The sequence below is a fragment of the Malania oleifera genome, chromosome 8 (genome assembly GCF_029873635.1).
Source record: "Malania oleifera isolate guangnan ecotype guangnan chromosome 8, ASM2987363v1, whole genome shotgun sequence".
NCBI classification, from domain to species: Eukaryota; Viridiplantae; Streptophyta; class Magnoliopsida; order Santalales; family Ximeniaceae; genus Malania; species Malania oleifera.
The window spans coordinates 3295983-3368071 of NC_080424.1; the positions used below are offsets into that span (position 1 = coordinate 3295983).

The following is a 72089-nucleotide window of genomic DNA, read 5'->3' on the forward strand; positions in this document are numbered from 1 at the left end:
TTCTAGTATACGACATAATGTATTATGCACCTCTTTTATGTCCTTGTGTACACAAAATTTACAAAAATTGGGAGAGCAATAGCCTAAAAATTATAATGTAAATCGTACATATTTTTTTTGTCACAATGCTCACAACATTGTTTTTTAGACTTATGTCGAACTTGTTCCATTTGAAAATTTTCAATACCATTGGGATGCATTCATTCATTTTTAGATTTAAAAGACTAGGTTTGGCTCAATTCATTATATATAGTTGATTTTGGTATAGATACCAAAATAAGAGATTGAGCAGGGAAAAAAAAAATTAGGCATGGTCCTCCATTTGGAGCTCATTGGCTTGGAAGGCCTGACTAAAGGAATTGACTAATCCTCCTGGAGGATTTAATTTTTCCTGGAGGATTTAATTTTTTCTTATTGAATAGACTAAGGATGATAGAGTCCTTAATTTTTTTTTTTCTCTGTAAAAGAGGGCGGCACCTCCATTTATTTATTAATAAACCCTTACTTTTGGCAGAGGAATACCGTAGTTACATGTTAACACCAACCAACCAAATTAGGACAAACAAAATTAAACATAACTAACAAAGGAGAAAAAAACATAAAAACAATAAAAAACAAAACAAAATACACCAAACAAAACTCTAGAGATGAACTAACGACGAACGGAAACAGAGACCCCACCTATCCATCCAAAAGATACCTTTTAGATAATGTGGTAGAAGATGTTGTTCTTCGTAGATTACATTATTTCTCATTTCTCTTTTTTTAGCAAGAAAATCAGCAGCACTATTGCCTTCCCTATATTGATGCATCACCATGACATTCACTCCTTCTAACTCTGCCACGAGCTCCTCCCAAAATTCCCAAAGATACCACAAAATACATCTACCTTTCCGAAGCCAATTAACTACAATTCACGAGTCACTTTCAATAATCACATTAACATAATGCAAACATTTAGACAAATTAATTCCTTCCCTGATTACTTTTAATTCCGCACTATTATTCGTACCATTACCAAAATAACTTGAAAAAGCCGCTTTTTACATGCCATGGCAATCCCGAATAATTCCTCCACCTCCTGAAGTACCCGGATTGCCCCTACAACTTCCATCACAATTAAGTTTTATTTGCCCTACTGGAGGTTTAACCCATGAAATAATATTTTTAGGCCTATCGCAAACTCTCTAATGCTTAATTTGAAACTCATTCAAAATCTTAATGTCTGACTTTTTCAATTTTTGAAAAGAAATGGTGCTCTCAACAATAAAACTAACCCAGAATCGAACACTTCTCCCCATTTGATCTGCACTTTGATAAACTCCTTCCATTCTCGCTTTACATCTTCGATTCCAGAGGCACCATGTAATCAAATATGGAATCAGCCCGATTAAAATAGCTTTAATAGACGATTTTTTTTTTGCATAGTGGAACCAATTTGCCATTTTATTTTTCTAAGGAAGAGATCGTTGGAATGGAATCCCCAAAGCCACACTAGCCCGATGCCAAAACCTCTGAAGCCACCTATCCTAAAGAAAGAATATGATCAATGTTTTTTTGACTTCTTTGAATGCAACAATCACAAGCCGAAGCCATCGATATTCCTTTGGTCTGAATTCTATCATCTATAGCCAAGCATCTAAACCAGAGTCTCCATAAACACATTGAGATTCTTCTGGATAATAAAGAATGCCAAAACCAGTCATTCCACAAAAAAATTATCACTTCTGCTCCTCACTGCCTCCCAAGCCGTTTTTGTAGAAAAATTACTGTCCGGGGCAGGCTTCTAGACAAAAATATCCTGCCCACTTTTACCCACCGGTAGCTATTGCAAAATTTCCTTTGTTTTATCAACACCAACCAATTCCCGTACTAAATCAGAGTTCCAATTATTATTTAACCAGCAATCCTTAATACATAGTTTCTTGTTCAAAATATTCTCAGTGCTCACAGATAACGGGCCCGATAACAGCTACCTGTCGGACCAAAAAGAAGAGTTCTTACCTCTCACCAAAATTTTAACATTATCCATAACTTTTGGAGTGGTGGCCATAATTGATTTCCAAAACCGAGAGTCATTTGGTCTCCCCTTCCTTATTAGTAAATGATCATTTCTGCAATATTTAGTTCTGAAAAAATCTGCCCACAAATTGTTAGAAGAGAGTAATCTGAAGGCCAATTTTTTTAGAAGAGATTTCTAAACTTCCTTAAGATCTCTCAGGCCCAGACCCCCTTCCGAGGTAGGTTTACAAATTTTCCCCCAAGAGCGCCAATGTATCTTCCTTTTATCTTTCACCTCTCCCCATAAAAAATTTGAAAGAAGAGAGTTAATGAGAGAATATGGGACCTGCGAAATCTTAATAACAGACATCAAATGAATAGGCATGCTAGACAACACATGTCTTAATAAAATCAATCTTCCACCTTGCAAGAGCAACTTAGATTTCCACCCTACAATTTTCTTTCTAATCTTCTTCACAAGAGGCTCCAATGTCCTGGAAGACAATTTTCCAGACACCAAAGGCGCACCCAAATATGAAATAGGGAATTTACCTTCCATGAAACCCGTGATTCTCAATAAACCACGCTTTCTAGTGGGAGTGATGTATTTTGAAAGGAATAATGTTGACTTAGTCTTACTGATTTTTTGACCTGACCACTTCTCATACATTTCTAGAGCGTAACTAAATTTCTCATAGACCTCTTCCCACCATTCGCAAAAATAAGAATATCATCCGCATATAACAAATGCGAAACCAATGGGGTCCTAATCAGATGATTAAATTTACCAGTCCGACCAGTCTCATAGTTTTTCCTAAGCAACCTTGTCAAAACCTCCTCCATTATGATGAATAAATAAGGAGATAGTGGATCCCTTTGCCGAAAGCCTCTCATAGATTGAAAAAACCCCATAAAGGTTTCGTTCATCAAAACAGAAAACCATGGAGACTCTACACAATTTTTTATGAGCTTGCAAAACCTCTTAGAGAAACCAAAAGCCTTAAGTACCTCTAGAAGAAAATTCCAATTCACTCTATCGTAAGCCTTAGCCATATCTAGTTTTATCATCACATTACCGTCAACTATTTTTTTGTGCAAATACTGAACCATTTCTTGAGCCAGTGTAATATTTTCAAAAATACTTCGCCCAGGAATAAAAGCGCCTTGTTCATGCGAGACCAACTTATTAACAATCTCGGTTAGTCTAAAAACAAGAATCTTGGAAAAAATTTTATAAGTCACATAGCATAAACTAATAGGCCAGAATTCATCAAAGCTAGAAGGATTATCCACCTTTGGAATTAAAACAATAAATGAAGATAAAAAAAACTTGGAAAGAGTAGTGTCCTAAAAAAAATCCATTGCCGCATCCAAGAGATCTTTTTTTACAATGTCCCAGCAAGATTTATAAAATTTAGATCCAAATCCATCTAGCCCCGGACTGCTTTCTTTGGGAATAGAGAACACCGCTCTTTTAACTTCTTCTTCTATCGGATCAACGCAGAGTACATTATTATTAACATCTGAAATTTGCCTTTGAATTAACTCGGAGAGATCGCATGGTTCAACCGCTGAAGACTCAGAAAGAAAATTCTGAAAAAAAAAAAAAAAACAGTTGCCTCATTATGAATTGCTTTCGCACCCTCCAATATCCTCCCATCATTCAGAACTATACGGTCTATACGACTCTCATTCCACTTTTGATTGATAACTGAATGAAAGAATTTAGAGTTTTGATCCCCCTCAGTCAACCATTTTTTTTTTCGTTATTTGTCCTAAGCGAGATGCTTCCCTCTTCTCCCACACCTGAATTTCCACCTTAGTAGTCAAGTAATCAGCTTCGACGTCCTCAGAAAAACCTGCTTGTAGTTGATTTTCTAGATATTCCATCCTTTCCTCAATAGCTTTTAAATTTTCTTCCACTCTCCTAAAGACATTTTTATTCCATGCACGTAATGCAACTTTAGTTCTCTTAAGGCGAATAGCAAGTTTCAGAAGACCTGAAGCCGAGTCATTCTTGATCCAGACATATTTAACGTACAACAAAAACATTTCATGCGAGCTCCACATATTTGAGAACTGAAATAGGGTAGGGCCATACCGGGAGAAAGACGTATTTGTATACACCACTATAGGGCTATGATATGATGATTTCTGACTCAGATATTTGAATTGAGCCAAACCATATAGGTTGGAAAAACCATTATTAATAAGAACACGATCAAGCTTAGCCCAACTACGAGCCACCCTTTCATAGCCATTGCACCACGACATTCGTGAGTCTATGTTTGATAAATCAAAGAGACCACAATGATGTAAGCAGTCATTAAACTCCATCATAGGTAACGGTGGTCTTGGATTTTCACCAATTCTTTCAGTATTCGTTCGAATCACATTAAAATCACCCATGACCAACCAAGGAAAATTTGATTGGCACTCCTCTAGTTGCCGCCATAACTCTTTTCTTTCAACATAAGAACATTTGGCATAGACAAAACTCACCAAAATTCTTTGTCCATTCTTAAAAAACCACCTAGAAATCTTCTGAGTCGTGATTGAAATCACCTCAAAGGCATCTATATCCTTCCAAAATAGCCACAATTTACCGCCCTAATTTTCATTAGATATAAAATGGTGGTAATTCAAAAAATTACCCAGCATTACCATCTACTCCTCAGCCGCGAACGGTTCTGAAATAGCAAACAACCCAACATTAAACTTTTTAATTAGCATCTTTAACCTGCCTCTAGACCTGCCCAACCCCCTAATATTCCAGAAAAGAATTTTATTCGTCATAAATTTAATTTATGCGATCGGATGGGAACCCTCTAAGATTTCCTCACTAAAATTTTTATGGAAATCCATCCTTGCACTGTATCAGACTCATACATTTTTTCTTTGCCCTTTAAAAATGATATTTCATCTTCCTCCCTCTTAGACGAATAACCCCGAGCCAAATCCTCTTGTTGCAAACCTTGGTCCTAACCTTCAGTCAGTTTAGAACTATTCACGTGATCCACTTCCTCTTGAGATAGAGGTTTATCGTTTGAAACTCGAGGATCATCATCATATTTGACTTCTTCACACTCCCCTTCATTCCTCTCTATTGAATCTTCATTCCCATTATTTTCTAATGCTTTCTGCAGTATATTGGAGTTTTTCCTTACATGATCCCCCTTTTCTTGAACTATAGGAGTTTCAGCTATAACATCCGAAAAGAATTGCTTTCCATAGTTCTACCTTCCCTTGCCCAACCATGTAGAAAGTCACGTTCGTTTTTCATGTGAATTAACACGTGATAATCATCCATAACACCGATCGTTGGAATTTCCATCAAACCCCACGTTTTCACAATCAAAAGTCGAATTTTATCAATAGATGGCCGATTCCTCAAAAATTTCATTACTAATGCAAAACGAAATTCTTCCCCAACCTTAACCATCTTTGCTTCTGAGAAAATAAATCCCAATTCCCCATTGATATTAACAGGCAATCTCATGGGAATTTTGAACACAGGCATCTCCACTTTTTTAGTCACAATTTGCGCATATGACTGTACCACCGGACTAGCCTGGATGGCATTCCCCGCTGACGGTGCGGCCATCGGCAGGGGACGACACTATATTGTAATATATTGAGATTAAAGCCAAACTTTTCTAAATGGAAAATAGACTAACCTGCATTGTTTGGCGACTCCCTGAGCAACGATGGCTTGTAATTTCAGTAATCTGTCCTCGACGGCGACAATTCGCAGTTTTTGGCACAGATCGTTGTTTTGTGTTACCCCTCATGTGTCTCCTCAGAAAAACAGCAAACCTTGAGTCTTGGCATTCGCTTCGCAGGGAAAAGTGGTGATGGCGACGGGAGAAACGCAGCGGTGGCGGCGGGAAGTGGCTAGCCGAGCTAGAGAGCGAAGGTCATCGAAGGTGTGTGTTAGGTGTGGGCGAAACAGTCACCACCGGTGGATTATCCTTCTCCAAGTGCCTCCTCCTCCCACCTAGATGATGCTTCAATGGATTTCGACGTACTGCTAGAAACCCCAGGTTACTTAATGGAGTAAAGATGAAGCGAATATGGAGTAGAGCACTTGCTGTGGAGCCGGAGGCGGGAGTTTGAGAAGCAGAGGCTTCAGGAAGACTTCGCAATGCATGATAGGAAAGCTTCTGTGTAGACCAGAGAAAGATAGGGTTTGCGATGATGGCGACCAGAGGAGATGAGGAAAGTACTTGCGACGGCTGGAGAAGAGGAATAGGACGAGATGCTCCCCCTTTTGAACGGAGGCTACTGGCTATTGGCTAGGGCTTTCGAACTAAGGGGCATTTGTGAGCATGTAAGGCGACGGATCCGACGCGTGCGGCCGAAGAAGACAACTCTCTCATCGTTTGCAACGACGGCTAGACTCGCGGATCGTCCTCTTTTTCGTCTCTAAATTCTCTAACTTCGTCGTCGTTCGTGGCAGCGGGAACTCGCGGCGATAGTGACGCCGGAGAAGGAACAACGCTCCAGGCCGTTGTCGTCTTCCTTCGCGGCGGCGACTGTCTTTGCTGAATTTATCAATATGATAGAGTCCTTAATTAGCTAATGCACATTGCATAGCGTTGGTCAATTGCTCTTTGCCTTTGCTGAATTTATCAATACAATAGAGTCCTTAATTAGCTAATGCACATTGCATAGAGTTGGTCAATTAATCTTTGCCTCCCTAGCCAACAAACAAGGAATTTTACTTATGATATACCAGACATCACTACTAATGAGTAAATGGATATATACCAGACAACACTTTTTCTTGCTTAATAGGATAGTCATGTGTTTTCAAAATACTTCTAAAATGATTTTTTTTTTTTTTTTTTTCTAAAAAAAATTAGTCATGGTCCTCAATATATATTCGAGTCCCTTCATTGGCTGAGGATGCTTGATCGAATGACCACATTGGTACTCCAAGAGAACCTAATTTTTTTTCTCACTGGACGGACTAAGGATGGATCCTTAATTATCTAATGTACATTCCGTTCAAATGGCTATTCTTTGCCTCACTAGCCAATAGATCAGGAATTTTATAAGTATAAAAAATTTCAAACAATTTTTTAAAGTATTATTTTATTATTTTTTGTTAAAACTTGATATACATTGTTGACCTTTTTTTTTTTTTTTTCTGGTAAAAGAGGGCGGCACCTCCTAACTTTATTAGAAAACCCCTCACTTATGGCGGAGGATATACATTGTTGACCCACAATCTAATTGTTTAAACTTTTAGGTAAAGTGGTAATCTAACATTACTAGGAAGTCCTTTATTCTATGACATTATTTGTCATTTGTTTATCTCTCCACGTGCTATCGGGCTGCATGTGTATGAGTCACACCCGATTTTGATAATGACAAATACTTGTAATTGATGGCTATCAAGTTTGTGTGCAAATTTATATTCGCAAATACTTTAATGGCACATGAAGTAGAGTATGAGGACCTAGAAAATCATTTATGTTGTAATTCGTTATTATTCATTTGGGTTTGTAATACTAATATAGGAAAAGTTTGTAATATTTAATGCATATTATGCATGTAGGAACTACAAGCTCAAAGGCCTTATAACGACTCTAGGTCCTTACACATCACTTGAAAATCAAATGACCTTAGATAAGACTTCGGTCGACCTTCGGTCACTGACACTAGATTTTTGGGATTAATTTTCAAATGCCTTAGATTGACCTTAGGACCTCCTATACTACATAAAAATATGCTTTATCTTCTTAAATTTAATCATCATATGAATAAGGTTTATATACAAAGGGATTAGGATTGAAATACACCTAAAATGCATGTTCGGTCGACCGAACCAAAATTCATGAGGAGCATTCGGTTGACCGAACTGGTCCATGGTCAACAGTTTGACCACACTATGGTTGACCGAACGTGGCCAAGATAATATTGCCTGGTCGATCAAACCTCCTCGGGTCAACAAGTTGACCGCTTGGTCGATCGACAGAAAATGAACTCAAACGCTTTGGTTGACCGAACATCTTCAGGAGAAGCCCCAATTGCCTGGTCGACCGAACCACCCAGTTCAAATTGACCCGGTCGACCGGACCACGTGGAATTAAAAAATCGCCTTTGACCATGCAAGTCTAGTCGACCATCCCTTCAGTTCAAATTTCTCCCGGTCGACCGAACCCAGCCACTCGGTCAACCAAACCTTAAGTTCGGTCGACCGGTGCTCTCGAGTTGATGAGAATTACTAAGGTTAAAAACGTTGTTAAATTTTATTAACCTCACTTAATTTTTTTAAAAAATGACCAATATGTTCCCAACGACTGTAATTCTTCCCATTTTTATATATAGCCTTTCATTTGTAAAATTAAGGGGTGATTAGAGTTTTAGATTAGCAAAAAATTCTCTGAAAATTTTATTGGCCAAAATCTTCCCTACTTCCATATTCTTCATACTCAAAGTCATATACTCTTCCATTGATCATTCTATAGCAAAATCCTTTTGAGAAAGAGTATCTTGAGTTATACCATATAGTTCCTACGTGCTTATACTCTCATATAAGTGTATTGATTTTTAATTTTAGTGAGAGTAAGCTTAGAGGTCTTCCTAGTGATTTAATTCATAAATTCATCTGTGGGAAACCTTCTTAAACTTGTGAGTCTTTGCATTCTCATTGTAAGACTCAAAAACTTATCTTGTGTTGTGAAGATAAATATTTTTGATAAGCTTATATTTTTTTTAAAAAAATATCTCTTGTGCTTGAGTTTTTGAAAATCTTGTTTGAGATATTTGATTGTCATATTAAGAGTTAAGTAAGGATTTTTCCACTGATTTAACTTGATAAATCTTGTGTGGGAAAAATCTTATAGCTAAGTGGGTATTTGCATTGTTATTGCAAGACTCATTTGGGCATGTATTTTGTGTATGCAAAAATATTTTTACTAGCTTATTTTTAAATAGCTCCTTGTGCTTGAATATTGAGAAAGTATTGTTTAGAGATATTTAGAATACCCTTGGTAGTAATCTTTGAAACCCTAAGCTTGTGATTGAGATATAGTGATACATAGTTTCAAAGATAGTTCTAGAATATACTCTTGTGTTTGATTAGATAAAGTCATTATTCTGAATGTTGATTGCACACATAGAGCACAGAGTTTATAGTTCCTATATTATTGATGTGCATTGATTGATTGATTATACTGTGCTTAGTGGTACAAAATTTGCTTTGTGTAAGAAGCATATTTCCGTGCACGCAAAAATTATATTTCACATTTATTGTATTCCAGGCACGGGCCTGAAGAGGGAGATTAGCCCTAGTAAATAGTTTTGAATTGGCTTAGACCCGGTTAAAAAAGTTAGGTGCACCATCCTAGTAAAGTGTAGGTTGAGGTCAGCCCCATTAATTGACCTGGTTGTAATTGGTGCCGCTCCACTCGTTAAGTGAGCATTAGTGAAATCCTCGGACTTGCGAACTAGAGGGGGGGACGTAGGCAGTATTGGCCGAACCTCGATAACACATTGTATGTGCATTTTATTTTTCGTAATTTATTTATTGCACGTGTATGTTATATTGTGAATGCCGCGCATGATTTAATTTCCGCATGTTTTATTTATCTGCGCATTTGGAACTGTATAGACAGACCCTAGGTTGCGAATATACTGCTATTAGATTAGCTAAACTTAGGAATAAATTTTAAAATTCCAATTCACCCCCCCTCTTGGAAATACGCCAAAGCTAACAGCATGTGCGGATGAGTGTTAAAGTTTGATATACATTATCGACCCACAACCTAATAGTTTAACCTTTTAGGTAAAGTGGTAATCTAACATTTTTTATTGTAACATCAATCGTTGCTACTAATGAGCAAATACTATATGTAGGTTAATATGAGATTCGATATCATGTGGTACTCACTCGAAAACTTAATAAAACCAATTATTAAAATGGAGAAGTTAGACTTTCCAAATTTGTCAACCTTAGAGAGTCCTAACAACAAACAAGGAATGACTAGGCTCCACTAACCCTTTTCCTTTCCTAACGTAACAGTCATGTGTTTCTGAAACATTTCCAAAATGGCACATTCAAAAAAATTAGATTATTGATTGTTAAAAAGAATTAAGTATTTGGAAACTTTTGGTTTAGTTTTTATACATCCACACACACATAGTGTAATACTTTAGAATACACTTAGCACTTGACCTAACATGAAAGCTAGAAGAAATTTCAATTTTTTGATTTGACAACCATATCACTTGAAAGACAGCACTTCATTTAGACTTAACTAGTGAAGCAAACATGGGTAATGAATGGCTAATCCACCTACTTAATTCTCACTTAACTCTCATAACCCCTAACTAAGAAACACATCATTCTACATTGTATAGAATGACCTTACTAGAATTTTTAAAACATTACAAGTACCAAATAGCAACCTAAGACAAGCTACAAGTTAAGATTACTACAAATATATTTAACCCTTATATATATATATACGTAAAATATGTAGGTTGCCTCCTAAAGGGAACATCAAACAGGGTGAAGCATTTGAGAAGTGTTTTCCAATGCAATCAACGGCGACCCATTTCAAAACTTAGCATGAAAATCAAGTCTCCACCCCAAAAGGAATTCAAGCTGCTAAAATAAATGAATAAATAAATAATAAAATAATAAATAAGTAAAGTCCCCAATCTGCCCCTACCCCCTCCCTACAAATAGACATCCACAGCCACCCCAATTCAGATCCATTTACCTCACCAGTACTATTACTTCCAATGGCCTCTTTCCAACCCACCAACTTCCCTTACTTCCCGAGGCCGCCGCCTCTGCCTCCGCCGCCCCATCAGGTTCCTCCTCCGCCTCCTCACGTACTTTCCCCGCCCCCGCCGCCACCCTATTCGCCGGACAACCAACCCACGGTCATCATAGTGGTGGTTCTGTCGCTACTCGGCGGTCTCTTCTTCCTGGCCTTCCTTTCCGTACTTCTCTGCTGCTTCTGCTTCATCAAGAAGAGGAGGGAGAAAAAGAAGAAGATAGTTCAGGAAAATGACACGGTGGACGCCGAAAAACACAGGAAGGTGACGGAGACAATCGTCAAAGGGCCGCACGGAGAAGAAACAGTGGTGCTGACGGTAGAGGATGACGTGCAGATTGAAGAAGAGATAAGGAAGACTGGAGTGTATGGCGGTAAAGGTGGCGGTGGTCACGTGCATGTTAAATCTTCAGAAGGCATCAATGGTCCTCGTCTTCATGAACCTGAGGGGGTAGGAGCTTGTTCTTCCTCTGGGCCTGGTCAAGAAAGGCTACCATCTTGATCAGCACTGCAAGTGTTGATTTCAAGTTATATTTGTTCATTAATGATCACCAAAGCATGCAGGCCTTTGTGCGTATGCCTCAGTGTTTCCATCTGAAATGATGATTATTTAATAAATAAATAAATATTTTAACAGTTAATTAATGACTATGCATGTAATTAACATTGTTCATATATATATATATATATATATATATATATATATATATTTGATAACTCAACCGTCCAACTACCATTACGTCACTTTAGACACTATGATGCAAGACCAAATTCGAGAGATGAAAACCACTTGCTCATTAATGCATCTTTGATAATTCACTTATATAATGCCTCAAAAGGGAATTGAACCCGTGGCTTAAAGTTACAAAAGTCACAAGTTATGACCATGACCTTGGAATCGAACAACCTGTCGTATATGATATACTTTCGTTACATGATATCAAAACTCTTGTTACATGATATCAAAATTCTTTGCGGTGCGTGATAAGTAAAGTGATTTTTGTTCTATACATGGTATACACAAATAAATTCTACTAAGTGTTGTATGCATTATTATATTATTATATTATTATTAGTGCTGTATGAGAACTCAATTCAAAGGCTTAATCACTTTACAAATGTCCTTAGGTATTAGTTAATAAACCAAATGATCGACAAGAGTCGTGAAATTAGAGTTTTGATTTTAATGCTACAATTCAAATTGTTGGCATAAGAGTTTAATATTGATTTTTACACAAAATTGATTAATATTTTTTAGGATGAGCAAAGTTTCGCCTGTGGTACAGTGACTATCATTAATGTGAAATTTGGTTCATGAAATTTTTTAAGGGTCAATTTGATCAAAGATTTTACTTAGGAAAATAAGAAAAAAAAGAAAAAAATATATTTTCTCTTTATATCAAATACTACTAAAAATTAAAATTGCCATAATTTTTTTCTTTTTCTGGCTCAACTATCCTTGCCAGCCGAGCCAACTGCACTCTTTTGTATATTATATGTCAGGAGTCCATTGATGAGAAAGGAAAGCTTAATTCCATTTTTATCTAAATCGCGGGGTAAATGAGCTTTCGGCCACTTGACACCCATCGTAATGATAAACGGCTCGTCTAGCCGTTATTTTATTTTTTGTTCCCACAAATTCCGAATTTTAAAGAGAAGGTTTGAAAACATATTTATTCTAACTCACGTCTTCTTAACCCGAAATGGCTAGGGATAGGAAAACATAAATTAAATGTTAAGTGTAAAATTAAAATTTTTTTCATTAATTTGACATATATATATATATTTCTTATTTTTTCAAATTTTTTTTTATAACCATGAAAAAAATAGAATCCTTCCTATTTTTCTTTCATTTTCTCAATATTTTTCAAGTTTCAAATGGATCATAAGATTCTCATAAATGCGATGTACACTCCATTCTCACCAAGGAATGAGATATATGCAAACGGAAAAGATTTGTGAGAAGGTATTAACTCTACTCCCAAGGTCTTTGAACAGTTGTAGAAACTAGTGATATTAATTTGTGTTTAAATCTCGATAACAACTTTAAAAAAATTACATCCCGAATATGATATGATTTTTGTTAAAATCTCACATAAATTATCACTTGAGCTTGACGAATAGGACTGAAAATTTTTCGAGAAGGTTTAACATTTTCTAAAATTTTATCCATGAAAGGCTATATATATTATCATGACTTGAAAAATAATTTTAATGAATTGACATAAATAAATAAAAGTGCAAGAAAATTATAGAAACCAAAAATTGGATGGAGATGGAAACAAATATGGAATAGATAGATACCCACACATTTAGACCTATCTATATATATATATATATATATATATATATATATATATATATATATATAAAATTTTCCCTCCAAATGATCAAGCCATTGAGATTTTTGTACTTCATTGGATGATAATAGATTAAATTTAGCTTAATTAATTTTTCTAATTCCATCTTTACAATAGAAGACAACCTTAAGGAATGTTTGGTTGTACTTGGTATTTTTTTTTTTTATGAAACCCAATTTATTGAACTAAATATTTGAATTATACAATTTAGAATTTTTTTAATTACTAGATTTGAAAATGGATAAGACTTTATTATTACACATTTTATTTTATATTTATTAGATTACATCACTCTTTCGCTAGCAATGATGCTCCTCCTAATCATTCAAGATTTATTTATAAATTGATAACTTTGATAAATCATTATTTAGGCAGACAGAAGTAACTTTTTGTATGCCCCGCAACTCCTTTTCTTTTGGAATAAAAATTGTGAAAATAATATGGGTGTCAATAAAAAAATATTAAAGGTCCAGCCGGATTACTAAGTGATAAATATGACTTTGGTGACCCTAAGGTCACACGGGTTCGATTATCCTTTGATAAATTATGCCGGTGAATTACCAAGGATGCGTCAATGGGCGGGCGGCTTTCACCCTCCTGAATTTGGTGCCGCACCATAGTGTCCAAAGTGGCGTGATGGTGGCTGAAGTCCCTGACTTATAAAAAAAATTAAAATTAAAATAAGATTTAATTTTAAAATTAAAAATTATTTATTAAATTACTTATATATATCTACAATTTAAAAATCTCGTGAATAAATAATTCATTATAACTTGGGAGCTAGGAATAGCTTATTTTTCAAAAGAAAAAAAAAACTAAAAAAATATAATTTGAGTAGAAATTATATCCTCTTCTTCTAAATTAATAATAATAAAATCGATTAAAATTTAACTTTAAGAGGTTTTGTAACAATTAGAAGCACTAAATTTCTAATCTCGAACTCTTAATGGGCGTTTAGTAAAATTAAGTATTAAGTGTTGAATACTAAATTCAAATCTAATTTTGTAATCTAGTTCTCAATTGAATTTGAACAGGTCGTTGAATCTAAAATTTAAATTATTTTAACTATTTGGTATCTAATATCCGAATTACATAAATTAAAATTTTCAATTTAATATAAATAATAAAGATTATGCATGTAAACAAAATGAAATAATACCAATTTTTAAAAAAATAAAAAATAAAAAAATTTGAAAGACTTTAAAGCATGCAAATGTCAAAATGTGAATAGTTATTGAGAATTAAGTCGTAGCCAGCTAAATTTGTGTTCCGTACAAAAACAAGAGATACATCTCACCTGATCCCCACAAGGACTGGACCCCACCCCCCACTTCTCTCTACTATCGCACCACTTTGAATACTATGATACAATATCAAATTCGGAGAGATGAAAGTTGTCTGCCCATTAACGTACTATTGGTAATTTACCGGGATAAACTTTCAAGAGGAATCGAATTCGTGACTTTAGGATCATTAAAGTCACAAGTCGCCCTTACCACTTGAGCCAACTCAACTAGACCATGCATGTCTCATTTTTAGGAAAACGATTAGTTAGATCCTATCAAATGGAAAGACGATCGTAATTTTCTTGTCATTACTCGTTCTCGTATAATAAATCATGGTAAATAATATGGTATTTCGATACTATCAAATTACATGCGAGTCCTATTGCACACGAGGATTACGTGTAGCTAGGACTTTCCAGTAAAGTGGATGAACGATGCCCACAGAAACTATAACCTAGAAGACCAACGTAAGCCCACAGTATGCATAGAAATTTTTGGAGATGGCCTAAAACCATGCACCCTCTCTTTCTCAAAACCACTGCACTCCCACTGGTTTCCCCCCAACCCTGGCCAGCTGGAACACTCCCATCATAATGACGATGATTATTATTATAATTAGTATTATTTAATTTTACTATTTCTTTTTCCTTCTTAATTACTTGATTAAATATTCTTAAATAATTTATATTTAGGAATTAAGTAACCCAAGGCCCCCTCTAATTGCACTTTATTTTCTTCGCCCACCTAATGAGAAAAGAATGCACTAATCGAGTTCTTGACTTTTTTTTTTCTCTTTTTAAATGTCAATGTCCGGAAGTTTGACCTATTTTTTTTAATAAAAAGTATAAAAAAATTACTACAAGATGAAGGTGATTGTAAATATTTTCGGTGACAATATTTTAGTATTTAATTATAAATTTTAATTATTTAAATTTAGCAGATAAAAGTTAAAATGAAATCTTTTTAGTTAAAATTGTTACAATTAATATTTTCAGAAAAAATAAAATCTAATTAAAATTTTAGCAAAAGTAAAGCGTAATTTGGTTAAATTTAAAGGACTTATATAGTATAATTTGTCTAAAAAAAGATTTACCAAAATAATGTCAATGTAGTTTGAAGAATAAAGAAAATAAAAATACTAAATTGCATTTTGCTAGCTCCTTAAATTTTTAAAAATTATGAAAATTCCTTAAAGTTGAACATCAAGCTTTATTATTTATACGAAAGATCAAATAATCATCACAATTTAAAATTAGAAATAAAGTGTAATTAGTTTGAATTTGAAGGACTTAAAAGTGCAAATGTTCACACTTAAAAAAATAAAAAAATGTTTGTTCTGATGGCATAACTATAATTTTAAGAGCATGGGAGGGCAAATTCAAATAAAGCTATTTATAAAACGAGGCTGAGGAGTACTCGAGGACTACAGTACTACTAACGGTACAGAAGAAAAAACAGAGCCATGCAGTCCTCACTCTCTCTCACCGTCCAAAACCAGCGGCTCTCATGGACAACACGTGGCCGAATTCCGAACCCCCGCCTCACGCCGCCCAGCCCAAGCTTCAAATTCCGGCGTCCAGCAGTTTGCGCGGTGGCGGCTCCGCCTCAGCGGCCGTCGCAAGTGACCCACTCAATGCCGCCGGAGAAGGCCGAAGTGTTCAAGTCGCTGGAAGGGTGGGCCACCCGGAATGTGCTGCCCCTCCTCAAGCCCGTCGAGCAGTGTTGGCAGCAGCAGGATTTCCTGCCCGACCCGTCCTTGCCGTCGGATGAGTTCGCCGATCGGGTGCGGGACCTGCGGGATCGGACGGCGGGGCTGCCGGACGATTTCTTTGTGGTGCTGGTCGGCGACATGATCACGGAGGACGCTCTGCCGACGTATCAGACGATGATCAACACGCTTGATGGGGTCCGGGACGAGACCGGGGCGAGTCAGGATCCGTGGGCCACGTGGACCCGGGCATGGACCGCGGAGGAGAACCGACACGGGGATCTGCTCCGGGCCTACCTTTATCTATCGGGTCGGGTCGACATGCGGATGGTGGAGCGTACGGTGCAGTACCTGATCGGAGCTGGCATGGTGAGTGACTCTACGAGCCCAATTGCACGTGTTGGATACTTTTCTATTGTTTTTATGTGCATTTATTAAATTAACATATATATAAATAAATAATAATTAATTTTGAGAATTGGCAGGACCCAGGGACAGAGAATAATCCATACTATGGATTCGTCTACACCTCTTTCCAAGAGCGCGCCACCTTCATCTCCCACGGCAACACCGCCCGCCTAGCCAAGGAGAGCGGAGATCCCGTGTTGGGGCGCGTCTGCGGCACCATCGCCTCCGACGAGAAGCGCCACGAGCACGCCTACTCTCGAATCGTGGAGAAGCTTCTCGAAGTGGACCCCAACAGCGCCATGCTCGCCATAGCCGCCATGATGCGCAGGAAGATCACCATGCCCGCCCACCTGATGTACGACGGCCGCGACCCTCGACTTTTCGATCACTTCTCCGCCGTGGCCCAGCGGCTCGGGGTCTACACCGCCAGCGATTACGCCGACGTCCTCGAGTTTTTGATCGGACGGTGGAGATTGGAAAAGCTGGAGGGGTTGACGGCGGAGGGCGCGCGCGCACAGGAGTCCGTCTGCGTGCTGCCGCCCAGGATTCGGAAGATGCAGGAGCGGGCGGAGGAGCGCTCGAGGAAGATGGACCCGCCGCTGGCGAGGTTCAGCTGGATATTTAACAAGGAAGTGGCCTTGTATAAATGAGGAATTTATTTATTTATTTTTTTGAAAAAGGAAGATATTGTAATTTTGTAGTTAAAAATATTTTGAAGCTTAATTTAGCTGCACTTCGTTTATTTTGAAAAATAATTACGAGATATGTTTTTAGCGACGAGACAATTTCTTAATTTTATATTCTAGACTTTAGAATTTGAACCTTAAATTTAAATTTTTATGAATAAAATATAGTACAAAATTTTTATATCAAAATTTATATTTTATTTAAATTTATAAAAATTAAAATAAGATTTTTAATTTAAATGTGCATGGTATGCAATTTATAAAAATTAAAATAAGATTGTTAATTTAAATGTGCATGGTATGCACTAATGAACTAAGTCACTCAAATGGTGGAATATGATATGAGCATAAGATTTAATTGCTTAAACTTTCGGTTATCTTGGTGCTTATCTATAATTTACATTTAAGGCACATAAAGTACAAGAGTAAGGCTAACTCGAGGAAATGTCAAAGAACTAGGTCTGCTTTGATGAAAGAAAGATCCACTTATCGATTTGTTTTGGAGCCTTTGGAAATTCAACTTATAATAAGGTTTTCCTACATTAAAAAAATTAACGAAATAATAATAGGCAATAAATATTGTACGAAAGGGATATGTGTCTTTTGGTTAAACCTAATTTAGTTTTGATTGGTTCCATTCTAGGGAACTATAATAGACTATGTGGAGACTCGAACCTTCATAAACTAGAAGAATCACATTCTTCGATGAATTCCTTGAAAGCCTCGTCGACAAAATTCAGAGCCTCGTCGATAAGAAAATGCTGAGAGGTTTTGGGGGTTCTCGGGAAATCCTTGTCGACAAAATTCAGGGCCTCGCCGATGAATTTTGTGGTGGATTCGTCGATGAAGACGTCGCCTCGTCAACGAAGTGGGCCGGGTCAAAGACCCTATAAATATCCTATTTGGTTTCTTAAAGGTTAAGTTTCATCCCAAAAAGCTCGCTCTCTCTCTCTCTCTCTCTCTCACTAAGCTGCGAATCTCTCTCTCTAGGATTCTTCACCGTTCGTCTTCCGTTTCCAAAAACGGAGGGTATTGCGTGGATCATAAGAGAAAACTTTAAACTTTTAGTGGATCGGATCATCATTTGGGAGAGTTTCGGGTTTTCCCAAAAATCGAGGTAGGAATCTGATCTTAGTTTTCATTAGATATTTGGATAGCAGTAGAAAACACGGTAAGATAATATTCTGTGGTTTTAGGTTTTCAAGATCTTGGGTTACTGATTTGGACCATTTTCGTACGAAGTTTCATTTCGAGTATAAGGTAAGGGGAACTTGATTACAACAGTTATTTTGGAAAACTAAACCGCTAAAAAGTTAGTTTACATTATTATGTATGATTTAACTGCCTATTTGTGAAATTCTATCAAGTAGAAATACCGGTTTGACGATTTTACAATTTTTGGTAAAAACGAGAATTTCGACGTGTGATCTCCAAATTTTACAAACATTGTTTATTTGTATTTATACTATAGTAGGAGAGGCTCGAATCCTTTATTTATTCAGTTAAACTATGTATATTGAATTTCTATCATTTAGTGGGGTTTTGTGTCAAACTTGTGTGATATATGTTGATATGGGAATGAATGGATTTTCTATACTATTGATATAGAATATGGGAATGAAGTTCCAAAATTTTTATACTGAGAATGTGATAAACAGAGGCTGGTGATACACCGAGCCGCATCAGTAAACAAAGAGGGGTAAATTGAGTGGAAAGACACCGGTTTGAACCCAATGCTATTATGTGAATTTGTGAAAAATACTGGAATTGCGCAGGTACCATATTTGTATAAATGAAATTTATGATACACGGAACCACAACTTAAGAGTCCCGGGAGGGTTGAAAGATACCTTCTTTGCAAGGTTGAAATAAACTACTGCCATATGATACGGCACGATATCGTAGCTAGATGTACACGTGCAACCACACGTATCAAAAGATGTGGGTACCAAGATGGTCGGCTAGCAGGTGAAACCATTGGCTGATATTGGGCCAATGGAGGCAGTCGGATCGTGTGTAGGTACTCGACAATGTCTGCATGAACAGGGCATTGGACCAGTATCAATGCACAACCCGGGCCACAGGGTAAAATTGGTTATAGGGATATTTTGTTGTTGGTCATCTGATAAATCATTAAATGGTCAAAAGATAGATGTGGGAATTTTGTAATATGACTAATGATATAACTGATGCAATACTGTATTGAAAATATTTGATTTATATTCCAGATGTTGAATGAAAACATGCATGTATGCAGTCACACACTGTTGTAACTCCTTCTTCCTTACTGAGAGGTGTCTCACCCTATCTTCAGGCCCGTCTGTGCATCAGTCCTAATAGATAAAGGGATTGGGGAGGTTATTTTGGTTAGCTTACGTAAGCATCTAAATCTTGTATTAAACTTGATGAAAGTCCTTTTTGGAGAGTTGTAATATGACGATTATTTTAAGTCCGAATGTATGTAAATTATGGATGTATTAGTGAACTCTGGTATAAGACTAGTAGAAATCCCAATGGATGTTTATGTTTTTTTGCGACATTTACATCATGATTATGTATGTTTTACACCCGTATGTCCCTGTTAAGGGCGAGTTGCTACCATATCTTGAACAGGTATAGGTATTATGTATGAATGAGTGACACTTGGGTCCGTATAAAGGGTTGGGTCGTTACAGACTACGCTTTCAAAGTAAATATAATGATCAAACCTCAACAAATCTTGCACATAGTATTGATTATTAAGACATGAATTTCCTTAGATTTCAAATATATTAGTGGAAGAGTGTTGTTTTGCATGTGCATGGGCTATGCACTTGCTCTTGGGCATATATATTTTTTATTTTAAAATCCTCCTAATAGAAACAATGTCATTCCCATAAGCTCCTGTGCGTGGGTAGCCATGTGCCAACTTAGGTCTTTAATACTATTATTACAGGCATAGGCCTGTATATTTTTTGTATTTGATGGGTGGAGGTGACTTACTCAATCACTGGTTGTGATTGAAATCCAGTGAGGATTGCATACAAATACACTCAATTGATTTCAATCTAAAAAAAAATTACAGATTAATTCAAAAAACACATACACTTCTTCTCACTGGTTATTCACCCTCTCTATACTACACATTACATTACACACACACACACACACACACACACACACACACACACACATATCTATTTATAGCAAATGATGAATGGTAGGTTGATATTAACTTCAACGAAATTGGCTAGTAGGTGGAGTAGGTTACCTACATTTCAAAGAATTTCAACAGTATTGGACTGGGTTGGTGGAGTAGCTGCCGACCAAGTTTTAATGCCACCGTCCCACCGTCAAGTTTACTCTTCAACATCCCCCCCTAAACTTGACTCTCCTAGTATTGTCATTCCAAGCATTGTCTTCCTCATTAGCTTCCTCAAAGCTAATAGGGTCGCTAGTCAACAATAGACAATATAGTGTAACATACTCTTCTATTGGTTCTTTAGTTTCATACAAACCAGTTAGATTATGAGCCCTTCTAGACCCCATTTCTAAGATTTCACGCTCAATTGGTGATGAAGATTTTTTTCCTCTATGGTGAACCATGTGGAGGTGTCTGCAGCTTGGGAACTTGTGACTCGATAGTCACTTCTCTTGTCTGTGTGGATTCTTCTCCTTCTAGTGAAAATTTCGTATCTTTGGAAGATTTAGGCTGGTCCCACTTTCAGGATTCATTTTCTTCAAAAATGACATCCTTACTATAAATAACTTTCCTATTGAGGGGATTGTATAGTCGATATTCCATGGTGCTATCATCGTATCCAACAAGGATATATTTCTCTCATTTATCTTCCAACTTTGTCTTTCTTGCCTCCGGGATCTTGGCGTAGGCAATAGAGCCAAATACTTTAAGATGACTCACACTGGGCTTATGAGTACTACAAGATTCATGTGGTATCTTTGTGTCAAGACTCTTTGCAGGACACCTGTTAAGCAGATAAACTACACATGATATTGCTTTTACCCAAAAACTCTTGGGCACATTCTTATCCTTTAACATGCTCCTGACCATGTTTAGGATCGTGCGGTTCTTCCTCTCAGCTACACCGTTCAATTGGGGAGTGTAGGTCGGTGTGAACTGTTTTTGAATCCCTTGTTGCCTAAGGAATTCTAAGAAAGTTTCATCTTGGTACTCTCCTTTTTGGTCTGATCAGAGTGACTTGATGTGATAGCCACTCTATTTTTCCACATGAGCTTTGAACTCTTGAACTTATTGAACACCTATGACTTCCTTTTCAAGAAGTAGACCCAAGTCTTTCTGCTGTAATCGTCAATGAAGGTGAGGAAGTATCAGTTCTATCCATTTGAAAATGGCCTCAATGGACTATACACGTTTGCGTATACTAGCTGGAGCGGCATGGTATATCTCCAGTCGACTTGCTTTCCAAAACTTTTTCTGTATTGCTTGCTTAGAACACAACTTTCACATATCACATTTGAGTGGTGGATGTTGGGTAAGCCTTTTACCATATTCTTGCTTCCCAACTGTTTCAAACTTTCAAAATTCAGATGTCTGTACCTGAGATGCCATAGCCATTCTTTGTCTTTGATGATAGCGCTCAAACACCTTGGCGTATCATGTTGAATGGTGAGCGGAAACATTAGTTTCTTTGCCATTTGTACTCAAGTAACGAGCTTACCTCGAGCATCTGTTATCACCATCTTCTTATCTTTAAGGCTAATTTGGTAGCCTTTCTCCATAAGTTGTTCGAGACTAAGTATATTAGTCTTTATGACTGGCACATAGTACACATTGGAGATAAAAGTATGGTCTCCATCCTTCCTCTTGATTAAGATATTTCCCCATCCTCGAACTGGAACTTTAGAGAGATCACCAAATGATATCTCTCCCTGAACTTTCTCATCAAATTCATTAAACATGTTCTTTCTTCCAGTCATGTGATTGCTAGCTCCAGAGTCAAGGTACCAAACATTTTGGTCCTGGTGGTTTGAATTGTGTGCCATCAGCATCAACGATTCTTCTTCGGCTTTCTCCTTTTCAGCAAAGTTAGCATTTTCATTTACTTCGTGATTTTGGGGATTACCACTACACTCATTGTTGTAGTGTTCGTACTTGTGGCAATTGTAGCACTGGACATTTCTTTTATCTACGTTTGGCCGGTTATTATATCCCCCTTTTCCTTGTCCTCTGCCTTGTGGGACATAGTTCTATTGATTGCGTCCTTCTCTAGTGGAATCTCTTCCGCTTTTACCGCCTTCTCTGGATTTAAAATTTCCAAAATTTCTTCCACGAGATCCTCGGCCTAGTCCTCTTCCTTGCTGTGATGTCCCTCATTTATCGTATCTATCTGTAATGAGGGACAAGTTTGTTTGGAAGGTTTGCACCAGTGCTTTATCTTCACTCCTTCTGTTGATTTTCTGCTTATGGGATTGGAGTGAGCCCACAAGTTCTTCTATGGACATCGTTTCTAAATCTTTTGTTTCTTCCATGGTCACCACTATATAATCATATTTTGGATCCAAAGATTGAAAAATTTTCTCGCAAATTCTCTCGTCGTTAATAGTCTCTCCATTTCTTCTTAATTGATTTGATACTACCATGACTCATGTACAGTAATCAGCAATAGATTCAATAGATTTCATTTTTAAGGATTCAAAATCACCTCGCAATGTTTGAAGAAGAATCTTCTTTACTTTTTTTGCACCTTTGTGTGTTCGATGGAGAGAGTCCCAAACTTCTTTGGAAGTCTTGGTAGTGGCGATAATTTCAAACGTGGCCTCATCAAGGCCATGATAGATTATGGACTTCACCTTACAATCCTTCTTTCGATCGACTCGCAAGATCGTTCTTTGAGGGTTAGACATAGTTGTCTCATCTTCTTTTGATGGGGCTTCTCTGTACCCATCTTCAATGATGTCCATGACATCCTAAGAACCTAGTAGGGCTCTTATTTTAATAGACCAATTATGATAGTTCTCCTGTGTCAGCTTTGGAATAATAGCTTATGTAGTACCGTTAGCTATCGGGTTTAATATATATATAAAAAAAGACTGATAGAGATTGATTTTTGCAAATCTGATGCCACCAATATGTTTAAAAGGTCCAAAAACCTTAGAAATCGGTTTTGGATTGCAAATAATCGATTTAAAAATAGCTGAACCAACCAAAGAAGTTTTGGACCGTTTTTTTTTAAATGGTTTGACTTGACGGAGATAACGGTGTTAGTAATTTACCATTATGCCACGTGTCTGCTTCTACGTGTGCCGTGTGTCGGCAACTAGACGCGGGTCAGCTAGCCGGGTCGGGTTGTGCTCGTGGGCTGGTTCTGGGTTGCTGGTTGATGGGCTAGGTCACAGATCGGGATTCTGAGTTGGATCTCTCCAATCAGGTAGAGAAGGCGCGTGCGGGCGCGTGAGGAGTGTGACGTCGGTGGTCAATGTCCTCGTCGGCGCGTGCAGTGTGTGTGGAGGGCGCTATTTCGTCTGTTGGCACGTGAGAGCGTGTGTGGGGGCTCTAGGACTCCGTTTGAGACGTTGTTTCCACCTCTAGACTCCTCTCGAAGCGAATTTCACAATGGTATACTCAATTTTGGATTTTGAGCAACTTCAAATCTAGGAAAAAAAATTGAATTTCCCCTTTGTTCGTCTCTGTTTGGCGAATTCTGGTAAACCTAAAGCTTTGATACCACTAATGGGTGGAGGTGACTCACTCAATCATTGATTGTGATTGAAACTTAGTGAGGATTGCATGCAAATACACTCAATTGATTTCAATTTGAAAAAAAATTACAGAGGAATTCAAAATACATGTACACTTCTTCTCACTGGTTATTCACCCTCTCTGCACCACACATTATATTACATACACACACATCTATTTATAGCGAAGGATGAATGCTAGGAGTGCTATGTGTTACCGGTGCATGCAGCAAGTATGATCACATAACTCGAGATTGTCGTGAGCCACTAGGCAATGCACCCACTTCTAATCAGAACCAAGGAAACGATCATGTACCCCAAGGCGGCCAGGTGGGTGTTTATACACTTATCCTGACTGATGCGGATATTGCTCATGGCGTAGGAGTAGGTAATGTGTGTACATTTTGAGACAAGCAATAGTTTATTTAATTTTAGAGTAATGTATTTTTTTTCTTTTGTTTCGTATCTGTGAAGTATATCGAAGTGTGTGGTATGAGGTTGGTTGATTAATATTAGGGAATAGGTAAAATGACTAGTTAACAAATTTCGAGGATGAAATTTTTATAAGGGGAGAATGTGATGACCTCAAAAATAATATGTAAGTAAGTGCGATTAAAAAAAGAATAAAAAAATTAAAAAATAGAAAATTAATTAATAATAATTATTAATTTATATAATATAATAATATAATACATATATATATATATATATAAACAACTCAAATCTTCCTGATAAATGAGGAAGATTCAAATTGAATCTCAAATAGAGAGCTACACAGCCCTCTCTCTCTTTTCTTCGCTCATCTCCCTCTCTCTTCAATTTCTTCTCCAATTTTCGGCCAATTGGAAAACGAAAAATATCTAAGTTCCATTCTCCACCACCGATTTTTAATCGGAGTGGATTTGTCATAGGAGCATCGTAGGTACCACTCCTGAGGTGAGGTAAAAGGAATAAATTATGTCAAGAATTTTTATAATTTAATTGATTAAATTGTAATATGAAATTATAGGAATTATATACACGTTTTTATGAATATTCTGGCATATGGAAATTGGATTTCAGATTATTATTATTATTATTATTATTATTATTATTATTATTATTATTATTATTATTAGGAGTTAATTAAATTGGTGATTGTGATCTTAGGGATTTTATAATAATAATTATTTTAAAGTTGAAATGATTGAATTAAAGTATTTGATTTTTGAATTATTATAATAAATTTTTTGAATGATTTGGCCGATTAAAATTATTGGTTTGACTTATTATATGTATTTTGTAAAGAAATAAAGTGTGTAGGGTTGACCATCTCAGTTTAGTAAATTATGGTTTAATGTTTAAATCGTGTGGCATGAGAATAACACTTTATAAATAAACTGATTTTAATTGCTGTGGGTTATGAACATATATGTGCGTGTGAGGTTTATTTGTGAAAGTTTTGTATGATGTGAAAGTCTCTGTGTGGGCCACGTACTGAGAAGTACGCAGTGAAAGTCCCTGTGTGGGCCACGTATTGAAAACGATGGGGAGGGATGCTCAGTGCGCAGTTGTGTGATGTGAAAGTCCCTGTGTGGACCACGTACTGAGAATTATGCAGTGAAAATCCCTGTGTGGGCCACGTACTGAGAAGTACACAATAAAAGTACCTGTGTAGGCCACGTACTCAGAATGATGGGGAGGGATGCTCAGCATGCTGCAAGGATGTAACGACCCCAACTCGTCACGTGGGCCCAGGGTGCTACTTTAATGACGTATGTGTTCCTAATACCTTATTCATAAAATATAAAATACATATACCCAACCAAAATAAAATACAAAATCCTCAAATTATATTACCAGAGTTCTAACTATCTTTATGCATAAATATATCCATTTTTCACATAATTACAACCTATAAAATTCCACAAAAATAAACTCTATATCCATACACAGTACCTACATAAATTTACACCACTAGTCCGGCTCCTTTAGCCCACTAGACCCAATCTCTAGGATTTCCTGGAAAGATAGTTTGTAAAGTAGGGGTGAGACACAACTCAGTAAGGGAAAGACTAAGTTAATGTCAGTGTGTGGCCAACATGCATTTAGTGTATAGAAAAATACCAGTTCACTAAGAAAATAAACACATTTATGAAATCATTCTTATTTTACACTCACGCACACAATTAGCCAAGGATAGGGAAGATTACCCGCCCATACAAGTAGCTTCCCTCTGCTTTAATACCATTACTGCTATTAGGGCACTCACCTTTCTGAGAAGGCCCTCAAAATTATCTTATTAATTATTTGTATTCACATAAATTAACAGATATATATGCATATAAGACACTCCCTGTGACAAACATGCCATTTACTTCTCCCATGACATGGGTTGTGAAATTAGAAATAGCTTCCCAAGAGGGGGGGTGAATTGGATTCTTTTTGATTTTGATAATTTTTGAGCTTTTACTTATGATACCAAGAAAAACACAATTAATAACTGATAATCACACTTGAAAATACTGAAATTTAAATTCATAAGCCAATCAATGAAATCAAAACAATTCAACCACTCAACCAAGAATATTAGTACTTTTGTCAATTTCCCTGTGATTGTTTTCCATATTTTTGAGTAACCTCTTCGTATGCACTTCTCTTGATCAAGATTTCCGCAGATTAACCAACGTACTCCCTTTTGGCTTTCCGCAAACGGTTAATCAAAACGTAGTTTCTAAATATCAAGAGTCTTTGTTTATGTCTAACTTTTAAAACCCGCAACCTGCACTTTGAATCATACAACAACAGCAAGTACAGTTAATAGAAAGTAAAGAAGAGAGAAAGACACAAGGATTTTACGAGATTCGGCTTCAACACAGCCTACATCCTTGCCCTTGGCAAATCATCGAAGGGTTCCACTATAGCAGTTTCATTACCGGGTGGAACAACGCCTACTTACAATCACTCCTTGGCCAAGGCTAGAGCCCGCCTTCTCCAAACAATATACCCTTTTTTGGTCAACAATCTAACAGCCCTGAATCGTCTATGAATAAGAACCAAGAAAAAGAAGATTTTGTGTACAAGAAAACACTCTCACAACAGAGTAGGTTAGTACAACTTTCAGCACAATAATACTTCAATGTAATTCAAATATAAAAGAATTTGAAGCTCAATAATCAATCTAAATCACCAAGTATCTTTCAAAACTTGAAAGATTTTGACTATGAAAGCTTTACTTCGAAATTTGAATCAGTAGCAATTCAGTAGTTGAACACAAGAGAGTTTGAGAGCCTTTGAGAACTTTGATTGCTTGAAAAATTTCTTGGTGTATCAAACCTTTGAAGTTTGAGGCTATTTATAGATGTTTAAAAGTAATTCCTTACCCCCAAAGTTTCCTTGAAGTAGTTTCCAAGTTTTTCAAAATAATAGTGTCCAAAAACTTCATTTAGAAAATCTTCCCATTGAGAGTTTTTAAGCCAACGTTGGAGTGGCAGTTGCCTGCCACGACTTGGCAGTCGCCTGTCATAGAACAAACTCACAGCACAGAACGCTAGCAGTCGCCTGCCAGAACCAAGGTAGTCGCCTAGCATGACCACCCAGGCTCCTGACATGTTTTGGCAGTCGACTGTCATGTTACTGTTTTTATGAAAAATCCTTCACTTAATTTGGCAGTCACCTGGCACAATAAGACAGTCGCCTAACCCTTATGTTTTTCAAAAACTTTTCTTTTTCAAAACCCTTTACTTTCATTGATTGTAAAAGTTTTCTTTTGAGATTTCTCAAAAATATATTTCTGAATTTCTTGAGAGCTTCAAATCAATCTATACTTGAAATTAACTTGAAGTACTTACATTTAGAACATCCTTAAAAAAATTAATCCTTTGATCTTCAATCTTGTTTTTCTATCATCTTTGAGTTTTCAATCTTTTCTTTGAGCTTTCACCAAATTATCTTTAATCATCATGCTCTTCAAAATCTCTTTTTGATCCATAAGATTTATCATCCTTTTGAGCTTTGTCACTTCCTTCAATCTTTGTCTTTTTCTTGAAAAACTTTCATTTGAACCACATTAGACATATCATGATTTGTTATCATCAAAATAAGAATTGTAAGCCTGATTAGGCCAACAATCTCTCCCTTTTTGATGATGACAAATCGAGAGCAAAAATAATAAGAATTAATACTTATGGCTCCCCCTTTCAACAAGCATGATACATTTTCATAGGTGTATACACAATATGATCCATGCAAGATAATCCATAAATGATCCATCCATACATATTCATAGTTTTACAAACCACATACAAGATATGATCAAGGCAGAGCATCACACATAGCATCACACATTTTTGCACTCTCTTCTCTCAAACATCTCCCCCTTTAGACATCAATCAAAAAGGAGAAGAGATAATACAAAAATAGAAAACTGCTGCAATACATAGTACTTATAGAGTATAAAGAACATACTATCCGATAAAAAAAAAATACATAGATGAAACACATCAATCGGAGGCTTCTATAGATCTACTTTCATTGTCTCCTTCTTCTTGTTCACCAGATTCATCATCACTTGATGTAGCAGAGTTGATATTCATTGGAGATTTGCCTTTAGAGGAGCTAGCCAAATGTTGGTCAATCTTGTCAACTCGCTGAACAAGACTTGAACAATGAGTTTCTACATTAGAAACCTTCTCCCTTAGAGTACCAAGTCCAGATTGCATTCCATCACTGAAGGTCATATAGTGATTAAAAAATGGAACGAACCAAGAAGGAGTTTCAGGGTCAAGTTGAACTGAAGATCCTGGTATGGAAGACTGAGGTGGTGGAGCAGATGATACATGACGATGTCCCTTATGAAACCACCATTGAGGAGAGTTCTTATATCCCATTCGTTTAAGAATAGTGTCAAAAAAGATCATAATGGGTTTTGCTAGTGAAGTTAAATGATGGTGTAAGAACATTGAAATGAGCAAAGACCATATTTAACATTCTAGCATATGGTAGAACAACACGAGGGGCATCAACTTTCATAATAATCCACTTGATAAGTAAGCTTGGAAGATCCAAATTTATCCCTTTAAGAATACACCACATTAAAAAACAATCCAAGAATGAAATATGATCGTGAGAACCAGAATGTGGTAGGATATTGTATGTAATGAGTTTGTGTAGAATTAGAGCTTGTAGATTGAGCTGTTTGTAAAGAGGTGGATGCCCAAAATTAACAGGTGTATCAGTCATAACTAGAGGCAAAAATTCCTCTAGAGTGAATCTTTGGGACATAATCCATTGTTTCTCAATAATGTGGACCTCAAAATCTTCTGGCTTGACTCAAAGAATTTTTCCCAAAGATATGGGAGTAAGATGAATATTTTTCCTAAGAAGATTTGTTTTGATACCGTTTTCACATCTTTCCATATTTGCATAGAAAATCTGAACCACGTTGGGATAGTATCCTTTAGCTTGATATGAAATAAACTGATCCCATCCAATCTTCTTAAAAAGTTCCATAATTTCAGGGAAATCCGAACTGAAGAATGTAACATCAAGAACTTTACCTGAAATGGGTTCGACTGAAGCGATTTGGTTCCGATAAAGTTGCTTAGCATGTGGAGTTACTAACCATTTCTCCACTTCATCATTATTGATCCTTGTCGAAGAGGAAGATCCCTTGTTACCAACTAATTTTGCTCATGGAATGTTTGTATGGAAGAGAAAAACAGAGAAACCCTAGGTTATTATTGCGATTTGGTGAGGACGGAAGGTTAGAGGCTTGGTTTCAAGCTAATTTGGACGAGGTGTTTGTACGGAAAAGAGTAGGAAAGAAAAATTTCAAAGAGAAAGATGAAGGAGCAGACACCTGGTGGAAGTTAAAATGACTTAAGAAGGGTTTTAAACCCTACCCGCCGCGAGGCAGTCACTTGCTAGAATCTGGCAGGGGCCTGTCAATGTAGAATTTGAAAAGTCAGTAGCCTAGCAGTCGCCTACCAAGCAAAAAAACAATTAGTTGACTTCACGACTATGTAACATACCCAATTCTCTTCTAATGAATATGAATCGCTCTTCAGATAGAGGTTTTGTGAATATATCCACTAATTGGTCATTTGTATTTACAAGTTCTAGCATTATATCTTCGTTTTGCACGTTATCTCTCAAGAAATGATGTCTTATGTCAATATGTTTTGTTCTTGAGTGAGATACTGGATTTTTTGAAATATTTATGGCACTTGTTTTATTACATTTTATGGGAATAGTTTGATATTGAATTTTGAAATCTTTTAGTTGTTGTTTCATATACAACATTTAAGCACAACAACTTCATGCTGCTATGTATTCTGCTTCTACTGTGGATAATGCTATAGAATTTTGTTTCTTTGAAAACCATGAAACTAAAGAGTGTCCTAAAAAATGAAACGTTCCACTTGGGCTTTTTCTATCTATTTTACATCCAGCAAAGTCTGCATTAGAATAGCTAATCATTTCAAATTCAGTTTCCTTTGGATACCATAAACCTAGTTCCAGTGTGCCTATTAGATATCTAAGGATTCTTTTAACTGCTGTTTGGTGTGATTCCTTAGGAGCCAATTGGAACCTAGCACACATACATATCCTAAACATAATATCTGGTCTACTTGCTGTTAAATAAAGTAAGCTTCCTATCATACCTTGGTAATACTTAGTATCTACTTGTTTCCCTTTTTCATCTTTGTCAAGACTAGTTGAAGTACTCATAGGAGTTCCTATAGGTTTGCTTTCTTCCATATCAAACTTCTTTAACATATATTTAATATATTTAGTTTGAATTATGAAAGTTTCATTTTTTGCTTGTTTGATTTGTAATCCTAGAAAGTAATTTAACTCTCCCATCATACTTATCTCAAACTCTTCTTGCATAGACTTAGCAATTTCATTACACAAATCCTCATAAGTTGCTCCAAAAATAATATCATCAACATAAATTTGTACTATAAGCATATCTTTGTTTTTGGTTTTTATAAACAAAGTACTATCAATCTTTCCCCTTGAGAATTTGTTTTGAATTAGAAACTAGCTTAGCCTTTCATACCAAGCTCTAGGAGCTTGTTTCAATTCATATAAAGCTTTAGTTAACTTAAATACATGATCTAGATTTTTTGAATTTTCAAAACTGGGAGGTTGTTTTACATATACTTCTTCATTTATATATCCATTTAAGAAAACACTTTTTACATCCATTTGATATAATTTGAAGTCTTTATAGGCCGTATAAGCTAAGAGCATCCTAATTGCTTCCATTCTTGCTACGGGGGCAAAAGTTTCATCGTAATCGATACCTTCTTTTTGATTATAGCCTTGTGCTACTAGCCTAACTTTATTTCTTACAACAACTAAATTTTCATCCTTTTTATTTCTAAACACCCATTTAGTTCCTATGATTGATTTGTCTTTGGGTTTAGGTATAAGTTCTCATACTTGACTTCTTTCAAATTGATTTAGTTCCTCTTGCATAGCTATAATCCAAGTTTCATCTTTTAAAACTTCTTCAATATTTTTGGGTTCTTCTTGAGACAAAAAGGCATAATGGTTGCAAACATTTTTCAATGAGGCTTGAGTGGTTATTCCTTTTGAAGTTTCTCCAAGTATTTGTTCTTTTGGATGACTTTTAGAATATTTCCATTCTTTAGGAAGTTCTATATTTTCTACAATGTTTTCATTTGAAGTCACATTAATATTTTATTTCTTTATTTGAATTTCTTCTTCTTTATGTGGAATATCTTCTTTTTCATCATTCTTAATTTTATTTTCATAAATGTATTCATAAAATGTTATGTGTATTGATTCAATGATAGTAAGAGTTCTCCTACTATAAACCCTATAGGCTTTGCTATTTGTAGAGTAACCTAAAAAGATACCTTCATCAGATTTTGCATCAAACTTTCCTAAATCATCTTTAGTGTTAAGGATGAAGCTTTTGCATCCAAATACATGAAAGTAAGAGATATTAGGTTTTCTTCCTTTCCATAATTCATATGGTGTTTTATCTATACTTGATCTTATAGATACCCTATTTATAATATAACATGTTGTGTTTACAGCTTCATCCCAAAAGTATTGTGGTAGATTATTCTCATTAAGCATAGTTTTTGCCATTTCTTGTAGAGTTCTATTTTTCCTTTCTACAACTCCATTTTTTTGTGGAGTTCTTGGTACTGAAAAATTATGAGTTATTCCATGTTCATTACAAAATTTATCGACTTCCTTGTTTTTAAACTCTCTTCCTTGGTCGCTTTTAAAACTTGTTACATTATAGCCCTTCTCATTTTGTAATTTCTTACATAAGGTGATTAGCATGTCACAAGCTTCATATTTATTAGTTAGGAATAATACACAAGTAAATCTTGAATAATTATCCACTATTACAAAAGCATATTGTTTTCCTCCTAGGCTTAAGGTAATTTATCGACTTCCTTGTTTTCCTCCTAGACTTAGTAGATATATACTTTTTCTTTTTAAAGCTAGTTTTAACTTGTTTTCCCTTTTGGCATGCATCACATATCTTGTCTTTTATGAATTTTGTATTTGGTAATCCTTTTACAAGATTTTTCTTTAATAATTTGGATAATAAGTCCATGCTAGCATGTCCTAACTTCCTATGCCATAGCCAACTTATGTCATTCATGGCTACCAAACAAGTTACATTTTGATTCGTTAGATTCTCAAGATTTATACAATAAACATTATTTATCCTAAAAGCAATAAATAAGATTTTATTTTATTTGGGATTTTGAATAACACATTTTTCTTTCTTAAATGTAATTTCAAACCCTTTGTCACTCAATTGGCTTATGCTTAAAAGATTGTGTTTTAGACCTTCTACTAATAATACATTATCAATAGTAATAGAAGGTTCTTTACCTATTCTTCCGATGCATATGATTTTACCTTTGACATTATCGCCGAAGGTGACATATCCTCCATCCTTTTGTTTTAGAGATGAAAACTTGGTTTTATCGCCGGTCATGTGTCTTGAACACCCGCTGTCCAAGTACCACTTGTCCGTTGATGATGTTGTCCTAAAACATACCTACAATGGAGGATTCATTGTGTTAGTTTTTGGAACTCAAATCCTTTTAACTTTCTTTGTTTTGTTTTTAGTTCCATTATTGACTTTCCATTCTCTTTGTATCTTAACATACTTCCTTTTTAGTAGGCAATCAAACATTACATGACCTTTGGTCTTGCACGTATAGCAAGTAGTGTGTTCTTGTTTGTTGTGTGAGGAAGTGCTAGCATAGTGCTTGGCTTCCTTTACAAAATATCCCATGTATAATTTCTTATTCTTTTTGTTTGTTTTACCATTGTAACATATTCCTTCTTTATTCCCATGTAGCCTTTGCTATCCAATTATTTTTTTTTAAAATTATCTTTTCCTTTTGTAAAATTTTATATAATTTGTTCTTTATCCTCTACTAATTTGTTTTTACAAGCTTTGTCTTTTTCCTAAACAAATTTCACTTGAACCACATTAGACATATCATGATTTGTTATCATTAAAATAAGAATTGTAAGCCTTATTAGGCCAACAGGTTGTGCGGTCCAAATGCTGGACTAAGCCAGGGTGATCAGCCTAAACAAAGTAAAAAAGAAAAAAGAAAAAACAATATCCTCTGCAAGCACATCCGCAGGCATCCACAACAAGGCTGCAGGTCTGACGCCCTTACTTCAACCTCACGCAAGCAGTCGGCTGGGACCCCCTACACTTCTATCCAGAATAGTGTGGGTGCACATGGTCTAACTAGCAACGGTATCGTACTTACAACACACTGGTACCCCAGGTTCCTAAAGCATATTGCAATTTAGATAATATAAATCACCATTCAAAATATCAATTCACATATATTTCCTATTATTTTAAAAATATAGCCCCTGACCACAAACACAATCTGGCTCACAGTCGTTTAAAAAAAATCCCAGCCCTTGGTCGTCATATCAAATCTCTGCATTATTCACAAGCAGTTCCAGTATGTTTCACAACCATTCCAGTATTTCACAAATAGTTCCAATATCTCGCAAATAGTCTCAAATCCAGTTAAGCAATAAATCCTACCAATTAATCATCGGCCACACGATTTCAACATTTAAACATAACCATATAAACAACCAAACTTTACACCGTTCGTTTTTATTCAAAATACCATATCATATATCCTAAGTTTGTAAAATCCATTTCGAATGGTTGGTTTTCGAAATAAACTTTAAATTCTTAAATATATATATATATTGTAGACACCCCATTTTTACCCAGGCCCAATATGATGATTATTATTATTATTATTATTATTATTATTATTATTATTATTATTATTATTTACATTGTTATTATTACTTCATTTTTATTTTTATTTTTATTTTTTGCTATAATTATTATTATTATTATTTTATTATTGTCATTTTTACTATTACTATTAGTATTATTATTATTACTAGTCTTATTATTATTCTTTTATTGATAGTATCTTTATTATTTTTACTTTTACTACAATTATTTATTATTATTATTATTATTACCTTATTGATTTTATTATTATTATTATAATAATTATTATTACTATTACTATTTTCATTATTACCATAATAGTAAAAGCAAAAAAAAGAAAAGAAAAAGAAAAATAAAATCAAAAAGGAAGTTTTTTTTTAGGGTTTACAGAATTTTTTTTTATAAAAGGGGAGCATAGCCAAGCCAAAGGGGAGGAGGCACAGACCAAAGAAAGAAAAACCTTACCTTGCAGTCTCGTGCGGCGGCAATGGAGTCGTTGGCATTTGCGCAGTCAACTAGATGAAACCAATCGAGTAACGATTTCTTATCCGATTAATGCGAAACTTTATGAGCTCTTTCCTAACCCTTTCATCTTACTTTTCACTGTTCAGATTCTTCTTTTGCGTTTCTCCCTTTGTGTTAATGTCTTGCACAGCCGTATCACCGCCGCAGCAGTGGAGTCATTAGCGTCTGCGCATCCAACTGAACGAAGCCAATCGAGCGGCGGTTTCTTATCCGATCAATGCAAAATTTTACACGGTCGTTTCTAACCCTTTCTTATTAATTTTCACCGTTCAGATTCTTTTTTTGAGTTTTCTCCCTTCGTGTTAATTTCTTGCACATCCGTATCACCGCTGCAGCAGTGGAGTCATCGGCATCTGCGCATTCAACTAGATGAAGCCAATCGAGCAGTGATTTCTTATCTGATCAATGTGAAACTTTACGAGGTCCTTTCTAACCCTTTTTTCTTAATTTTCACCGTTCAGATTCGTCTTTTGAGTTTTCTCCCTTTGTGTTAATTTCTTGCAAAGTCGTATCACCGCCGCAGCAGTGGAGTTATTGGCGTCTGCGCATTCAACTAGACGAAGGCAATCGAGTAGCGATTTCTTATCCGATCAATGCAAAATTTTATCAAGTTGTTTCTGACCCTTTTATATTAATTCTCACCATTCAGATTATTATTTTGAGTTTTACAATTTCATTTTAATTTATTACACAGCTGTCTCACCGCCGCAGCAGTGGAATCGTCGGTGTATGCGCATTCAACTAGATGAAGCCAATCGAGCGGCGATTTCTTATCTGATCAATCTAAAACCTTACTCGGTTGTTTCTAACTCTCCCTTGTTAATATTTACTGATTTTATTAATTTCTTTGAGTTTCATCTCTTGGACAACTTGTCCACACACACACAAACACACACATGCACGAGTGATGTTTTTGTAATTTGTTTATATATTTTTTTTCTTCTTAATGTTATTTTGTATATATATTGTATTATTATTGTTTTATTTGTTCTAATATCTAATGTTTGGGGTTCTTTTTCTTTTTTTTTTTTTGTTTTGTAATCATTGTAATATACTTATTTTTATTGTTACATATTATTTAGGATGTTTTATCGTGTAGACATTATTTAGGCTTTTTGATGTATTTAGGATATTTGTCATATTTATTGTTCATACGGTATTTAGGGATTTTGTTTATTATTTATGATTGTAATATTTATGCACATCTAGGATTCTTGATTATTTACATTATTTTCATAATACGACCATTTAGGGTTTTGGGTTATTGTTTTATTTTAGGGTTTTGGCTATTTCACGTTATTAGGGTTTTGAGTAGTGTTTTATTTAATTTACTTTATATTGCTATTGCGTATATATTGATGTTCATTATTGTTTATTATTTATTTATTTCTTGTATACGATTGTATTATCATTTTGTCTTGTTCATAACATTGTTGTGGAATTTTTAATGCCATAATATTTATTTGAATAAATGATATTTATATTTAGCAACTTAGAATTGTAAGTAGCATTATACATTTAATTTAGTATTTTAGGTGACCGTGTACATTTAGTAATATAGCATTTTAGGTAATATTATATATTATTATTATATTTTTAGTATGTTAATATACAAGGTATTAATTATTATGGTAAGTTTAATATTTTAGGTAATATTTTTGGTGTTTTGGTATAATGCTATTATATGGTATGTTTAGTATATATAGTATTATAGTAATCTATTACGTATTATATTATTTGTGGATATTTATTATTATTATCGTAATTATGTGTATTATGGTATGTTTAAGTATTTTTGTTTATAACGCACATGTAGTATTTTAATATTTGCTCATTATCTTAGTCTATATTATTGTTTATATTCTACTATTATTGGTATGTTAGATATTTTAGCTTCTATTATATATGTTGATTAGTACGTATTTTGGTATCCTAATATTCTAGTTTATTACTATTTTATTTATTTATTTATTATGTTTAAATTATTATATCTATTATTAAAACCTCCCATACTAATATTTTCCTATAAAACTTTTACTTACAATTTTAAAATGTGGGAGCGTATTTTCTTAAATAATTTTGATTTTATAATCCCTATGATTTTATTGCGGGGGTATGAGCCTTCGGGCATCACGTACCCTAAGCTCTGAGGGAATATATATATGTATATATTTATTTATTTATTTTTTACATGTATTTATAAATTCATAAAAAGGAGTAATTTAAAGAATTATTAGATTAACTTAGGAATAATTTCAAATTAATTAGGTACCGTTCGTAAGAACGGGCGCGTAGGGGGTGCTCGTACCTTCCCCTCGCGTAACCGAACTCCCGACCCCAACTCTGGTAATGTAGACCGATTCTACCCCTAACGGGGTAGTAATCATGTGTTCTAACCGCACTAAAGGTTAGTGGCGACTCCGATATTCCATGATTTTTCCTGAAAATATAAAATTGATTTCTAATTTCGCCACCCGGGGCACACGCGCTCCCGGGACGTCGCGACAGCTTGGCGACTCCGCTGGGGACTTAGAGAGTCGAGCCATTAATTAATTGAAAATTATCCCAAGTTTAAATTTAATAAATCTTTTAATTACTCCTTATTTTGTAAATATTATAATTTGTAAATAAACTTTGATTAATTGTAAATATTTTACTTCCATAATTTGTAAATAACCTCAATTAATTAAAAATATTTTGTTTCCTAATTTGTTGGGCATTAATTGTAGATATTTTATTTTTAAATATTCTGAATAAGCATATTAATTGTAGATATTGTGAATAAGCATATTAATTATAGATGTTTTGTATACTAATCGTAAATATTTTGTTTCCTTATTTTTTGTTTCCAAATTTTTTAGAATCAACATGTTAATGGTAGATAATATGTTTCCATATCTTGTGAATAAATACATTAATGGTAGATATCTTGTTTCCATATTGTTTATAGCATGTGAATAAATGGGGGGATAGCGGGATTAGGTTAAATTTAAATTCACACACTCTCACGCTCTATACCCGAGCTTTCCTTACTAGGATTAGATAGGAGTGTAACAGCGTTTGTCCCCACGTGGCAGGGCTTGTGGGGACCCGCGAACCACTCCACTCAGTTTAAACTTTGTCCAAACCCCTTTTGGGTGAGGATGAAGGTTAGATTGGGAACCTTTTTGTCAATAGGGATTAGAGCCTACCCACACGTAATTGTCCATAGTTTTCCCTTAATTAGGATAGAGCCATGAAGAAACCCTATAAAATAGGTGTACCTACCCTGGGTTGGGACAGGAGCCACATCCTTCTCCATGTATAGTGTGTTGTATATAAGCTATGAGATACTTTGTATTATATCATACATTCGACATCCATTTTAAACATACATACTACTTAGCCAATATTCTGGAAAAGCCCAATAATGAGACCATGGCCCATTCTTTCAAAAATGAAGCACTTGGCCCAAGCATTTTAAAATATGGGTTGGCCCAACCCTTTTCAAATAACTTGGGCCCAATTCTTTAAAAACAAACCAAGGCCCGACCTTTTCCTAAGTAAAAATTCGGCCCAAGCCTGATTTTCAAAAAAGGGTAAAACCTAGATTTCAAAAGTGGGCTTTGGTCCTATTGTCTAAAAATATAGGCCAACATTTTTCTTAGCAATCCAAGCCCAATCCCTTTTAAAACTAGGGCCTGATCCCATCATGAAATATATTGAAGTTCATATTTTAATATACTTGAGGCCCAAGTGCACGCTAAAGTCCACAAGCCCGTATTGAACAAATCTGATGGGTTGACTAACCTGGGTCAACCCCAACCTCAAATTTGAGGTACATGGACCGTCATCAAGGAAAAGAATGATTAAGGGAAGAATTGAATTGAAATTGTGGCCCATCAATGATTGTCTTAAAATCTCTCATTAGTGGGATTTTTCCTAGAATGCTGACAAAGTAGTTAGTTAGGTTACATTGCATCCCTGCATTCATGCATAATTTCACACCTAATCATGCACGATAGGTCACATGCATGGTCATATCTCTATTTGTATGGGTAATTGCACTAGTTACATCCATGCACAAACATTCATTGCATCCATGCATTTAGGCATAATTCCACACATAATCATGCACGAAAGGTCACATGCATGGTCGTATCTCTATTTGTATGAGTAGTTGCACTAGTTACATCCATACCCAAACATTTATAGCATCCCATGGTCATACATTAAATACTCGCACATTCATGCCTTACATAATCATGCATTTAGTTCTAAAAAGGGAAAGTTTTGGTTTGTAGTGCCTAGCCACAGAATTCGTCTGAGCAAGCAATATTGAGACTGTCACGCATCAATACAATACTAGGAGAAGGGCAAAAGAAATGAGTGAACAATTGGAAGGTAGAGTCCTGGACATAGAACAAGGACAAGAAGAATTGATTGAAAAAATGAGTAAAATTATGGAATTGTTGATGAACAAAGGAAAAGCCGTACAAAATGATTCTGAAACAGATATAGACCCTACTCATCCTCCAGGGTTCACCCTAAATCATAGACAAACATCAGCTCCACCGCCGGGCGTCATGGGGGATCCAATGCAAAATATGTCTCTATTTATCCCAGCCGTGCCAGCACAAGGGTTTCTGGTGGCAGGGACTTCCCCCTTAGCAACTCCTGATATGGGGATAAATAGATCTGAGTCTGAGCGTCGTTGTGATGTATTGGAGGAACGCTTGAAAGCAATTGAAGGGTATAATACATTTGACTCCGTTGACCCTAATGACCTTTGCCTAGTACCAAAGGTCACTCTGCCGCCAAAATTCAAGTTACCGGATTTTGAAAAATTCGATGGGACCCACTGTCCTCGGACCCACCTGCGCCTGTATTGCCAAAAAATGGCTGCACATACTGATGATGAAAGGTTGATGATGCATTGCTTTCAAGATAGTTTGACTGGAGCAGCTATCAGATGGTACATTCAGCAGGATCGAGCTCGAATTCGTACTTGGAAAGATCTGGCAAATTCCTTCATAGCTCAGTAGCGCCACGTGATAGAAATGGCACCTGATCGCATGACCTTACAAAGCATGCAAATGAAACCTAATGAAACATTCAGAGAATATGCATATAGATGGAGGGACATGTCCATCCAAGTGAGCCCTCCAGTGGAAGATAGGGAGGCTATCTCCCTATTCGTGAATACATTGAAAGATCCCTACTTCCGACATCTCCTAGGGGCAACCCCACATGACTTTATGGATATTGTTGCTACTGGAGAGAGAATTGAAACGGCCATCAAAGTCGGAAGAACCAAAAGTGGTGATGCAGAAACTGACCCGAGTAAGAGGAAGAAAGACGAAGAAGCACAGATGATTCAGGGGCATCATTACCAAGAGGGTAAAACCCGGTGGACAAATAAGAATTTTGCCTACAAGCCCATAGTCCATCAGATAGCGTATTCAGGTGCGCAACCCCAAGCAGTTTCCTTTGGACCTAAACCTATTTCAAGGCAGCTGAATGTTCAGGACACGGGAGGGAGCTCCCTAATGGAAGAAGAGAAAAGAAGTTCAACCTATTCCGATGACATATGCAGAATTGTTCCCGCAATTGGTGGAAATTCAAATTGGTTGCGCCAATACCAGGATTGTTGCTACAATCCCCTTTCCCAAGGTGGTACGACCCAAATGCTCGATGCGAGTATCATTCTGGGGCAATAGGTCATTCAATCGAGAAATGTTGGCATTTCAAGCATAAAGTACAAACCTTAATAGATTTGGGTCTATTGGAAATTGACGTGGAGGAGCCTGTAGTGCAACATTGAAGGAATGTTTCGAATATCAGGACAGTCAGAGAAGTACAACAAGATTTGAACCAGAGAAATTCCGCATATAGTCGGAATAAACGGGTTACTTTTTGACCATGGAAACAGAGAAATAAAAGTGGCAAGCTTTTGATTTTCGCCCCCTACAGGGATGCTTTTGTTTTCCTCTTTCTTTTGTTGCAATTTATTAAAGGTTTTGTCTCCGAAGTTTCCTTTTCTATAAAAGAAATGAAATTATGCATTTCGTATGTCACTTGCATCAGGAGTTCAATGTCAAAATTTTGTTTACTCATGTTTCTTCTTGCTAAGATAAGGAAATAAAATACCAGTATTCATGAACAAAAGCAGGTGTTAGTTATGAAAAATTCAAGCTACAAGATGAAAATAAAGCAAGATGAAACAATGTTCGTCACTCCATGAGTTCAAATACTGCGAAGAAGTTCTGAAAGCCTCAGTAAAATATGTGTTGGTTTCATGAATCTCATGTCAGTACGCTAATTAAGTTTTGATCGAATGATAGATGGCCATCTTTGGCTGACCAGTTATCCCTAAAAAGAACCAAATATTGATTTACCAATTGTTAACCAAGTTGAGCCTGAATGTTAAACTAGTCTTTTCTTAAAAGCCAGTTCACCAAAAAGTTAACCTGGGTTGGGTCTCCTAGCGTTTGGCAAGTCATATGAGACAACAATGGGCTATCGAAGTGATGGGCAGGGGCCCTTTTCTGCTACCCAAAAAAAAAATTCACGAAATCTCTTGCAAGCCCTTTTGAGCCTGAAACTTCATTTTGAATTAACCCGTCAACGGATCACCCCCACACTGGAGGCAGTTCGTTTAAAAAAAAAAAAAAAAAAAAATAAAAATCAGTCCCAAATGGAATTACATGAAAATGAAGTTAAGAGTATCCATAAAAAGGACAGAAAAGCAAAAGTGGCGATAAAAGAGAAGGAAGAAGAAAAGAAGACGAACGAAAAAATACGGGACATACTACAAATGTGATCTTTGACCAAATTACCCTTGATTAAATCGACCGATTTTGAGCATTATTTAACTTTTTTTCTTTAACCCATAACCCTAGCATGCATACCGTCCAAATGAAGCCTGACCAGATTGGTTATAATTGTTGTATCAAATGATTTGGTCAGACGCAATATTTGTGCTGAAACTACGTAATGACCCTGATCCTGAACAGGTACGTAGGCAAATTGTCCAAAGACAAAGTTCGGTCAATATCTGCAAAGTGCCTCAATTCAAACTGGGAGCATAAAACATCATTATGGGATGGGTTTTGAGCCTAGTTGTCCTTTATCTGAAACCCTGTATCCCTCATCCAACGTTTCGTCCGAGTCTTTAAAGACCATCTTGAGATCAAAAACATTAGCGGACTTGACTAAAATAGGGGCACCATACACAAAGGTTCTAATGGTTTCACGGCAGAAAAAGGGGAAGATTAGTACCCCCAATAAAACTGGCGCGGCAAATCGGTTAAAAAAGAAAATCAGGTATTCAGTTCGCAAAGTTAGCCAATCATCATTAGGCTCTCGAATACTGTCGATGAATGTTTTCCATGGAAAATAGCAAGCGAATCAATAAACACATCTATTTTGTGAGATTGACCTTTGATTTTAGCACGTTGATGTCCTAAATGATGATATTCACATCATTCATTACACAATCCAAAAAAAAAAAAAAAAATCCCTCTCAAAAGCTCTACAAGGAGGGACGGATGGTCCAAAGGCTTATCACTGACATATTCGCCAAAGAGGATCCTTGTGAAAGACAGGTGGTTACAATTGTCAAGAATAGTTACAAATGCCAATAAAATGATCCAACTCCGTGTTGAGTTTTATATGACGCTGATTGGGGTGCCTTCGTGTCAAAGTCAATTTGAAGCCAATATCAGTAACAAACGATGGTAAATGGGGCAGATTTTGGGTTGAGTTTTGTTTGGACTAATTCCGATGCCGTCATATCAGAGTGCATGATGAAAACATAGCCAAGAACAGAATCAAAGTCAAAACAGGATCATGACCAGTGGCGTGTAAACACTAGGGCAGATTTTGAGTGCCTTTTGGGAATTTGAAACATGGCCAGAATCAGCAGGCACACCCAAGATCAGAGATTGGGTTGTTGATTACAAGCATGTTGGAAGGAGAAAAGATTCATGCATTACCATTTATTTCATTCATTACCATGCATTTCATTCATTACCATACATTTCATGCATTGCATAAGAAAGAAAATATAAAGGGCATCTCATTCAATATGCATACATCTTTGCATTCACACATCATTATGCACATATAGCAACATATCACTGCATTCTAGCATCTTAGGTAGCAACATGCATACATATAGCAATAGCGCACTATTTAATCACACTTGCCTGGTTGAATAAACTTCTGAATAATTCTTTTGCCTCATTGACTGAGCCATTCTGGTCTAGACGTATTTTGAAATTGGGGCAGCTGGCCCCAATGCACAGATTAACATACTTTGAAACTGTGGCAGTTGACCCCTTGGTTGTTGAGTCTCAAAGAGGGTAATCTAAAGACAGCCAAAGAAACTCAGGTTTTCATTCCCGATTGATAATCCCCAGTGGAATAATTCTGAGCCCTAGACCTGAGGATATATTCCAAAAAGTTCTCAAGATTTCATACTCGATTCATCATCCCCCATACAGAGTAACCATTTCCTTATTGAGCCATCTACATTGAAATTAAGGCATCAGTCCTCATATCCAGAAATGGTGTTGTTCATGATAACACCGAGATATTGGATCACCTCAAAGCTTTCTTGACTATCTCATTCATGGGAGCAATTTCATCCAAATTATTTTGATTATCTTATTCACTTTTATTGACCCATCACGGTCCCATTTTATTGACCCATCGTGGTCCCACCTTATTGACCTATCACGGTCCCATTCTTATTGACCCATCGCGGTTCCACTTTTATTGACCCTTCGTGGTCCCACCTTATTGACCCATCGTGGTCCCACCTTATTGACCTTTCGCGGTCCCACCTTATTGACCTATCACGGTTCTATTCTTATTGACCCATCGCGGTCCCACCTTATTGACCTATCACAGTCCCATTCTTATTGACCCATCGCGGTCCCACCTTATTGACCTTTCGCGGTCCCACCTTATTGACCTATCACGGTCCCATTCTTATTGACCCATCGCGGTCCCACCTTATTGACCCTTCGCGGTCCCACCTTATTGACCTATCACGGTCTCATTCTTATTGACCCATCGCAGTCCCACCTTATTGACCCATCGCGGTCCCACCTTATTAACCCTTTGCGGTTCCACTCTTATTGACCCTTCGCGGTCCCACCTTATTGACCCTTCGCGGTCCCACCTTATTGACCTATCACGGTCCCATTCTTATTGACCTATCGTGGTCCCACCTTATTGACCCTTCGCGGTCCCACCTTATTGACCTATCGTGGTCCCATTCTTATCGACCCATCGCGGTTCCATCTTATTGACCCTTCACAGTCCCACTTTATTGACCCTTTGCAGTCCCATTCTTATTGACCCATCGCGGTTCCATCTTATTGACCCTTCACAGTTCCACTTTATTGACCCTTTGCAGTCCCACTCTTATTGACCATTCGCAGTCCCACCTTATTGACCATCCACGGTCCCACCTTATTGACCCTTCATGAACTATAGCTCGGGTTCCTACCCCCGGTGCAAGTCCCCATCCTTGAACTATAGCTCGGGTTCCTACACTCGACGCAAGTCATTCTCATGGACTCTCAAGCATACATGCAAATCGGTTTTCACAAATCATTTTGGTCTCTTTTGTTACATTGGGCCTAGTCCAAAATCAGTGTCTTTTATCTTTGCAGGCTTGTTGCTACAAATAACGTAGGAGAATTCCTACTTTTACTTTGAAGCGACGAAGCCTACAAAGAGGGGCAGCTGTAGACACCCCATTTTTACCCAGGCCCAATATGATGATTATTATTATTATTATTATTATTTACATTGTTATTATTACTTCATTTTTATTTTTATTTTTATTTTTTGCTATAATTATTATTATTATTATTTTATTATTGTCATTTTTACTATTACTATTAGTATTATTATTATTACTAGTCTTATTATTATTATTTTATTGATAGTATCTTTATTATTTTTACTTTTACTACAATTATTTATTATTATTATTATTATTACCTTATTGATTTTATTATTATTATTATAATAATTATTATTACTATTACTATTTTCATTATTACCATAATAGTAAAAGCAAAAAAAAGAAAAGAAAAAGAAAAATAAAATCAAAAAGGAAGTTTTTTTTTAGGGTTTACAGAATTTTTTTTTATAAAAGGGGAGCATAGCCAAGCCAAAGGGGAGGAGGCACAGACCAAAGAAAGAAAAACCTTACCTTGCAGTCTCGTGCGGCGGCAATGGAGTCGTTGGCATTTGCGCAGTCAACTAGATGAAACCAATCGAGTAACGATTTCTTATCCGATTAATGCGAAACTTTATGAGCTCTTTCCTAACCCTTTCATCTTACTTTTCACCGTTCAGATTCTTCTTTTGCGTTTTCTCCCTTTGTGTTAATGTCTTGCACAGCCGTATCACCGCCGCAGCAGTGGAGTCATTAGCGTCTGCGCATCCAACTGAACGAAGCCAATCGAGCGGCGGTTTCTTATCCGATCAATGCAAAATTTTACACGGTCGTTTCTAACCCTTTCTTATTAATTTTCACCGTTCAGATTCTTTTTTTGAGTTTTCTCCCTTCGTGTTAATTTCTTGCACATCCGTATCACCGCTGCAGCAGTGGAGTCATCGGCATCTGCGCATTCAACTAGATGAAGCCAATCGAGCAGTGATTTCTTATCTGATCAATGTGAAACTTTACGAGGTCCTTTCTAACCCTTTTTTCTTAATTTTCACCGTTCAGATTCGTCTTTTGAGTTTTCTCCCTTTGTGTTAATTTCTTGCAAAGTCGTATCACCGCCGCAGCAGTGGAGTTATTGGCGTCTGCGCATTCAACTAGACGAAGGCAATCGAGTAGCGATTTCTTATCCGATCAATGCAAAATTTTATCAAGTTGTTTCTGACCCTTTTATATTAATTCTCACCATTCAGATTATTATTTTGAGTTTTACAATTTCATTTTAATTTATTACACAGCTGTCTCACCGCCGCAGCAGTGGAATCGTCGGTGTATGCGCATTCAACTAGATGAAGCCAATCGAGCGGCGATTTCTTATCTGATCAATCTAAAACCTTACTCGGTTGTTTCTAACTCTCCCTTGTTAATATTTACTGATTTTATTAATTTCTTTGAGTTTCATCTCTTGGACAACTTGTCCACACACACACAAACACACACATGCACGAGTGATGTTTTTGTAATTTGTTTATATATATTTTTTTCTTCTTAATGTTATTTTGTATATATATTGTATTATTATTGTTTTATTTGTTCTAATATCTAATGTTTGGGGTTCTTTTTCTTTTTTTTTTTTTTGTTTTGTAATCATTGTAATATACTTATTTTTATTGTTACATATTATTTAGGATGTTTTATCGTGTAGACATTATTTAGGCTTTTTGATGTATTTAGGATATTTGTCATATTTATTGTTCATACGGTATTTAGGGATTTTGTTTATTATTTATGATTGTAATATTTATGCACATCTAGGATTCTTGATTATTTACATTATTTTCATAATACGACCATTTAGGGTTTTGGGTTATTGTTTTATTTTAGGGTTTTGGCTATTTCACGTTATTAGGGTTTTGAGTAGTGTTTTATTTAATTTACTTTATATTGCTATTGCGTATATATTGATGTTCATTATTGTTTATTATTTATTTATTTCTTGTATACGATTGTATTATCATTTTGTCTTGTTCATAACATTGTTGTGGAATTTTTAATGCCATAATATTTATTTGAATAAATGATATTTATATTTAGCAACTTAGAATTGTAAGTAGCATTATACATTTAATTTAGTATTTTAGGTGACCGTGTACATTTAGTAATAAAGCATTTTAGGTAATATTATATATTATTATTATATTTTTAGTATGTTAATATACAAGGTATTAATTATTATGGTAAGTTTAATATTTTAGGTAATATTTTTGGTGTTTTGGTATCATGCTATTATATGGTATGTTTAGTATATATAGTATTATAGTAATCTATTACGTATTATATTATTTGTGGATATTTATTATTATTATCGTAATTATGTGTATTATGGTATGTTTAAGTATTTTTGTTTATAACGCACATGTAGTATTTTAATATTTGCTCATTATCTTAGTCTATATTATTGTTTATATTCTACTATTATTGGTATGTTAGATATTTTAGCTTCTATTATATATGTTGATTAGTACGTATTTTGGTATCCTAATATTCTAGTTTATTACTATTTTATTTATTTATTTATTATGTTTAAATTATTATATCTATTATTAAAACCTCCCATACTAATATTTTCCTATAAAACTTTTACTTACAATTTTAAAATGTGGGAGCGTATTTTCTTAAATAATTTTGATTTTATAATCCCTATGATTTTATTGCGGGGGTATGAGCCTTCGGGCATCACGTACCCTAAGCTCTGAGGGAATATATATATGTATATATTTATTTATTTATTTTTTACATGTATTTATAAATTCATAAAAAGGAGTAATTTAAAGAATTATTAGATTAACTTAGGAATAATTTCAAATTAATTAGGTACCGTTCGTAAGAACGGGCGCGTAGGGGGTGCTCGTACCTTCCCCTCGCGTAACCGAACTCCCGACCCCAACTCTGGTAATGTAGACCGATTCTACCCCTAACGGGGTAGTAATCATGTGTTCTAACCGCACTAAAGGTTAGTGGCGACTCCGATATTCCATGATTTTTCCTGAAAATATAAAATTGATTTCTAATTTCGCCGCCCGGGGCACACGCGCTCCCGGGACGTCGCGACATATATATATATATATAACAATTTAATCAGTTCATATTTAATAAAATTCTAATTTAACTTAATCCCCTTATCTGATTCTTGAAAAGCCCGATAAAACCCCGACCTATGCCCCACGACGTTCAAAACCCCTGGACCTTGAAATTCAAACTTAACCATATTATTCATCACAATCCGAAAGTAACTTTCCCTAAAATCCCCTTAGGTTATGAACACTCTCGATAGCCTATAAAAGCCTAAATTATTAAACTTACCCCGATTTAGGATTGGGGCCCCAAAGCTCGAATTCGAAAACTCGCTCCAGTTAGATTGTAGAGAATCTCCCAACGAATCTCCTAACAATTTCCGTTCATCAAATGGGCTTAATATTTAAGAAGAACTGAGGTAAGAGTGAAAATTGGTCTTACCCTAGGAGATATGCCTACGCCGCTCCTATGATAAATTCGCTCCAATAGGATTGTCGGTGACGGTGATAGGAACCCAATGATATCTTCGGATTTTCGACCGGCTGAATATTAGAGAAGAGATTGAGGATAGTGGGAGAGAGAAGACAGAGGAAAATGAAGAAGTGAGAGATGCAGAAAGAAGCAGCTTCTCTGGATCTCAATCCTAGATTGAATTCTTACCTTATCTATATAACATATATTATTATTATAATATTATATTTTTATTATTATTATATTATTTAATTAATAATAATTATTATTATTTAAAATTAAAAATTAATTAAATTAAATTTTATTTTTATTTTTTTACATTTCCATGCATATAATTTTTGGGGTCATTACATTTTCTCCTCCTTACAAAAATTTCATCCTCAAAATTTGTTAACTATTACGAGTCACATTTTTAACTCACTATCCATGTCTATCGAAGAGTCGGTAGCCACCCACATAGCAGCCCCATCCCACGTTTATTAATTACCCTCACTTATGGTGGAGGAATACTGTGATTACAATACTACCTTTGGGAAATTACAATATTCATAACAAATTTTCCCAAAGACTATCCATAATTAAAACTATACACAACTAACTACACAACCTACTATAATCCCTCCATATACAACCATACCCTTACCCGTTTGGCACTAGTCCTTGTTGAACAGCTATGGGTACTTCTGGTGTATTTTCATTTCTAACTCCCAAGAAGTCTCCTCAACTGCATGATTTCACCACAGCGCCTTCACTAACGGTATATCCTTAGTACGCAGTTCTTGTATTTTCCGATCCAAAATTTGAACTGGTACCTCCTCGTATGCCAAAGCATCCCTGATCTCCAACGACTCATAAATGATAACATGTGAGGGGTCTGTAATATACCTCCTCAACATGGACACGTGGAACATGTCGTGTATCTTGGACAGCGCTAGGGATAATGCTATCAAGTACGCCGCCGAACCAATCCTCTCCAGAATCTCGAACGACCTAATGTATCTAGGGCTCAGCTTGCCCTTCTTTCCATACCTCATCACCCCCTTCATTGGAGCAATTCTCAAGAATACCATATCACCTATCTCAAATTCTAACTCCCATCGGTGAGTATCCGCATAACACTTTTGCCGACTTTGGGCTACTTAAATCTTTTCCTTGATAAGCTCGACCTTTGTAGAGGCTTGTTGAACAAGTTTTGGCCCCAAAATCTGCTGCTCGCCTACTTCATCCTAATACAATGGAGATCGGCATTGGCGACCATACAAAGCCTCATATGGTGCCATTCCAATGCTGGACTGGTGACTGTTATTGTATGTAAACTCAACTAATAGCAGATATCGGATCCAACTGCCCCCAAAATCTAACACAAATGCCTGTAGCATATCCTCAAGAATCTGAATGGTTCATTTAGACTGTCCATCTGTCTGAGGGTGAAATGTAGTACTGAAAGTGAATTGAGAACCCAATGCTCCTTGCCAACTCTTCTAGAACCAGGAAGTGAACCACGGATCCTGATATGAAATGATGGACACGGGCACGGTATGCATTCTGACTATCTCCTGAACATAGAGTTCTACCAGCTTATCCATGGAGTAACTGATTCTAATAGGAATGAAATAGGAAGTCTTCATCAATCTATCAACAACAACTCATATGACATTCTGCCCATGCAACACTGAAGGCAACCCTGATACAAAGTCCATCAAGATATGCTCCCACTTCTATGTAGGGATGTCAAGTGGTTGAAGTGGTTCCGCTAGCCTCTGGTGTTCTACCTTCACCTACTGACACATTAGGCATTGCCCCACAAATTTAGCAATCTCTTTTTTCATGTTATTCCACTAGAACGATTCTCACAAGTCTCTATACATATTCGTGCTACTCGGGTGAACAGTATAAAAAGAACGGTGAGTTTCCCCCAAAATCGTCCTCTTTATCTTTGCGTCATCTGGCACACACAATCAAGTGTGAAATATGATAATTTTATCTTCAAAAACATTAAATTATGTGTGCTACTTATCCTGTATCTTCTTTACAATATTCATCAACTCTACATCTTTCAACTGAGCTGTTCTGATTCTCTCCCATAAAGTCAGTTGAACCACCAGACTAGAAATGAACGCTTGATGATTCCCTTCTACCAATTATACACCCAACCTCTCTAGGTCAATTATGATCTGGTGCGAAGCCATAACTGCTGAGGCTGACGTACCCTCATATTTCTGGCTCAATGCATTGGCTACCACGTTCACTTTTCCTATGTGATAGCTAATGGTGCTGTCGTAATCCTTTATCAACTCAAGCCATCTGCTCTGTCTCACATTCAAATCCTTATGGGTGAAGAAGACTTGAGACTCTTATGGTCAGTAAAGATCTCACACCTTACACCATGAAGGTAGTGTCGCCAGATCTTTAACGCAAACACAACTACTGCCAGCTCCAAGTCGTGCGTAGGATAGTTTTTTTCGTACTCTTTCAACTGGCGAGACGCATGTGCAATGACTTTCCCCTGCAACATTAGAACACAACCAAATCCCTTTTGTGATGCGTCGCTGAAGATTACAAATCCACCCTCACCTGATGGAAAGGTCAACATTGGGGCAGTGACTAGACGCTGCTTCAACCCCTAGAAGCTCTGCTCACATTTGTCAGTTCAGTCAAACTTCTGTAGTTGCTCCTTTAATTCATCTGGAGCCATTCTGTATGGGGCTTTGGAGATTGGTGCTATCCCTAGGATCAAATCAATTGCAAATTCCACCTCTTTGCCTAGATAGTAGAAAGGATCCATGGTGCCAAACGTACACACGACCCAACAAATACAAACTCTTGCTCCCCATGAGGTCTGAATACCACCTCCTTCCTACGACAGTTAATGCTCCCGTAGCTAGATGCTAGCCAGTCCATGCCCAAAATAATGTCAAAATCATGCATATATCAACGACTATCAAGCTAGTAGGCAGCACTCTCCCTTGAATCTCTATTAGATAATCCCTGATCACCTTGCTACATACTAACATCGACCCTATCGGTGTGCCTACTAATAACTCAGTCTCTAATAGTTAAGCTTCTAACTCACATAGTGTAACAAATCCCCAAGACACAAACGAGTGGGTTGCACTTAGTCAAATAACACAATGACTGTAACGACCTGCTTATTTTACCATTTTTTTTTCTTTTCTTCCATAACAAAAAAACCAATATAATAAACCTAGCAGATCATAACCTGAACCCGTGGGTACCACGGATATATCAGAAACACAACACAAAAGCCTAAGCAGTAGGAAACATAAAATCATATACATCCCAATGTACCATTTAACACAATACTAGAGTTACTACATTCATCATATACAACACAAAACAGTCAAAAACCAGTCCTAGGGTCATCGTCCAAAATCCATCTGACCCTAGCAAATACTTACCCTTTAGATAGGATAGAACTAACGAACTCTAGCGTTGCAGAGCTTTATCCGCTCTCTTATATGGGGCTCCTGAAATGTTCATATAATTCAGGGTAAGACACCTCTCAGTAAGAGAAATAAACTAATACCAGTGTGTGGCAACATGAGTATTTTCGTGTTATACATAAAAACATACATACACATATTTAGTAAAACTGTCCACATCATTTCTGGGAAAAACATGTATAATCATAGCATAGCAAAACATACTGGATTTCTATAAGCATAATTCATCTCACATAATAATAATACAAAAACAACCCTGGAAGGTTAGCTGGCTGGTGTCATGTCTTACCCCCACATGACTGGGTTATGTGGCCCGAAGGTGGGACCTGACAATGGCTGACCAACCACTACCAAGTCAAAGTAAATGTATGTATGTAACGATGATGAAGAATAATGATATTTAGATAATAAAAAGAAAGGAAAATGGAAATAGGAACAAAAGGAGGCAATTGACGACGTTGCATTTTGGATGGGATAATCTCGAGGAATTTTTCAACTCCTCGTTGACGAACACAGGTGACTCATCAACGAGGGTATAAGAGGAGCTTGTTGACGAAGACAGGATTTGTCGATAAGAAGATACCAAGAGAGGGTTTCTGGAAACTTGAAATTCATTGACGAGAGTTGAAGTTCATCGATGAACTTTCTACAAGACCTGTCGACGAGGTGACGTGACTCGTTGATGAATCCCGCAGTATAAATAGGGTTAAACATGATTTTCACTTCATTTTTCTGCGTGGAATCTCTCTCTCTCTCTCTCTCTCTCTCTCTCTCTCTCTCTCCTCATACAGTTCCCTACCTTTCTCTCTAAGATCTCGGGCTGATTTTCTACCAGTTTGACTATCTGAAGCCACCAGGACGCTCATGGGAAAGTTTTCTGCAAGTTTGTCGGAGCGGATCGTCGGTGGGGCTGAGTTGGAAACCATCCTAAATACAGGGTAAGACTTTCGACTCAATATTTGGATTTTTGACAGTTGTAGAAAGCGTAGTACGTGTAAAAATACTAAACTTTAGTTTTGGGAAATGTTGTTTTCAGGGTGTTGAGTAGGGAACCCTGCGGATGCGGGACAAATTTTCTTAGGGGCTTTTCAGGAATCAGGTAAGGGGATAAACAAAGCTAATTATTTTATGAAAATGTATGTATATTATTATAGCATTTGATTTCAGGAAAATAAATATATTTATATATGATTTATATTTGGGAAATACTGTTGAAAAATGATGGTATGTTAAGTATACAAAAAACCTGTTTTGTGTGGCATGAGTTGAAGTTAATATGAAATACTATTTCCTGGGAATGAGTTAATGATACAAATTTTTATAATGGAAAACCAGCATACGGGCCGAGATTTTTATATATGTTTACTGGTGTATGGGCTGAGTTATGTGTATGATTTACCGGCGTATGGGCTGAGCTATGGAAATGATTTGCTAGCGTATAAGCTGTGCTATGTGTATGATTTGCCAACGTACGGGCTGAGCTATGTGTATGATTTGCCAGCGTACAGGTTGTGCTATGGATATGATTTATCGGCGTATGGACCGAGCTATGATAAAATGTGAAATATCGGCGTACGAGCCGATGATTTTCATGATATACGTATATATGCAAAATTATATGATTGATTTGATAATTAATGATATGAGATATTCATGTATCACAGTTTCAATATATGTATATGATATCAGAACCTAATTGGCTTGATCTAGACTAACACTTGCACGGTATCGTTGTTGTGTGTCCATGGTCATCATGATCATGATATTTGTGTTAACGTTGCTGTACAAAGTGGTGTGAGATTAGATGGTCGATGTGGTGTTTAAGAAGTGTGTGAGTGCCCCTGGTGTATGGACCAGGTCAGGCAGATCCATTAGATTTACAGACTGTACTTTTGACTTGGCAATGGTCGGTCAACCATTGTCAGGTCTCGCCTTTGGGCAACACAACCTAGTCATGTAAGGATAATACATGACAACAGCCAGCTGACCCACCAGGATTGTTTTTGTATTATTATTATATGAGAGGATATATGTTTATGAAAATACAGTATGTTTTGTCATGTTTTGATGATATATATGTTTTCCCAAATTAGATATAATAGTTTACTGAATATGTTTTGTATGGTATATGTATAACACAGAATACTCATGTTTCCACACACTAGTATTAGTTTATTTCCCTTACTGAGATATGTCTCACCCCGAATTTTATAAACATTTCAGGAGCCCCTAATAGGAGAGCGGGTAAAATCCCGTTGATCTAGTACAGTTGGTCTGCACTTCCAGAAGGGTAAGTGTTTTGATAGGGTTAGATGTATTTTGTGGATGACCCTAGATATCTTTTGGGTTATGTATTGTGTATATATAAATACAGTGATTGTAATAACTCTGGTATGGAGATGTATGGTATAATGAGGTCTTTATGATTTATGTTTCTTGTTGCATAGGCTTCCATGATGTGTTTCTGATGTATCCCTAGTACCCATGGGTCCAGGTGGATTATGATTTGCTGAGTTTTGTGATATTGATTTAATTATATTATGAAAAAAGAGATGAGGAAATTAAGCAGGTCGTCACACTGTAAGTACGATGGGTTTGCCAGACCTGGTCTGTACACTAGGGGTGCTAGAACTTTAATAAACCACATCGACTATCCATCCTCATGCTACCCCGTACGACAGCGATAATACAATATCATGATGATCATGAACACATAGCTATGGTACTGTGCACATGCAAGCCTAAACCAAGCCAACCAGGTTTTGATAACATATAATGTTTACCTTATAGGTCACATCCGATTTTGATTATGACAAATACTAATTATATCTAATGGGTATTTGAGATTATGTGCAAGAACCTCAATTCTCAAAAATCATAATGCATATGGAACAAATGAAGTTTGAAGACCAATTTATGTTTATAATTGCATTATATATATTCAGTTGTGTAATTGGTCTGTAATAGTAAATTAGGGTCTTTGGTTTGTAATAAGCACACACACATCACATGCATGATATAATACGTAAGCTCAAACCAAATATAACCTAAAGTGACCTTAGAAAGACCTTACCAGATTTTTTTCGGTGTCTTTAAAAGGATCCAAAAATGACCCTAGGACACTCACCATTGCACCTATGAATGTTAGGCACTTTATTAGGGTTTGAGTAGATCATAACAGGACCGAAATGCACACATTGTGCACTTTCAGTCGACCGACCATGGAAGTTCATTCTGCCTCGATCGACTGAAACCGGCCTAGGTCAACAGTTGACCAAGGTCCCGGTCGACCGAACCATTGTAGTTCAAAATTCCTTGGTCGACCAAACCTCCCGAGGTCAACAATTTGATCACCTGGTCGATCGAGCCAATATTGAATACCAACTACCTGGTCGACCAAGGGTCCTTGGGAGAAGTCCCAATTGTCTGGTCGAACGAACCATTCAGTTCAAAATAGCCTAGTCGATCGAACCTCGGAAAAATGGAAAATCTCCCTTTGGACAAGCACTTTCGGTCGACTGAGTCTTCAGTTCAAAAGTGTCCTGGTCCACCGAACCATAACTATGAGAATATATTTGCCAATGTATTTTCTCAGGTGAAGTGATGATTTGAAAAGTAAAGTGTATTATAATTGTATTCATATGACCACACACTGTAAATAATTTATTCCTTCTTACTGAGATGTGTCTCACCCAAATTATCTAAATTTTTCAAGGAACAGGGATAGATCAGACGATAAAACTCTGTGATAGTAGAGAGTTGGAACCCTGATATACAGGGTGAGTTTGGACTTGGGAGGTGCGATTCCCTAGGGTTGTATTGTTTTTGTGTATGTGATAGTATTGTGTAAATATGTATGTTAGTACTTTGGATATTGTATTCTGGATAATATAAATATACTGTCTTCCGCTGTTAGGTTGTATAAATAAAATGAATTTTTTCCCAGTACCCAGTGTAGGTTGGGTTGTATGAATGGTAATAGGATTGTTGACATGACCGATTTGTGGATGTTGTCAATGATGAGTGAAAATTTATTTATTATTGAAAAAAATTGTACGAAAATCGGGGGCATCACAGTTTGTTATCAGAACCTAGGTTGCTAGGTTTTGCAGACTTTAGTAGAAAAAAAAATACAATATCAGAGTATAGGAGTGGATATTGAGGGAAATAGGAGATGGATAGATTGAAATGTGAGTTAGCGATTGTTAGAGGATGAGGTGAGAATTTAGGATTCTATCTTGCGGCCTAGAGATAGGAGTACCGGGGTTGTTTCTGTGTTTTTCCTAAGGTGACAATTTCAGGAAAACTATGGATACTCTCGCTGGGTCTTATTTCTGAGTGGTAGGGATGAATCTTAAATGGGGATTAAGGATGTGGATTGAAGAATAATTTATGAGTCATTGTAGTGTATGGGTTGTGTGATAGTGATTGTATGCTGAGATTAGTTGTTTCCTTTGCAGGATGGATCCAGGGAACAGTAACTCGAATGTGGGAGGTGATGGAGTACGACCTTCCAGTATGGGTGGTGTAGACTCTGATGCAGTGTTGCGTAGCGTCACTCAGCAGGTGATGGATGAGATGGCCAAGAGCTCGGGGGAGCGGAGTTGCACGATCGAGCAGTTCACACGTATGTGGGGGAGTGGACCCATTGGTAGCAGAGAACTGGGTTTAGGATATAGAGGGTATACCGACAGTCCTCTCATGTACAGATGAGCAGAGGGTATTATTTGCCACATTTAAATTGACCGGGGAAGTAAAGCGGCGGTGGAGGTCAGTGAGATTACTTGAGGAGCAAAGGTCTCACCCTATAGTGATAACGTGGAGTCGCTTCAGGGAGACTTTCTTCGAGTAGTACTTTCCTGCTACGATTAGGAGTGCGAAAGCGTTAGAGTTTCTGTATCTGACACAGGGGTCTATGACAGTGTAGCAGTACACAACGAGGTTTGTTAAGCTGTCCCGGTTCGCCCCTCAAGTAATCTCACTGAGGAAAGGAAGGTGAGGAAGTTTGAGGAAGGCCTGAGATAGAACTTGTATGAGCAGGTGGTAGGTTTCCAAGCTCAGACCTTCTCAGAGATAGTGGACAGGGCTGCGGTGATTAAGAGTAGCATACAGAGAGGCGCAGCAGCACAGAGCCAGAGGAAGAGGCCCATGCCTTCTGATTTCCAAGCAGGGTCCAGTCGAGGGCCATGGAGGAGATATGATAGTAGAGGATGATGACGACAGGGAGGAGGATATCGAGCAGTACAGGGCAGACAGATGCTCCCTTCTTGTCCCAGATGTTTGAAGAGGCATCTAGGAGAGTGTTGAGCGAGGGAGGTTGTCTGCTATCAGTGCCACCAGCTTGGGCATCTTGTGAGGAACTATCAGGCATCGCCAGCGGTAGCAGCTACTTCTCAACCATATAGAGGGGGCTATCAGGCACCTCGAGGTGGACATCAGAGGAATACTGCCCCAGCACGAGTCTATGCACTGATGCTGGGAGATGCTAAGGCGGTAGGAGATGTGGTGACAGGTACTGTTTCAATACTGTCATTTAAAGCTACTGTCTTGTTTGACTCTAGGGCAACTCATTCTTTTATTTCCCGAGATTATGTGAAGTTGTGTGGATTTGAGTCTCAGCAGTTAGAAATTAGTTTATCTGTTGCTATGCTGACTGGGGCTGTTGGGATATGTAGAAATGTACTCAGGGACTGTCCAGTGGATATTCAGCGGAGGCCTTTGTTAGCTAATATGGTGGTTTTAGACATGCATGGGTTTGAGATAATCTTGGGTATGGATTGGCTAGCTACCCACTATGCTAGCATTGGTTGCCATCAAAGAGAGCTAGTATTCAGACCTCTAGAGGGATAGGAGTACAAATTCGTGGGATCACGTGGGCACACCCTACCTCAATTACTATCTGCTATTCAGGCGCAAAGATTGCTATCAGAAGGCTGTCAGGGATATTTAGCCTGGGTGAAGGTAGTATTAGAAGGGGAGCTAAGGGTGGAGGTTATCCTAGTGGTGAGGACTTTCCTAATGTATTTCCTAAGGATTTTCCGGGACTACCTCCTGATCATGAGGTAGAGTTCGTTATTGATCTGGTTTCGAGGACAGCATCAATTTCAAAGGCACCGTATAGAATGACACCGACAGAGTTGAAAGAGCAGTTGTTGGAACTGTTAGATAAGGGGTTTATTCGGCCTAGTGTGTCGCCTTGGGGAGTACCGGTTTTATTTGTGAGGAAGAAGGATGGCTCGATGAGGTTGTGCATTGACTATCGATAAATAAACAAAGTGACTATCAAGAATAAATACCTGCTCCCGCGTATCGATGATTTGTTTGACCAGTAATAGGGGACACAGATCTTTTCGAAGATAGATTTAAGCTTCGGGTACGATCAAGTGAAAGTCAGGGCAGAAGATGTTTTGAAGACGGCATTTAGAACATGGTATGACCACTATGAATTTCTAGTTATGCCGTTTGGTTTGACGAATGCTCCTACAGTGTTCATGGATTTGATGAATAGGGTCTTTCACTAGTATTTGGATCAGTTTGTGGTAGTATTTATTGATGATATACTGGTGTATTTGAAGAGCCCAGAGGAGCATGAGGAGCATTTGAGTATAGTGCTGCAGGTGTTGTAAGAGAAGAAGCTATATGCGAAGCTCAAAAAGTGTGAGTTTTGGCTGGAACAGGTTACCTTCCTTGGACGCGTTATATCCATAAGTGGTATTTCTGTTGATTCGAGTAAGATTGAGGTGGTAGTAGCTTGGGTACGACTAAAGAACGTACACGAGATCAAGAGTTTCTTGGGATTGGTTGGGTACTACCGTAAGTTTGTTAAGGGCCTCTCGAGACTGTTAGGCCCATTGACCAGATTGACCAGGAAGGGAGTGAAGTTTGAGTGGTATGAGGAATATGAACAGAGCTTTCAAGAATTGAAGCAGCGACTCATCACTACATTTGTGTTGACGATTCCTTCAGGAGAAGAGGGGTTCATAATTCATAGTAATGCATCTTATAAAGGGTTCAGATGCGTGTTGATAAAGCGAGGGATTGTGATAACCTATGCCTCACGACAATTGAAAGAATATGAGAAGAACTACCCTACCCATGATCTAGAATTGGCGGCGGTTGTTTACGCGCTGAAGATTTGGAGGCACTATCTTATGGGGGTAGGTGTGAGATATTTAAAGACCATAAGAGCTTAAAGTAGTTCTTCACGCAAAAAGAATTGAATATGAGGCAGAGGAGATGGTTGGAACTAATAAAGGATTACGACTGCACTATCAGTTACCACCCGGGAAAGGCTAATGTGGTTGCTGATGCTTTGAGTCGAAAATCAGTGGATTCATCTGTATCTGCAGTGGAGATTTAGCATCCGATCCAGATGGATCTAGAGAGGCTCGGTGTGGAGCTAGTAGAGGGCGATCACCAGGCGTTCATTTCTGACTTGGTTTTGTAGCCGACTTTACAGGAAAGGATTAAAGCAGCCCAGAAAAATGATGTGGAACTAGTAGAGCTTATGGGGAAGGTACATGATGGTCAGGAAATAGAGTTCACCATCTCAGATGATGGAGCCTTGAGGTTCCATACTAAGTTATGTGTTTCTGTTCTCAATTGTCGTTCAACACAACTTTTCATCCTAAGATAGATAGGCAGACAGAGAGGAAGATACAAATTCTAGAGGATATGCCGCGAGCATGTGTGCTAGACTTTGGAGGTCATTGGATGCAGTATTTGCCACTAGTTGAGTTTACGTATAAGAACAGTTACCAGGCCAACATTGGGATGGCACCGTATGAGGCGCTTTATGGCAGGAGGTGCCGATCCCCGTTATACTGGGATGAGGTTGGAGAGAGACAGGTATTGGGGCTAGAGCTGATACAGCAGACTCAGGATAAAGTCAGACTCATCAGAGACAGGATCAGGACAGTGCAGAGTAGTCAGAAGAGTTATGTTGATACTCGTCAGCGAGAATTGGAGTTTGAAATAGGAGTTCACGTGTTCCTAAAGGTGGCGTCGATGAAGGGAGTTATGAGGTTCAGGAGGAAGGGTAAGCTGAGCCCTAGGTATATTGGACCATTCGAGATTCTTGAAAGAGTGGGTCCAGTTGCTTATCGTTTGGTATTACCACCGGTCCTATCTAGGATCCATGATGTATTCCACGTTTCTATGCTGAGGAAATACGTCCCAAACCCCTCCCATGTGATCAAATATGAAGCACTGGAGTTGGGTGATACTTTAGCTTATAAGAAAGTGCCAGTGCAGATTCTTGACTGGAAGAAACAAAAGCTACGCACAAAGAAGATTACATTGGTGAAAGTTTTGTGGCACAATCATGTCATTGAGGAGGCTTCGTGGGAACTAGAGGATCAGATGCGTCAGAGATATCCACACTTATTCAGTCGAGTTTAGAAATAAGACAATCAGAGTAAAAAGAATAATATCGTGTAGTTTTTATTTGTATAGTATAACGTAGGATAGATAGGGTTTTTAGTTTTGAAACGTGAATGGTTTTGGGAGAATTTTGAATAGGTGTAACCTCCTAGAAACCTCTTTGTAACCATGGTGTTGAAAGTATTTTCACTAAGGATGGAAAGCTGATGAATAAGCAAATTTCGAGGACGAAATTTTTATAAGGAGGAGAGAACGTAATAACCCCAAAAAGGGATATAGAAGATTAGTGGAGTGATTCAAAAAAAAAAAGTTAATTTAAATTTTTTATTAATAAAATATATTATTATTAATATTAATTAAATATATTATTATTATTATTATTATTATTATTATTATTATTATTATTGTTATTATTATTATTATTATTATTATTATTATTATTATTATTATTATTCGTGAAACTGGAAGCTTCAGAAATACTTTGAGAGAGAGATACCGCTGGACTCCATTTTCCGTTGTCGTCATTTCTACCAGAGCGGATCGGTGGTAGGAGCGGCGTAGACATATCTCCTAGGGTAAGCCAACTTTCCCCTTTTCTTTAATTTCTTGCAAATTATAAGTCCGATTGACGAACATACACTACCACGAGAATCTAGGGATGATTCTCTACAAGTCTAGCGGGATGGAATTCTCATGGGGTCGTCATGGGCAAAACCCCAAATTTGGGGTACGAGGGTTATTAAGGGGCTTATTTTTAATTAATTAGTATTAATTTAGAAATGCTAAAATATTGAGTATCTAAGGTTAGAGTAGGATTTCTGAAATTTGGGGTCTGGGTGAGCACCGCAGGTGTAATTTTGGGACCTGCAGGAAAAATTTAGAAAATTAAGTACGGGTGTTAAATATTAGTTTAAATGTTAATTTGAAGTATATGGAACCTAGGGAAGGTTAGATGGGTATTATTTTGAGGAAATAGGTTAATTAATCTGGGAAAAATGCAAATTGCAAGAGTTGAATTTCAGGCGCTAAGGGCGTAGAATTTGGGTGTTAACGAGTCTCTCAATAAGCCAGGTAAGGGGAATAAATTATAACAGTGTTTTTAGAATTATTATTTGAATTGATATATGAAAATGAGCATATGATATTTTGTCTGAAAATTATTATGATATATATATATCAGATCAATTGTGTGGCATTTGAGAAATTCTAAATTGTGATATTTTGGAGTGTAAAATATAACGATGAGTAATTTCTTAGAAAATATTGAAATGATAATTATTGATGTGATTAGCGAAAAATAATGAAATATGGTATTTATATGAGAGTATAAATGTTCTGTGAAAAATGAGATTTTGTGAATTACTGATTTTGGAAAATAATGAAATGTGGTATTTATTTGTGAGTGGAAATTATTAGCATAAGAAATGATTTTGTACAAATTGTTGATATGAGTATTTTGGGAAAATGTGAAAAATACGTGAAATATGATATATGATATTATGAGATGATGAGATGTGCATAGAAAATGATGAAAATATTTATATTGAACTGAATCGTGATATACTGGAATGTGATTGATAAAATGCCAATATCACATAATGATTGCGGGTATGTGGTAGTGAACCCTGATGGATGGTTATGATATTAAGCACGGTACCCGTTGCTAGTAGTGTTAGTGCAACCACACGGACTCTTGGAGTGTGTGGCGTGACAATCGATTGTGCCATTTTGTAGGGTTGTGGGCCCCTTGATTCTGGATCAAGGTTATAGGTCGGCCAATCATACTACAATCGCGATATGTGATATGTTATTTGATCTAACAGGGTCGGCTAACCACGGTTAGATCCAGCCTTTGGGCCGCACAACCTTGACCATGGGGGGAAGCATGATGTGGATAGAAAGATCTTCAGGGTGGCCATGAGTTACAGACGCAATGTTGGTATTTGATACCAAGGATACTCATGAGCCGGAAAGTAAAATGGAAATGGAAAGTGAAAGAATGATAAAATTGGCTAAAATGAAAATGAAAGAAAGATTGGAAATTGAGAAATAAAGAATATTAAATATGAGAAATGAACTGTGTAAGTTAATGACACAAATAATTGAGGCGAAGTGAAACTCTTCGCCTGAGGGCTTATTGAGTAAGGTGAGTGCCCTAATAGGTATCAGATGTGGCCATACCCGGCTGCATAACGTGTTAGGGCAGAGGGAAGCTACCTGTATGGGCGGGTAATCTTCCCTATTCTCAGGAACTTCGTGGGTAAATATGTGTTGGAAATCATTGAATTTGAGAAATGGTTTTAAAGCTTCTAAAAGCTTGTGTTTACGTATCTATATGACTATGAGAATATATTTGCCAGTGTATTTTCTCAGGTGAAATGATAATTTGAAAAGTAAAGTGTATTATAATTGTACTCATATGGCCACACACTGTAAATAATTTATTCCTTCTTACTAAGATGTGTCTCACCCAAATTGTCTAAATTTTTTAGGGAACAGGGATAAATCAGGCAATCGAGCTCTGTGAAAGTAGGGAGCTGAAACCCTGATATACAGGGTGAGTTTGGACCAGGGAGGTGTGATTCCCTAGGGTTGTATCGTTTTTGGGTATGTGATAGTATTGTGTAAATATGTATGTTAGTACTCTGGATATTGTATTTTAGATGATATAAATATACCGTCTTCCGCTGTTAGGTTGTATAAATAAAATGACTTTTTACCCAGTACCCAATGCGGGTCGAGTTGTATTAATGGTAATAGGATTGTTGACGTGGCTGATTTGTAGATTTTGTCAATGATGTGTAAATTATTTATTTATTATTGTTTAAAAAAAATTGTACAAAAATCGGGGCGTCACAAGAGGATGCTTGTTCTTGACCGTCACTTTGTTAATCTCCCTATAATCCATGCAAATCCTCATAGACCTATCCTTTTTCTTCACAAATAATACTGGAGCTCCCCACAGAAATACACTAGGCCATATGAAGCCCTTATCAAGCAAATCTTGCAACTAATTCTTCAATTTTGCCGACTCTATTGGTGCAATTCGATAAGGTACTTTAGAAATCGACGTTGTACCTGGAAGCAAATCAATAGAAAAATCCACCTCACGATCAGGTGGCAAGCCTGGTAACTCATCCGAAAAAACATCCGTAAACTCTTTTACCACAAGCATACTGGTGAGCTTCAATTCATTCCCTGACATTTCCTTCACAAATGCCACAAATCCCCGACAACCACTCAACAATAGTCTCCTTGCCTGAATAGCTGAAACTAATTGAGGCGGGGATTGCACTCACGATCCTACAAATCTAAATTCCATTTTTCCTAGAGGCCTAAATATCACGTCTCGTGCATAGCAATCTATGCTGGAAAAATTAGTTGCTAGCCAATCCATACCAAATATTACATCAAACCCATGCATATCCAGTACTACTAAATTAGCAGACAAGATTTTCCCCTGAATATCAACTGAACAACCTCGGAGCACCCTACTACACCTCACTGTTGACCCAGTCGGTGTAGATACCAACAGTTCTGTAGTGACCTAGAGAATTTATAATATTTAAATTATAAAAGTAAGGGAGAAAAGGAAATTAAAAGGGGGGCAAAGCAGGTCTTCATCGAGGATGTGGCATATTGGGCCCATCGACGAAGGTGTGGTTCGTCGATGAGAAAATACCAAGAGAGGATTTGGGTGATTCTGAATTTCATTGACGAGGAGAGAGTTCAACGACGAACTGTCTTCTTGACCTCGTCGATGAGGTAACGCGGCTCGTCGACAAATGCCAGTGTATAAGTATGCTAAAACCGAATTTTTTAGCAGAAATTACGTGAGAAACTCCTTCTCTCTATATATTTTCGTCCCTCTTTCCTTCTCTCTAAGATCTCGGGCCGGATTTTCACCAGTTCGACAATTCGAAGCCACCATGACATTCTTAGGGAAGTTCTCTGCATATCTGTCAGAGTAAATCGTTAGTGGGGCTAGTTGAAAATCTATCCCAAATTCAGGGTAAGATTTTCTACTAAATATTTGACTTCTTGAAAGTTGTAGAAAGCGTAGTACGCATAAAAATACTGAAGTTTAGTTCTAGGAAATATCGTTTTCAGGGTGTTGAACAGGGAACCCTGCGGGTGTGGGACTGCTTATTTTAGGGACTTCTCAGGAATTAGGTAAGGGAATAAACTAAGTTAATAGTTTTATGAAAATATAAGTATAATTTTATAGCATGTGATTTCAGAGAAGTGTATGTATATAAATATGTATTATATTAGAAAATATGCTGAAACTGATGAGATATTCTGAATATATGAAAAAACCTATTTCGTGTGACATGAGTAGAATTTATAATGAAATACTATTTTCTAGGAATATGTTGATGATATGGATTTTTATAATGAAAAATCAACGTACGGGCCGAGAATTTTATACATATGATTTGCTGGAGTACGGACTGATGATTTTCATGATATACTATATATACAAAATGATATGATGATATTGATTTGGTAATTAATGGTATGAAATATCCATGTATCACAGTTTCATTATATGATATATGTTATCAGAACCTGGTTGACTTGGTTTAGGCTACCACTTGCACGATACTGCTGCTATGTGTTCATGATCATCATGATATTGTGTTAACGCTATTGTACGGAGTAACGTGAGGACGGATAGTTGATGTGATTTTAAGAAGTGTGAGCGCCCCCAGTGTACGGACCAGGTCCGGCAGACCCATCGGACTTTCCGAATGTACTTTTGACTTGATAGTGGTTGGCTAACCATTGTCAAGTCCCGCCTTCGGGCCACACAACCCAGTCATGTGGGGGTAATACATAGCAACAGTCAGCTAACCTATCAGGATTATTTTCATATTATTACTATATAAGATGATTTATGCTATGGAAATCCAGTATGTTCTGTCATGGTATATTTATACTTGTTTTTCCCATAAATGATACAAACATGTTTACTTGATATACTTATATATGCTTTTATGTATAGTACGAACAAACTCATGTTACCACACACTAGTATTAGTTTATTTCCCTTACTGAGAGGTGTCTCACCCCTAAATTTCATAAACATTTCAGGAGCCCCGGATATGAGAGCGGATAAAGCTCCGCTGTGATAATTATGGCTGATCTGCCTTCTTTGAAGGGTATGTATTTTGTGATAGGGTCAGATGGATTTTTCTGTGGGAAGTGACCCTCGGACTCTTTTGGGTGATTTACATATGTAATTACAATGAATATAGTAACTTTGGTATTGTGATGGATGGTATTGTATATGGTATTATGAGTTATTTATGATTTTATGTTTCTTACTGCTTAGGCTTCCGTGCTATTTTCTAATGTATCCCTAGTACCCATGGGTTCAGGTAGATTATGATCTGCTGAATTTATTATATTGGTTTTATTATAAAAGGAAAAAAAAAGTGTGAAAATTTAAGTAGGTCGTTACAAGTTCAGTGTCCAACAACTGTGTTTCTGCCCCCACATAGTCTAGTGCACTCTAGAGACACAAATGAGTGTGTGGCTCCTGAATCAAATAATATAATAAATTTAAAGGAAAGCATGCTAACCATACCTGTCACCACGTCGCCGGCTGTCTCAGCATCACCCGGCGTCAAAGCAAAAACTCTGGCTAAGCCCATATTCCTCTACTGGCCTCCATGTGGCGCCTGATAACCTTTTCGATACGGTCTGGGAGCCAGAGCAGCATCTGGTGGTGTAAGGCAATTTAGAACCAGATGTCCCTATCTACCGCAACGATAGTAGACAGCTCTCCCTACTCAACACTCTCCCCAGTCTCTCCTCCCACAAGCTTGATAGACGGGAGGATTCTACACTTTCTGAACCTCACGATCCCCAGTCTCTTGCCTCCAGCCTCTGCCGTAACTTCCTCTCTTCCACTGACCCGGCCTATGACCCTACTGGTATCTTCTTCTGTCCCCACTCCTTTGCATCCATATGCTCACCAACCTCTTCCAAGGCTGCTCTGTTGACTAACTCAACAAAGTCTTGAATCTTCAGCATTACCATCTGCTTGAATATACCTTTCCTCAATCTTTTTTCAAACTGTCTCACATTTTTCACCTCATTAGGAACAATATACGGAGTGAAGTGAGAGAGCTCTATAAATCGCACCGCATACTGCTGGACCAATAACTGTCTCTGCCTCAAACTCAGGAACTCCTCCACTTTAGCCTCCCTGACAGTAGTTGGAAAATAACTATCAAAGAATAACTCTTTAAACTGGTCCCATGTCATGGCTATCAGCATCGTCCTCTGCTACTCCAAAAGTCTCACAGCAGTCCACCACCTCTTGGCCTCTCCTATCAATTTATAGGTGGCGAAGAGGACCCTCTGTTCCTCCGTATACTGTAGCACCGTCAAGACTTTCTCGATCTTCTGCATCCAATTTTCGTCAACCGCTGGATCTACTCCCGCTAAAAACGTTAGAGGATTCATCTTAGTAAAATTATCTATAGTGCACCCATGACTTGCAGAAGAACCACACTGCTCTCTTGAGCTCCTAGCAATATCAGCCATAACCTGCTAAGCCATGCTGCATAGTACTGCGTTAGAATCGGTCCCGGCTGCACCCGAGGGCCTTGCTCCCTCACTGCCACTCGCATGGGCACCACCTCCTCTTTGATCCATCATGAAAAATAATAAACGTAACTTAGGAACCCTAAAATTATAGCTATACACACCTAACATAGTTCCCCATCTAAACTTCCTCAACTCATTCCTAGCTCCAATCCTACGTTCTAAGAACATAACCCGACAATAGTTTTCTATGGTTTTCCTGAAATTGTCACCCTAGGAAAAACACAAAAACCACCACGGATGTCCTTTTTCTAGACTGTAGAACAAACCCTTAAATCATTTTCCTATACTCTAGTATCATTTCCGCTGTACTCTAAAGTCTACAAAACCTATCAACCTAGGCTATGATACCAAACTGTAACAACCTGCTTATTTTACCATTTTTTTTTATTTTCTTCCATAACGACAAAACCAATATAATAAACCCAGTAGATCATAATAAACCTGAACCTGTGGGTACTAGGGATATATCAGAAACACAACTCGGAAGCCTAAGTAGTAGGAAACATAAAATCATATACATCCCAATGTACCATTTAACACAAAACCAGAGTTACTACATTCATCATATATAACCCAAAACAGTCAAAAACCAACCCTAGGGTCATCGCCAAAATCCATCTGACCCTAGCAAATACTTACCCTTCAAATAGGGTTGAACTAACGAACTCTAGCACTGCAGAGCTTTATCCGCTCTCCTATCTGGGGCTCCTGAAATGTTCATATAATTCGGGGTGAGGCACCTCTCAGTAAGGGAAATAAACTAATACCAGTGTGTGGCAACATGAGTATTTCAGTGTTATACATAAAAACATACATATGCATATTTAGTAAAACGGTTTGAAATTAGGAATAACTTCTCAAGAGAGGGGTGGATTGGATTCTTTTTTATTTTAATAATTTTTGAGCTTTTGCTTATGATACCAAGAAAAACACAATTAATAACTGTTAATCACACTTGAAAATACTGAAATTCAAATTCACAAGTCAATCAATGAAATCAAAGCAATTCAACCACTCAACCAAGAATATTAGTGCTTTTATTAATTTCCCTATAAATGTTTACCACCTTCTTTGAATAAGCTCTTCGTATGCACTTCTCTTGATTAATATTTCCGCAGATTAACCAACGTACTCCCTTTTGGGTTTCTGTAAACGGTTAATCAAAACGTACTTTCTAAATATCAAGAGTCTTTGTTTCTTTCTCACTTTAAAACATGTAACCTGCACTTTTAAATCATACAAAAACAACTTGTACAGAAAATAGAAAGTAAAGAAGAGAGAAAGACACAAGGATTTTATGAGGTTCGGCCTCAACACAGCCTACATCCTTGCCCTTGGCAAAACACCGAAGGGTTTGACTATAGTAGTTCCGTTACCAGGTGGAACAACGCCTGCTTACAATCACTCCTTGGCCAAGGCTGGAGCCCACCTTCTCCAAACAATATACCCTTTTTTGGTCAATGATCCAATAATCTCGAATTGTCCAAAATCTACAAGAGAGATATCAAAAAGCTGGTGTACAAGAGATGCTCACACAAAGAGCAGATTAGTACAAATTTAAACTATGTACTTCAAAAGATAAATATCAAGAAAGAAATACACTTTTGAAGCTTAACAAGGATTTCACCAAATTCCTTTTCTCCAGATGAGAAATCAGTAATCTTTCTTCAGGAATAGATGAGCAAGAATATCAGAACCACAATACTTTCAGCTTGCAAGAGATTGATCAAGGTGAGACTTTCAGAGCAAGAGAGCTTGAGAGATTTTCAATGCTTGGTATATTTTTGATTTACAAAAACCATGTATTTATAGGCTTCCAAAACAAGTTTCTTTGTTGCAAGAGTTTCCTTAGAGAGTTTCCCAAGTTGTTGGAAAATTTGTGGCTCAAATGGCTATATTTTAAAATAAGATTTTTAAAAGAATTTTCTCGTTGAACAGTGTTCAAATGTCTGAGGATTCGAGTTCAGACGTCTGAACAACTACTGCCTATTTTATTTTTGTCCCAAAAAATCTTCAGGCATATGAAGAGTCGAGTTTAGACGTCTGAAGTAGTTCTATGTGCTGTTTAGACAGCTGAAGTGCCTCTCGTGAACATTATTCAGATGGCTGATAGTTATGATCCTACTTCAGTATTTTGCTCATAACTTTTTATGTATAACTCCAAATTAGGTGTTCTTAGTTTCAAAAGAAAGATAAGAAAAACTCCTACAAATTTTATGTTGAACACATTTTAAAATAAAGAGATTTTGATAGAGAAAAATTCACCTCAATACTGATATATAAAACTGACAGCATTTGGAAAAACTCTTTTTTGTGCTTTTCATTCCAAAAATGATTCTAACCTTTTTAAAATAATTTTTGACCTTATAAAAATATTTTTCAAGTATTTTAAAAGGTATCTAGGTCCAAGAAGTTAACCTAAGAGTTTTAAAATATTTCAAACGATATTTTAAAGCACATACATGTGACTTCTAAGACATTAACATTCTAGGTTTTTGAGTCTTCATGATTTGTCCTTGGATTGAGTCCATCTTTTCTTCAAGCTTCCATATTCTTTGAGATTTCTCACTTTGCCTTTCTTTGGCTTTTTTGACTTCAATATTCCTTGGCTTTCGATAACTCATTCATGTCCTCACATTCTTCAAGGTTTAATATATCATCTTCAATATTCCTTGGCTTTCACCTTACTTTCTCATATGTGAGCCCTGAAATAACATTACACACACAAATACATTAAATTTTACTTGTTTGTTAGCATCAAAACAAGATAACAAGATTTTAAGTCTTGTAAGGCCAACACAATCTATATCATTTCTGGGAAAAACATGTATAATCATAGCATAGCAGAACATATTGGATTTCCATAAGCATAATTCATCTCATATAATAATAATATTACAAAAACAACCCTGAAAGGTTAGCTGGTTGGTGTCATGTCTTACCCCCACATTACTGGGTTGTGTGGCCCAAAGGTGGGACCTGACAATGGCTGGACGACCACTGCCAAGTAAAAGTAAATGTCTGTAGGTACGATGGGTCTGCCAAACTTGGTCCGTACACCAGGGGCACCAACACTTCAATAAACTACATCGACTATCCATCCTTATGTTGCCCTGTACGACAGCGATAACACAATATCATGATGATCACGAACACATAGCTACAATACCGTGCACGTGCAAGCCTAAACCAAACCAACCGAGTTTTGATAACATATAACATATTCCAAATTGTGACACATTGCTATTCCATAATAATAATTTTCAATTCAATATCATCATATCACATTTCATATATAACATGAAAATCATCGGCCCATACGCCGGCATTTCATATTTTATTAATCACAGCCTGTACGCCGTATCACATATCAATAAGAGGCTTGGCTTGTATGCCGGCATATCATATAAATGGCTTGGCCCGTATGCCGACATAACATGTAACAAGCTCGACCCGTATGCTAGCATATCATGTGAGAACATTCTCAGCTCGTACGCTGATGTATCATATAAAACTCTCGGCCAGTATGCCGGTATATCATATTAAAACTCTCGGCCTGTACGCCTATTCATCATATTAAAACTTCTGGCCCGTACGTCAGTTTATCATTGTAAAACTCTGTATCATTTAGCATTTTCCCAAAAAATAGTAATTCATCATAAATTCTACTCATGCCGCACAAAATGGGTATTATGTATATTCAGAACATATCGTCATTTATAGCAGTATTTCCCAACATAATGCATATGTACATATATATTCCTGAAATCAAATGTTATAATATTATACATATATTTTCATAAAACAACTAGCTTAGTTGATCCCCTTACTTTATTCCTGAAAAGCTCCTAAAATAATTTGTCCTGTGCCCGTAGGGTTCCCCGCTCGACACCCTAGAAACAACATTTCCCGGAACATAAATTCAATATTTTTATGCGTACTACGTTTTCTACAACTGTAGGGAAGACTAAATACTGAATAAAAGTCTTACCCTGAATTTGGGATGAAATTTAAAGTAGCCCCACTGACGATCCACTCCAACAGATTTGTAGAGAACTTCACCAGGAGTGTCGTGGTGGCTTCGGATCGTCGATTCGGCAAAGAACGAACCCAAAAATTAAAAGAGAAGGGTAGGGAACCGAAAAGGAGAGAGAAATAAGGGTTGGTGGGTCGAATTTCAACTGAAAAATGAAGTTTGAGCTATTTATACACTAGCCATTGTCGATGAGCCACGTCACCTCGTCGACGAGGTCAAGAAGGCAATTCATCAACGAACTCTCACCCCTTGTCGATGAAATTCAGAATCGCCCAAAACCCCTCTTAATATCTTCTCTTCGATGAGACACGTCCCCATCGACGAGCCCCTCTTGTGTTCTCGTCGACGAACTCCATGTATTCGTCGACAAGACCTTGTTACATTTTTCCTTTTCCCCCCTATTTTAATTATTTAAATACTATAATTTCTCTAGGTCACTACAATGACACTATCTGACACTATGTAAATAGTATATAACCCGACTTAGAAATTTCACCTTTAACATAATTAATGCAAATATGGAATAATGGAGTTGATATAATATACATGTTCTAATTTAATAATTCATATTCTAATTCCATCACAAAACCATTGAGGTAAAAATCTACATCCTAACATTAACTTCACACACATACCCACTCATCCTAACATTCCAACCTAAATTTTTCTGAGTTCTAATCTCTCAACCCAGAAATGAAACCATTGATGGATTTACCATAGTTTTCAGAAACTCGCGACTGATTTAGAAAATCATAGAAGTCTGTCAATAGATTTCTACCTCCAAGTTTCCAGACCAAAATCTAACTTAACCTACCCAATCCTATCTCTTTTCTTATCTCAACCTATACTCTGATAATTATCAATCCTCAAAGTCTGCATAACCTAGCAAACTTGACTCTAATACCACTTGTAACGACCCAGACTCGCCATGTGGGCTCGAGGTACTACTTTAGTGACATCTGTGTACTTGATACCTTATTCATCAAATATAAAACACATATACACAGTGGAAATAAAATAAAAAATTCTCAAATTACATTAGCAAAGTTCTAACTATATTTATACACACATATATCAATTTTCACATAATTACAACTCATAAAATTCCACAAAAATAAACTCTCTATCTATACACACTACCTACATAAATTTACACCACTAGTCCGACTCCTCTAGCCTCCTATACCCGATCTCTAGGATTTCCTAAAAAGATAGTTTATAAAATAGGGGTGAGGCACAACTCAGTAAGGGAAATATTAGGTTAATGTTAGTGTGTGGCTAGCATGCGTTTAGTGTGTTGACCCTATGTGTCATTCCCAGTTTTGATAATGACAAATACTCTTGGTATTTAATGTTTTCCAAGTTTGCGTGTAGGTTCATATTGGTGAAATCAGTTGATTGCACATGATGACTTGAAGAAAACAAAGACCCTGAAGCTTTCTCATTAGTGTACTTTATATTATTACTTTATTCGAGTTTGTAATAGTAACATAAGGCAAGGGTCTGTAGTAATATGCATTGCATGCATGTAGGATCTATTAAGCTCAAGACCTTAGAGAGACCTTAGGGATCACCCTTTGATGCCAGGTTTTTTTGGCGCACTTAAAAAGGCCTTAGAAAGACCCT

General features: G+C 36.9%; 2 protein-coding genes across 2 annotated transcripts; both read left to right on the forward strand.

Annotated features, from left to right (window-relative positions):
* The first annotated feature begins 10730 nt into the window (after window positions 1–10730).
* On the forward strand, window positions 10731–11437 carry LOC131161312 (protein TRACHEARY ELEMENT DIFFERENTIATION-RELATED 7A-like). The gene has a single exon (XM_058116985.1). The coding sequence runs from the start codon at window positions 10759–10761 to the stop codon at window positions 11296–11298; it is 540 nt and encodes a 179-aa protein (XP_057972968.1). The 5' UTR covers window positions 10731–10758; the 3' UTR covers window positions 11299–11437.
* Window positions 11438–15770: 4333 nt separating this feature from the next.
* LOC131161313 (stearoyl-[acyl-carrier-protein] 9-desaturase 6, chloroplastic-like) lies at window positions 15771–17338 on the forward strand. Its single transcript, XM_058116986.1, has 2 exons — window positions 15771–16519; window positions 16636–17338. The coding sequence occupies exons 1-2, from the start codon at window positions 15905–15907 to the stop codon at window positions 17206–17208; spliced, it is 1188 nt and encodes a 395-aa protein (XP_057972969.1). The 5' UTR covers window positions 15771–15904; the 3' UTR covers window positions 17209–17338.
* The last annotated feature ends 54751 nt before the right edge of the window (window positions 17339–72089 follow it).

Coding starts and splice junctions, on each gene's coding strand:
- LOC131161312 (XM_058116985.1), top strand. CDS start 10,759: ATGGCCTCTTTCCAACCCACCAACTTCCCTTACTTCCCGAGGCCGCCG.
- LOC131161313 (XM_058116986.1), top strand. CDS start 15,905: ATGCAGTCCTCACTCTCTCTCACCGTCCAAAACCAGCGGCTCTCATGG. Junction 16,520..16,635: donor ACCTGATCGGAGCTGGCATG/GTGAGTGACTCT, acceptor GAGAATTGGCAG/GACCCAGGGACAGAGAATAA.